General features: G+C 46.1%; 2 protein-coding genes and 1 non-coding gene across 4 annotated transcripts; 1 reads left to right on the top strand and 2 right to left on the bottom strand.

The window, feature by feature from the left end:
• Positions 1-5,123: 5,123 nt before the first annotated feature.
• On the bottom strand, positions 5,124-28,543 carry LOC141113741 (E3 ubiquitin/ISG15 ligase TRIM25-like). 2 transcript variants are annotated; one of them, XR_012236809.1, is made up of 3 exons: positions 27,219-28,543; positions 14,173-14,272; positions 5,124-5,324 (listed from the first exon to the last, which is right to left on the bottom strand). XR_012236809.1 is itself a non-coding variant. In XM_073607027.1 (1 exon), exon 1 carries the CDS (start codon positions 28,462-28,464, stop codon positions 26,881-26,883), a length of 1,584 nt encoding a protein of 527 aa, XP_073463128.1. In that variant the 5' UTR covers positions 28,465-28,542; the 3' UTR covers positions 24,376-26,880. The 2 variants fall into 2 exon arrangements, 1 of the variants encoding a protein (XP_073463128.1); XM_073607027.1 differs by lacking the exons at positions 5,124-5,324; positions 14,173-14,272 and having other exon boundaries at positions 24,376-28,542.
• TRNAE-UUC (transfer RNA glutamic acid (anticodon UUC)) lies at positions 12,819-12,890 on the top strand. The gene has a single exon. It is a non-coding gene; the product is annotated as a tRNA-Glu (tRNA).
• A 7,196-nt stretch (positions 28,544-35,739) lies between the features above and the next one.
• LOC141113739 (E3 ubiquitin/ISG15 ligase TRIM25-like) lies at positions 35,740-39,080 on the bottom strand. Its single transcript, XM_073607026.1, has one exon. It carries the CDS (start codon positions 39,037-39,039, stop codon positions 37,456-37,458), a length of 1,584 nt encoding a protein of 527 aa, XP_073463127.1. The 5' UTR covers positions 39,040-39,080; the 3' UTR covers positions 35,740-37,455.
• Positions 39,081-59,824: the final 20,744 nt, after the last annotated feature.

The raw sequence follows: 59,824 nt of genomic DNA, 5'->3' as shown, positions 1-59,824 counted from the left end.
GGATGTAATAAAGTGACATTTATTATATGGAGGGGTGATTGATAGTTCTATTGACAATCAGAGGTGTGTATGGTGAGGAATGGTCGGGTAATGGATATATACTATATACCAGAAATAGGTGACCCCCCCTCCCCTCCCCCCCTCCCAATCACTGATATATGATGGTAATTGTACCATCCCCCCCCCAGCAATATAAATCATAGAAATAATGGGGTACGGGGCGCTATAATATCCAATCCAAAATTGATCAATAAATTAAACAACTCATCATCGTTCACAACATATTTACCCCCCACTGATATATATATATATATATATATATATATCATTAATATTGGGGTGATTTATATATATATAGATCACTCCAATAATAATTATATATATATATATATATATATATCACCCCAATCATTTATATATTATTGGAGTGATCTATATATATATATATATATATATATATATATATATATATATATATATATATATATATATAAGATTGGGGTGATCTATATACACATTAGGAGTCCGATGCTGCCTGATGTCATCACTGGACTCCTCCCCCTACTGCCTTATATGGACTTGTTTACTCCTTATATGCAAATGAGGCAGCTGGCTGGGGCTGCGTCGCCATGACAATAACTGACATGACTGCACTGGACCTCCTATGGGAAGGATTGTGTATGTGACGTTTCTATGGTAATATCTCCATCCCATAATAATATCATCCATTCCTTCCTGTCTAAAGACTTCATTCACAAGGCTGGAAGAGTCGGATATTGTGATCCTCCAATAAATTATTGGGGTGATATATATATATATTATTATGATTATTGGAGTGATCTATTGGATCTTCCAGCACCTGAAATTCCCACCGAGCTTCGCTATTGGTTGGAGATATATATATATATATATATATATATATATATATATATATATATATATATATATATAAATAATGTGTGTGGGGGGAGGGGGTGACATGCGTTGTGATATATATAATATACACACACATACATATATCACAATGCATGTCACCTCCCCCCCCACACACATATATATAATATACACACACACTAGGGCTGCAACTAACGATTATATTCATAATCGATTAGTTGGCTGATTATTGTTTAGATTAATCGATTAATGACCTTAAAAAGGAGTGATATATAATTTAGTTAATATGTAAAGTTTTATAAAAAAGGCCATTTATTCTGAAATCTCTCTATATAATGATAAATATAAAGAGGAGATCTCCGGGATACAAATGGAAGGAGACAACAGGAAGTGAGAGAAATCCTCCCAAAGTGACATCATCCCTGGGTGTCACCAGAACTAGTGTCCCCATTGGAGGATTTCCCCTCTAATTCCTGTTCTGGTGACAACCCAAAATCTGGAATTTTTCTTTCACTTTTGTTGGTAAATAGAGAGAATGAAGCTCCCTAAAGGGGGCGCAGACAGCAATAAAAACCTGACAGGGGTTCTAATCCCTCTCCACTCCATCTAACACCAACAATAAAAACATTTTCCTTTATAATGTAACATATGGGGGAGAAATGAAAAAAAAATGATTTGGCAGTGAAAGTGGCAGTTAAAATGTGTGTGTGTAGGGGGAGGGGAGGGGGAGGGGTTACTTGGTTTGACAGTTAAAGGGTTGAAACAAATGAACAATATAGTTTGGTGAAAAAACTGAAAGAATTTGGCAGTTGAAGAGAATGAATCTTCCTAAAGGGGGCGCAGACAGCAATAAAAACCTGACAGGGGCTCTAATCCCTCTGCACTCCATCCAACACTAACAATAAACAAGTTTTCCTTTAGTGATAATTTTACATTTGGGCAAGAAATGTAAAAAACACATTTTGGTTTTGTCAGTAAAAGGGTTAAAAATGGGGGGAGGGGAGGGTATAAAAAAAGAAAAGAAGTTGGTTTGGCGCTGAAAGGGTTAAAAAAACGTACAAAAATCTGTGTTTTGAAAAAAAATGGTTCATAGAAAGGGTTAAAAATGAAAAAAATTATGATTTTGTAGTGCAAGGGTTAAAAACAAAAGGGGGAGGGGAATTGGTTTCATAAATGAAAGGGGAAACATTTGATTTGGCAGTGAAAGGGTTAAAAATGTAGAAATAATTGGTGTGTAATAATGATAAAATAAAAGAAAAGATTTGATGGAGGATTTCTAAGGCTCCATTCACAATGTTATAAGAATAGAGATCTTTATTTCAGCCATGGGACTGTAAGGGTTAAATCTCATTCACAACAACATGTTCTTCTAGGAGCCGTATATCCCTATTAGATCCGTATACTGATCCTACAGGCTGAATTCACAAAGCTCACAAATAAGGACGTGGCTCCTTTAAGAAAAATCGTCAGTTATTTTTCAAAAAAAAAAAAAAAGGTCACCTGACTGCACTCTGCGATCTGATTGGTCCCTTGATTCTCTGACTATGATGTCATAGGCTGAGTCTCTATATAGAAAGATGCAGGTCAGTGAGCTCTCAGAAGCTCAGAGATCACTGACCAGTGAACAGGTGCTTCTTCTTATCTCTCCTGAGATATTTCTTGCGATTTTATTGGATTTGATTTTGTTCGATTCAATTTCATTGCGATTTCTATTGTCATACATTTAAAGCGAGTTTCTTTATTCCTAATAATGAACCGATTTAAATGTAATCGGCTTCTTTCTCTGAAAAACACCAAAGAGAAAGCCAGCAAAGGAGGGGCAATGGTAGGAGGTATCAGTGACCAGCCTGCAGATACCCCAACCAAAAAGCCCCCCAAAATGAAGAGGATTGTGCGCGGCTGTTTCAGAGCCGTTGTTGGATGTTTCGGTTCCGGCTGTAAAGTCAATGGACATCATCGATATACAGACACCGAAATTGGTAAGTGTTATGGATAGTGATAGATACAAAAAGTACTCTGGATAAGTCACCTACACTCATCAATCAAATTATTGATTATTTGTTTTCATAGAATTATAGAACAGAAGGGATATTAAAGTGATTGATAAGCCACAATCTGATCTTTATATCATCTCCTCTGTCAGATAAAGCTCGGTGGGAATTTCAGGTGCTGGAAGATCCAGACTCCCAGTATAACAAATACATTTCCTTCTTTGTTGGTGATCAGAAGATTCCGTATCTGATAAACATTCTTTATCCAAATCATCCCCATTATTATATTATCAAATAATGAGCAAAACTCCTTCCTTCTCCCTCCGATCTCTATCACAGTCTGATTGTGTATGTGACGCTTCTATGGTAATATTTCCATCCCATAATATCATCCATTCCTTCCTGTCTAAAGACTTCCCCCAAATGTCACCTCTGCACCCCACAAAGAGAACATTTCTTTATTTTATTTTTTATTTGGATTTCTTGTCCACTGCAGCAAAAAAAAAAAGCTTTTTATTAATGGGGGAGGGGAGGGGGAGGAGTCATACTGATCAGTTATCTCCCCCAAATCACAATGATTGCACATTCATAACTAATATCTCATCAATATCACCCCAATAATATATATATATATAGATCACTCCAATAATTTATTGGAGGATCACAATATCCGACTCTTCCAGCCTTGTGAATGAAGTCTTTAGACAGGAAGGAATGGATGATATTATTATGGGATGGAGATATTACCATAGAAACGTCACATACACAATCCTTCCCATAGGAGGTCCAGTGCAGTCATGTCAGTTATTGTCATGGCGACGCAGCCCCAGCCAGCTGCCTCATTTGCATATAAGGAGTAAACAAGTCCATATAAGGCAGTAGGGGGAGGAGTCCAGTGATGACATCAGGCAGCAGCGGACTCCTGATGTGTATATAGATCACTCCAATAATAATATATATATATCACCCCAATCATTTATATTATATATATATATATATATATATATATATATATATATATATATATATATATAGATCACTCCAATAATATAATCAGCACATTGATTATCAGTGCAGCCCCCATGAGAGGTGCCCAACAACTGCCAGCAGTGCCCCCTCAAAGTCTCTCAGTGCCCACCACAGTGCCAATCAGTGCCCATCACAGTGCCAATCAGTGCCAATCAGTGCTGCCTATAAGTGCCCATCAGTGCTGCATATCAGTGCCAACTCATCAGTGCACATCAGTGAATGAGAAAACAACATTTTATGACAAAATAAGAAAAAAATTTTTTTGTTCAAAAATTGGGTCTTTTTTAGACCCCGAGGTGATGAAATACCAACAAAAGAAAGCTCTATTTGTGGGAAGAAAATGATAAAAATGTAGTTTGGGTACAGTGTTGTATGACCGCGTAATTGTCATTCAAAGTGGGACAGCGCTGAAAGCTGAAAATTTTCCTGGGCAGGAAGGGGGGGAAGTGCCGGTATTGAAGTGGTGAATCTTCAACTGCCATAATGCTGCACATGTGATCCGTTATGACAGCAGCCATTGGATGGTTTGACAGTTTGGTTGAGAGCACAACCAATGTGACAGTTAGCATTCCCGACATGCCAGAAATAGAAATGTTTTTTGAAACTGTTAAATCGATGGGATTCCTTCCTCTTTAATACAAGTAGAAAGCGTTTTATTTATAAATAACGCACAGGCATGAGGATGCACTGATGAGTTGGCACTGATATGCAGCACTGATGGACACTTATAGGCAGCACTGATGGGCACTGATTGGCACTGTGGTGGGGACTGTGATTGGCACTGTGGTGGGGACTGTGATGGGCACTGATTGGCACTGTGGTGGGCACTGAGAGACTTTGAGGGGGCACTGCTGGCAGTTGTTGGGCACCTCTCATGGGGGCTGCACTGATAATCAATGTGCTGATTATCAGCACAGACCCCCCCTCTGACAGAGAGAGCTGCCGATTGGCTCTCCCTGTCAGCGCGAACCGAGGAATGCCGTTTCCCGGCACTTCCAGGTTCACGCGATGATCACGTGGTAAGAAGCCTCTGTCAGGACTCCGGTGTCAGGACTCTGCAGCCCTGATACATGGGAGTCAGCGCAGAGGGGGGAGGGTAGAAACTGGTAGGATCAGCCAGCTATTTCATACACAGCACAAGCACTGTGCTCTATAACAGGCTTTAAAGGAACAGGATCTTCTTTAATGGTGCAAAAAAACACAAAAATATATATTTTTTTTAAATTGTTATTGGAGTCCAAAGTTTTAAAAGAAACGGGGGGGACATTGAATGTTGTCCACATTTCATAAAGACAATTCAGTGCACATGTACAATATACACATAAAGTAGTTACTGTAACCAGCGTGATGCTTGTTGCTTGACATGTTTCACTTTTCAGCTTCTTCAGGAGCTTATAAAGCAATATGTAGCTACAAAAAGACAAATACAATCAAAATAAAAAATAAACAACAATAATTCCAAAAATTTGCATAAAGAATTTTTAGTAATTATGCATGACCGTAAATTAACATTTCTGTTATCAAAGTAAATGTGTATCAAAAAGATATAACAACATAAATATGTTCAATGAATATTAGGGGTGCAACGGATCGTCATTGATCCGTGATCCGTACGGATCAACCTCCGCGGATTGGGACACCCGCCATCCGCGGAGCGCTCTGTGACCTTGGCCATAGGAAAGGCCGCGGCTTCAGCCTAGCTCCGGAGCGGCGGCCATCTTGGTACACCCGGCGGCCGTTTACCACGTGATCGCTCCGTCAAATGACGGAGCGATCACTTGTAACAAACCGGCGTTATGTCATGACGCCGGTTCCTCTCTCCCCTCTGTGTACTGATCTGTACAGTGGAGGGGAGAGTTCAGACGGATGCCCTGACAATACTCTGCCATGCCCTGCCAATACTCTGCAATGCCCTGCCAATACTCTGCAATGCCCTGCCAATACTCTGCAATGCCCTGCCAATAAACTGCAATGCCCTGAGAATACTCTGCAATGCCCTGCCAATGCCCTGACAATATTTTGCAACGCCCTGCCAATACTCTGCCATACCCTGCCAATACTCTGCCGATACCCTGCCAATATACCCGCCAATACCGTGCAATACCCTGCCATACCCTGCTAATATATTACTGTGGGGGAGATTGTGGATATTACAGTGGGGGAGATTTTTTTTTGTTGATCCGAACCGTGACTCCTGACAATACTCTGCAATGCCCTGACAATACTCTTCCATACTCTGCCAATACCCTGCCAATACCCTGCCAATACTCTGCAATACCCTGCTAATATATTACAGTGGGGGAGATTGTGGATATTACAGTGGGGGAGATTTTTTTTTTGTTGATCCGAACCGTGACTCCTGATCCGAGGAACGATCCGAACCGTGAGTTTTTTGATCTGTTGCACCCCTAATGAATATCCATGAGGGTCAACACTATACAAAGAAGCACACAACATGAACATAAAACTCATCATGTATATAGAATGTAATCAAGCTAATGCACACTACTAAAGGGTCCAAAACTGATGTAAGAAGAGGTAACCAGGCCACCTACAGTGTCCCATCTGATAACAAATAGAGATCATGCACCCATCACCAAGACCAACATACACATAAGAAGGGCTTGAAGTTCAAACCTACCAAGCGTATCCTCAAAACTCACTGTATCTGTCAGAACAAAGACATAGCGGCCACCAGGCCAGACTGGACTGGTGGCCCCAGCCACAGAGCCGGCCATGGAGCAGGAGGTGGCTGCTATGTCTTTGTTCTGACAGATACGGTGAGTTTTGAGGATACGCATGTTAGGTTTGATCTTCAGGCCCTTCTTATGTGTATGTTGGTCATGCTGATGGGTGTATGATCTCTATTTGTTATCAGATGGGACACTGTAGGTGTCCTGGGGGATGCGATTTATTAAATATGTCCGCATTCATCATCACGGGTGTTTAATAATAAGAAACAGAAGCACTGCAGATTACTCCACCGCACCCAAAATTGAAGAATCAGACCCCTTTTTCATTTTAGTGGGTCGGCAAAACTGCCAGGCAACCAAAATTTTTGTATGAAGGCCATTAGTCATCCCTGTGTCCCTGTCATGTTGGGATTATTTATTGTCCCTTGCACTGGAATTTTGAAAACTTTTCTCTCCATAATTTTATGTTGTGTATATATATATATATATATATATATATATATATATATATATATATCACAAACTCCGGACCGTTGTTACTGGTGACCATGTCCCTGAAATACCAATCACTGTGAGATCATCACCAGACACCGCCTCCTCCTCCAATCACCAGACACCGCCTCCTCCTCCAATCACCAGACACCGCCTCCTCCTCCAATCACCAGACACCGCCTCCTCCAATCACCAGACACCGCCTCCTGCTCCAATCACCAGACACCGCCTCCTGCTCCAATCACCAGACACCGCCTCCTCCTCCAATCAACCTAAAGCATAGAGAATATATATATATATATAAAGCATAGAGAATATATATATATATATATATATATATATATATATGTGTAGGTGAAGGTGCTAAATCTGATTCTTCTTTTTTATTGCAGATGTACGCAGTATTTACTGCAGACACAGCTCACAAGGCAGGACTACTCCAGTGAGCGAGACAGAATATGAAAGCTACATTGAGACTCCACCAGCATGTGACGTTCACAAGGAGTCCCCACCAGCATGTGACGTTTACATAGAGACGCCACCAGCATGTGACGTTCACACGGAGACGCCACCAGCATGTGACGTTCACACGGAGACGCCACCAGCATGTGACGTTCACATGGAGACGCCACCAGCATGTGACGTTCACACGGAGACACCACCAGCATGTGACGTTCACACGGAGACACCACCAGCATGTGACGTTCACACGGAACCTCCACCAGCATGTGACGTTCACACGGAGACTCCACCAGCATGTGACGTTCACACGGAGACGCCATCAGCATGTGACGTTCACACGGAGACGCCACCAGCATGTGACGTTCACACGGAGACGCCACCAGCATGTGACGTTCACAGGGAGACGCCACCAGCATGTGACGTTCACAGGGAGACGCCACCAGCATGTGACGTTCACACGGAGACGCCACCAGCATGTGACGTTCACACGGAACCTCCACCAGCATGTGTAGTTCACACGGAGACTCCACCAGCATGTGACATTCACATGGATACTCCACCAGCATGTGACGTTCACATTGAGACACCACCTGAATGTCACATTCATGTTGAGACTACAGCACAATGTGAGGTTCATGTTGAGAACCCACCAAAATACCAGGGCAGCCATTTGAATATCTCCTCCCATGAAGATGAGGGCAAGCTTAAAGAAAAGGGTAGGCAGATCCTGGTGGTAGGGGACTCTGTTATTAGAGGGACAGAGAGGGCAATCTGTCAGAATGACCGCGATCAACAAACAGTATATTGTTTCCCAGTCGCACGAGTTCGGGACATTGCAGATCGGATGGACGGATTGTTGGATGGGGCTGGGGAGGATCCAGTTGTCATGGTACATATTGGAACCAATGACAACATTAGAAGAAAATGGAGCACCCTACAAAATGATTTCAGGGACTTAGGGGCTATATTGAAGAAAAGGACCTCCAAGGCAGCATTTTCAGAAATACTGCCTGTACCTCGAGCCACACCAAGGAGGCAACAGGAGCTTAGGGAGCTTAGCAAGTGGCTGAAGAACTGGTGCAGGAAGGAGGGGTTTGGCTTCATGGAGACCTGGACTGACTTTTCAATGTGTCACTTGCTCTACAGCAGGGATGGACTGCACTTAAATGAGCAGGGTGCAGCTCTGTTGGGAAAGAAAATAACCAAAAGGGTGGAAAAAATGTTAAATCCACCACCAGCATGTGACGTTCACACGGAGACGCCACCAGCATGTGACGTTCACACGAAGACACCATCAGCATGTGGCGTTAACACGGAGACTTCACCAGCATGGGATGTTCACACGGAGATTCCACTAACATGTGACGTTCACACGGAGACACTACCAGCATGTGACGTTCACAAGGAGACACTGTCAGCATGTGATGTTCACACGGAGACTTCACCAGCATGGGATGTTCACATGGAGATACAACCAGCATGTGTTGTTCCCACGGAGACACCACCAGCATGTGACATTGCCACGGAGACACCACCAGCATGTGACGTTGCCACGGAGACACCACCAGTATGTGACGTTCACACGGAGACACCACCAGCATGTAACGTTCACAAGGAGTCTCCACCAGTATGTGATGTTCACAAGGAGTCTCCACCAGAATGTGATGTTCATAAAGAGACCCCTCCAGAATGTGATGTTCACAATGAGACTACTCCAGAATTTCACGATCACAATGAGTCTCCTCCAGAATGTGACATTCATAATGAGACTCCTCCAGAATATGATGTTCACAAGGAGATTCTTCCAGAATGTGACATTCATGTAAAGAATTCACCAGCATGTAACATTCCCATGGAGACTCCACCAGCATGTGACGAAGATGGGAGCAAGGTTACAAGAAAGGATAGGCACATACTAGTGGTAGGGGATTCAGTTATTGGAAAGATACAGAGGGCAATCTTTCACAAAGGCCATTACCACAAAATAGTATGTTGTTTACCAGACGCTCGGGTTCGGAACATTGCAGATTGCATGGATAGTTTGTTGGATGGTGCTGGAGAGGACCCAGCTGTCATGGTATATATCGGTACCAATGACAAAGTTAGAGAAAGCTGGAGCGCACTACAAAATGATTTCAGGAACCTAGGGGCTATATTAAAGAAAAGGTCCCCCAAGGCAATATTTTCAGAAATACTGCCGGTACCTCGAGCCACACCAGAGAGGCAACAGGAACTTAGGGTACTTAACAAGTGGCTAAGGAACTGGTGCAGGGAGGAAGGGTTTGGCTTCATGGCGAACTGGGCTGACTTTTCAGGTGGTTACCATCTTTATAGTAGTGACGGATTGCACTTAAATGGGAGGGGTGCAGCTTTTTTGGGATTAAAGATGGCCAAAATGTTGGAAGAAAATTTAAACTAGGTGATAAGGAGGAGGGATTAAAGGATGATCTGCTAGTGAAAGATTCTCATCAGCAGCTTCTGAATCACAAACTATCAATGTAGTTGGACAAACAAGACAATTGTCTTTTTCCTAGAAAAAGACTCAACCAAAAGTTTGAGGAACCCTCCCGGGGACCAGGTACCAACACAGGTCCCTACACTGGCTGTCACCGGCTGCCACTCCAGTATCCAGAGGGCCTTCCCATCAGCCCTCTATTTCCCTTTTTGGAGCTTCTGAATCACCAACTATGAATGTAAATGGACAAACAAGATGATTGACTGTTGCTAGAAGAAGACTCAACAAAAAGTCTGAGGAACCCTCCCGAGGGACCAGGTATGGCTGTACCAACACAGGTCCCTACACTGGTGGCGGCTGCCACTCCAGTAACCAGAGGGTCTTCCCATTAGCCCTCCATTTTCGTTTTTGGAACTTCTGAATCACCAACTATCAATGCAGCTGGACAAACAAGACAATTGGCTGTTCCTAGAAGAAGACTCAACAAAAAGTCTGAGGAAGCCTCCCTGGGACCAGGTACGGCTGTACCAACACAGGTCCTTACACTGGTGTGAGCCGCCACTCCAGTAAACGGAGGGTCTTCCCATCAGCCCTCTATTTACCTTTCTGCAGCTTCTGCGGAAGCTTTAAGATTCGACAATACGTCGCCAAAACATAATCACCTGAAGAACAAGGGGGAGTATGGAAGAGGGAGAGAGGGAGGAAAAGGGGGGGAGGAAAGGTTGGAGAAAGAAGGGGGTGAGGGTTGGGGGGAACCCCCACACCCCTTCCTTACCCCTAACCTCCCCTCCCCCCCTCCTTTCCTCCCTCTTCCATACTCCCTCTCCCCCTTGGGCGTGTGTTGGACCGGCTATGGGGAGGTTGGAGGCCGGTATTCTTTGGGTGTGTTTTGGAGTGTTATATACATAGATTGTAGTTTAGGATAAGTTTGGATTTCTTCTGGAGGCGCTTTGAGTGGACATAATTGATGAACTCCGTTCAGCGGGGGCGGGCCTTAGAGAACAGAGGCCACATACAGACAGCTTAAAGAAAAGGATAGGCAGATCCTGGTGGTAGGGGACTCTGTTATTAGAGGGACAGAGAGGGCAATCTGTCAGAATGACCGCGATCAACGAACAGTATATTGTTTCCCAGTCGCACGAGTTTCGGGACATTGCAGATCGGATGGACGGATTGTAGGATGGGGCTGGGGAGGATCCAGTTGTCATGGTACATATTGGAACCAATGACAACATTAGAAGAAAATGAAGCACCCTACAAAATGATTTCAGGGACTTAGGGGCTATATTCAAGAAAAGGACCTCCAAGGCAGCATTTTCAGAAATACTGCCTGTACCTCGAGCCACACCAAGGAGGCAACAGGAGCTTAGCAAGTGGCTGAAGAATTGGTGCAGGAAGGAGGGGTTTGGCTTCATGGAGACCTGGACTGACTTTTCAATTGGTCACTTGCTCTACAGCAGGGATGGACTGCACTTAAATGAGCAGGGTGCAGCTCTGTTGGGAAAGAAAATAACCAAAAGGATGGAAAAAATGTTAAATCAACCACGTGTCATTCACATCGAGACTCCTCCAGCATGCAACGATTCTGTTGAGACTCGGGCAGAATGTAACTTTCCCACTAAAACACCGGCAGATTGTGGCGTTACCACTGAGACTCTGGCAGAATGGGACGTTCATCAGCAGCTTCTGAATCACAGACTCAACTAAAAGTCTGAGGAACCCTCCCAAGGACCAGGTACGGCTTTACCAACACAGGTCCCTATGCTGGTGGCGGCTGCCACTCCATTATCCAGAGGGCCTTCCCATCAGCCCTCTATTTCCCTTTTTGGAGCTTCTGAATCACCAACTATGAATGTAAATGGACAAACAAGATGATTGACTGTTCCTAGAAGAAGACTCAACAAAAATTCTGAGGAACCCTCCCGAGGGACCAGGTATGGCTGTACCAACAAAAGTCCCTACACTGGTGGCTGCCACTTCAGTAACCAGAGGGTTTTCCCATCAGCCCTCCATTTTCGTTTTTGGAACTTCTGAATCACCAACTATCAATGCAGCTGGACAAACAAGACAACTGGCTGTTCCTAGAAGAAGACTCAACAAAAAGTCTGAGGAAGCCTTCCTGGGACCAGGTACGGCTGTACCAACACAGGTCCCTACACTGGTGGCGGCTGCCACTCCAGTAACCGGAGGGTCTTCCCATCAGCCCTCTATTTACCTTTCTGCAGCTTCTGCAGAAGCTTTAAGGTTTAACAATATGTCGCCAAAACATAATCACCTGAAGAACAAGGGGGAGTATGGAAGAGGGAGAGAGGGAGGAAAAGGGGGGGGGAGGAAAGGTTGGAGAAAGAAGGGGGTGAGGGTTGGGGGGAACCCCCACACCCCTTCCTTACCCCTAACCTCCCCTCCCCCCCTCCTTTCCTCCCTCTCTCCCTCTTCCATACTCCCCCTCCCCCTTGGGCGTGTGTTGGACCGGCTATGGGGAGGTTGGAGGCCGGTATTCTTTGGGTGTGTTTTGGAGTGTTATCTACATAGATTGTAGTTTAAGATAAGTTTGGATTTCTCCTGGAGGTGCTTTGAGTGGACATAATTGATGAACTCCGTTCAGCGGGGGCGGGCCTTAGAGAACAGAGGCCGCATACAGGCAGCACAGAGGCTTAGGGGTTAGCCTTGCAGCACTGGGGTCCATGGTTCAAATTCTGACCAGGACACTATCTGCATAGAGTTTGCATGTTCTCCCTGTGCTTGCGTGGGTTTCCTCCGGGTACTCCGGTTTCCTCCCACACTACAAAGACATGCTACCTTGCGTTGGTGGTGCAGTGGTGAGCATAGCTGCCTTTCAAGCAGCTGACCCGGGTTCGATTCCCGGCCAACGCCATCTCCAATACTTGGAGTCCTCAGAGAGAAAAGCGCTATACAAGGGTGGAATGAAGAATGAAGCGAATGTGTGGAATGTTTGAGGAAGAAAATGTTCCCCCAGAATCTACAGAAGGTGAACCCAGCAACTGATAGAAGACGCTTAGGCTGTGATCACATCTAGGCCTTCCGGATCGCGGGCGGAATTACTGCGATTCCAGATTGTGATCCAGTTATTTTCAATGGCACCCCAATCACGGGACAATATTGTCACCTGACAAATCACACAAAAGGCGGGACGCCTATTTCCCATAGGCCGTCAGGCAACAATCGCGGCAAAATCACGCCTCGATTGGGATGATATTGAAAGTAAAGGGATCGCAAGCGTGTGCTGTGTTTTGCACCAATTCGGGAATCCGGAACACCTAGGTGTGACCAAATCCTCGCCGTGTCCATCATACGACAAGAACTTCCTGCACAAACGTCCCCCCAACATGAATGTTACACCCATACCCCCCCAACATGAATGTTACACCCATACCCCCCCAACAGGAATATTACACCGACACCCCCCATCCTGACACTGTCGTCCCCCCAGGAATATTACACCGACACCCCCCATCCTGACACTGACGTCCCCCCAGGAATATTACACCGACACCCCCTATCCTGACAGTGACACCCCCCAGGAATATTACACCGACACCCCCTATCCTGACACTGTCGTCCCCCCAGGAATATTACACCACAGCCCCCATCCTGACACTGACGTCCCCCAGGAATATTACACCGACACCCCCCATCCTGACACCCCCCAGGAATATTACACCGACACCCCCCATCCTGACACCCCCCAGGAATATTACACTGACACCCCCCCATCCTGACACTGATATCCCCCAGGAATATTACACCGACACCCCCCATCCTGACACTGTCGTCCCCCAGGAATATTACACCGACACCCCCCCATCCTGACACCTCCCAGGAATATTACACCGACACCCCCCATCCTGACACTGACGTCCCCCCAGCAGGAATAAGAAAATAAGGATGATCCTCAGCTCCATCTAGTGGTCATAATGCAGTACATGTATGACAGGAAGCTACACAGACCAATAGGGTGGTTAGAGGGTTGGAAAGGGGAGGCCACGGCGTGTCCATGCCCAGTAAGTGCCAAAATATTTCCTCTGCTCGGGGGTCCACACTTAAGGCAAGGTGATTTCCATTCTAGCAGCAGATTTGATAGAAAATAAAGTGTGTGGCTGTGGTGAAGCAGGGGCTGTTATCTGCTAGTACTTACCCTTGGAGGATCTTCGGCAGGCTTTGGCACACAGCGCTCTTTGTTGCTCCACTTCATCTTTCTCTTGATATTCACTTAACAAGGAGCTGAGGTATTCTTCCTGTGACAAGAAGAAGGGAAGACGTAAGAGTCCCTATCCTGGACAAGAAGAGCTCAGCAATCAAGGCTTCATAGCAGGACTCCATGCAGACCTTAAAGTGGACCTCTCAGCAACTTTACAAGTCTGCATGAAGAAATAGAATATACCATATTCTTCTATCCCTTCTACAAGTGCAAAAATGTCACTTTTCATCCTGCCGGAAATATACAGAGCTCAGAACTTTCTGCTCTTGTTGTCTCTGGACTGTTTTCAGTCCCAGTTCTCTATGTGGACTACAAAACATCACCTCACTATGTTATAGACAGGGGGAAGTATTCTGTAGTCCAAACACACGTCTCCATAGATTCAGTACAATGAGTGTTGTCACCCTAGGACAGGAAGTTACTGGCAGGATCAAAGACAAAAAGAAAAGAAAACGAATGCAGCCACCATATCTAAGGACTGCTCAGCTGAAGTATAGTACATTTTTGTATTTCGGATTCCCCCATAAATCAGTTGGCCCCATCCGTGTACCCCCACAAATCACTTGCCCCATCAGAGTGCCCCAATAGATCAGTTACCCCATCACAATGTCCCCATAGATTAATTGCCCCATCAAACTGCCCCCATAGATTAGTTGCCCCATCACAGAGCTCAGTGTACCTGTAGGAGAACTCCCTATAGCCTGGCAGGCAGAAGGTGGGAGCTGGCAGGAGAAATGTGCTGCAGGGCACACAGCAGGCACGTGAAGTCATTGGTTGCTAGGCATGCCGGCATCTCTAGCAACCAATGACTGCTGCTCAATGGACCCCCCACCTCAACCCCCCCCCCCATTGCTACCTGTCACGGAACGTCCCACACTCCGCTTGAGTGCTTCCGTCATATACCACTTCCTCCCAGTCTGTATACAGATATTCCAACCTCTCTGAGCACAAACAAGGCGACACTTGCTTGTTGCTACCAAGAACTCACTTTTTTAGAATCAAAATTACAAGACTTTATATGCCGTTGGAACCTCCTCTAACAATACAACTGTAACTTAATTAACATGAGCTAATTATCTAATCCTTTATACAGCCTAGCTGACTGAGACATGACCTTTTACCCAGACTTGTGGTCACCGAGCTTCACACAGTTATATCAACACAATAGCAGTCGTCCCGTCTCCTACATTGTATAGAGGACAATGTCATCAACTCATTCAATTAACATAAACACAGGTAGTTGGAATTGATGACACCAGCATCTCCTCACAGGATGTGTTCCTAACAGTATGAATCAGTCTTATCAGCAGGGGGCTGCTGGAGGAATCCCCCCTCCCTCTTCAGGGGCACAAATCTACAGTAAGGAGTCCACATACAATATATACATATATACACGACTGAGTCCGATTAGTACAGTTCAGCCTGGATTTCTCATTCACCTCACAAAGAGTATTGTTCCATTGAAAATCCAGGGCCCATAATCAAAAGGCAACAGGCTTGCATACAGTCCTCTCCAACAGCCTCTGTTCTGGCTAGGTCTGTCACATTTCTCCCCTTTCGGCCGGAGACTAACACAGGAGGAGACTCCAGACGGGTTGACTCCGAAGTTAGTCCATAGTTCCAGTCCTCTACTGCCTGTACCCACACAGTACCCCAAACAAATTATTCCAAACAGAGTATTACTCACCCAGCCATCCTCTGCCTCTCTCAGAGAACATATCCGCCGCTGGGGAGAGGCCCGGACTGGCCCTTCTCCCTGGAATCCTTTCTGCCGCTGGAGAGAAGACAGGGGGACTGGGCTCACTCCATCCTGCTGTTGGGGATCTGGGCCGACTGCCCAGCATCCCTGGGGTATACAGGTTGGGACTGAAGCCCCATCAACCGACACCAGATCAAGCTGCAGTTGTGAAGTGATGACTGCATTCTCTCCTTGGATCCGGATCTGCAGCTCGCGATAGACTGCCACCTCCTCACCTTGGGCCTCCACAATTGCTGCAGGTGTGGGGCAGAGATCTTGGACCCTCTGTCCGGTTGCCAGCACTTCTGCTGGGGGTTTGCCAGGTGGCTCCTCCTCTACAGAAACATCTATTAAATCCGCAGTCTCTGGAATTGGTAATAGTGTGGGACAGAGGTCTTGGACCCTCTGTTCAGTTACCAGATCTTCAGCTGGAGAAGTTTGTTTTAACTCCATAGATGCTGCTGGCAGAAAATCACATGTCCCTGTCAGTGTTGTGGGAGAAAGGCCGACTACCTCTTCTCTCAAGAAGGCCGAAGCCACTGTTGGTGCTGGGCAGAACACAGTGAACTTTGGCCCTGATAGCAGCTCTTCTGCTGGAGGCTCATCAGGTTGTTCTTCCTCAGCAGAAAAGTCTATCAAGTCCCATGTCTCTGCAGCTGATGTCTGGGGATAGAGGTTCACCATCTCCTGTCCATGGAACCCAGAAGATGCTATCATTTCTGGGCAGAGGTTAGCAGAGCTCTGCCCTGTTGTCAGCACTTCAGGTTTGGGGACGGCAATCTCCGGATTTTCCACTGCCGATTCTCTGGCATGCTGCTGAACTTGTTCTAGCAGTTTCCTGTATGCCCTTTCCAGATGCTGTTCCTTCCTTAGCAAATGGTCCAGATCAGGTTTGAGCTCTGAGACCCCTGCAAGACCGAGCATAGACTCTCTATATTCTCTCAGGTCCTCAAGGTCAGGTTCCCCTTCATCGCCAAACATAAAAAGATCTGTAAGGTTCTCCCACAGCAATCCAGGGCCGCCAAAGTCATATCTCTCCGGAGAGCATTCTGTCGTCTCCCCTAAATATCCCTCCTCTGCATGCCATTGCAGAGCCCGATAACGATTGTCCAGCTCTATCTCCTGCTGGACCAACCTGTCCAACTCAGTCACCCATTGCTCCTGGGGCTGCTCTCCCAGGAATGCCATCCGCAATGCCCGTTGGTCACTGGCCCATTGCTCTTGGGTTGGAAAGCACTTGCCCTGTTTTATACCAGCGAGACGGAGGGCTGCAATCCAGAGCTCCACCCGAATTTGCTGCCTAAGCTCCAGGTATTCATCCTCAGACGCAGTCCTGGTGTATGTTGAAAGGATGATTCGCAGCAGCCCCGGGAATTCTGATGCCAGGTCCATATCTCCGCTGGGGTGACTGAAGTCTGCTATCCTGATCTTGGATCCAGGTGGAGGTTTAAATTTCCCAGACTGCAGGAAGCTTTCCCGCTGCTTGCCACCAATGTCATGGAACGTCCCACACTCCGCTTGAGTGCTTCCGTCATATACCACTTCCTCCCAGTCTGTATACAGATATCCCAACCTCTCTGAGCACAAACAAGGCGACACTTGCTTGTTGCTACCAACAACTCACTTTTTTTAGAATCAAAATTACAAGACTTTATATGCCGTTGGAACCTCCTCTAACAATACAACTGTAACTTAATTAACATGAGCTAATTATCTAATCCTTTATACAGCCTAGGTGACTGAGACATGACCTTTCACCCAGACTTGTGGTCACCGAGCTTCACACAGTTATATCAATACAATAGCAGTCGTCCCGTCTCCTACATTGTATAGAGGACAATGTCATCAGCTCATTCAATTAACATAAACACAGGTAGTTGGAATTGATGACACCAGCATCTCCTCACAGGATGTGTCCCAACAGTAAGTCTTATCAGCAGGGGGCTGCTGGAGGAATCCCCCCTCCCTCTTCAGGGACACAAATCTACAGTAAGGAGTCCACATACAATATATACATATATACACGACTGAGTCCGATTAGTACAGTTCAGCCTGGATTTCTCATTCACTTCACAAAGAGTATTGTTCCATTGAAAATCCAGGGCCCATAATCAAAAGGCAACAGGCTTGCATACAGTCCTCTCCAACAGCCTCTGTTCTGGCTAGGTCTGTCACACTACCCCCTTTGGCTGCAGGGGCAGTGGCCAGGGGTATACACATGTCACTGCCATGTTGCTTTGCAGGAATTATACCCCCTGTCGCTTTTATTTAAGTTAATGGGGTCATTTTGCAACTGCCCCTCAACTATGCGCAATGCGTGCCGTTGTGGTGTGCTGGTTTGTGGGTAAAGCAGGTGGTGAAGAGGTAAGTAAATAGCAAGCTGGTCCAAACTGACTAACTGCTTGCGGACTGCCCACCATATATGAAGTGCGGCCGCTCTGTGCCAGATTTCATACCTAGTACAAGAACTCTGCTGAACTATCTGACATTACTGTATCATTTTTGGTAAATGTCTTCTGCTTCCATATTTTTAAACTTCTATATTTCACGCTAGCTATATAAGAACCACACTGCATTAGCAACATTACTGGTGATTGATTCCCAACCCCATTTGGCTTGAGTGATGAAGAGAGGTAATTCGATTTACGACCCTAGCCTGTGTCTGGTCTGGTATTGGCCATCTCCTCTCCCATATTCAGGTGTCTCAAATCAGACCCAATAATGACCAATAGAGAAACGCATTCCTGCTCAGTCTCCCTGTAAATTTAAAGCAGCCTATGGGGTGGGGCAGACACCATGGCTCTTTCCTGAATGGCTCTGTCATGAGTGATGCGCAGTTTCTCCGCCGCAGTTTACCTAAAGCTGGATGAAGATACAACAAGAACTTTGCTCCACTCTGCAAGACGGCAAGCAAACCAGCATCTGACATTTATTTTATATCAAGTCAGATTCCCACTCTGTCCACTAACATGCTCCTCATTCTCTTCATTCTCACATCGGTGTCTTCGATCCTCAAATTATCCTTACTCTACCCCTCCTCTCTACCCTGCAGCATGCACATATCACCCTCACTCCTACCCTCTCCCTACTACTGCACCCATCATCTCCTGCATTTGCTGCACCCACATGCTGGCATAAACACCAGGGCCACTAGACACGTGCGCTCATGCACATCCCACTCCCACCTTGCCTTCCTCGCCCTCCTCTTTCTCCTAGTCTCAGGTGACATTTCTCCCAATCCTGGTCCACCATTTTCCAACTGCAAGCCACATCTCCAATACCCCTCCTCCTCTGGCAACCACCGCAATCCACTCAGTTTAATTTCTATCCCCCTGCTTCCTCAAAGCAGCCCACCAATCTCATGTCCCCCTTGGAAGGCCCGCTCCATCTGTAACAAGCTAACATCTGTACATGACCTCTTCATCTCTCATGGCTTGAACATCCTCGCCATAACCGAAACCTGGCTTCAAAATTTTGACTCAGCTTCTCCTGCTGCCCTCTCCCATGGTGGCCTCCATTGGACTCACTCCCCCAGACCCAACAGACAGAAAGGAGGTGGGGAGTTGGATTCCTTCTATCCCCACAAAGCACCTTCCAAGTCCTTCCTATCCCTCCTTCTCTTCTTTCGAGATGTATTGTATTCGTCTGTTTTCTCCCATTTCTCGGAGAATTGCAGCAATATATCGGCCTCCTGGACCGGTATCGCGCTTTCTTGATGACTTTGCTGCCTGGCTACCCTACTTTCTCTCCTCTGAAATATCCACGATCATTCTTGGTGACTTCAACATTCCTGTCAATGTTAACAGCCCAACTACAGCTAAACTTCTCGACTTAACCTCATCTTTTGACCTAACCCAATGGACACATACTTCCACTCTCTCCAATGGTAATACCCTTGACCTTGTATTCTCCCATCTCTGCAATCTTGGCAACCTCACCAACACCCCCTTTCCTCTCTCTGATCACAACCTCATCAGTTTCACTGTATCCTTGCCTCTAACCACCCATCCCTCCAAGCAGCAAACAATTACTTGTAGGAACCTTCGCCACTTTAACCCCTCTCTTCTCTATTCTGCTACTGACCACCTATATGACATAATCTCTCCCTTGTCCTGTCCTGACCTGGTCACCTCTGTCTACAACAGTTCACTCTCATCTAGATGCACTTGCTCCTCTAACCACATGCAGAATCAGGCCCCGACCATTACAACCCTGGCAAACTGACAACACTAGAAATCTCAAGAGACATTGCCGTGCTCTTGAATGACTGTGGTGTAAAACCAAATGTCTGCAAGACTTCACCCTATATAAATCTGCCCTTCTAAATCGCAATTCCTACCTCCATGCTGCCAAACAAGCCTACTCTGTCTCTCTTATTAATACTTTGTCATCCAGTCCCCGTCGGCTGTTCTCGACCTTTAACTCTCTGCTTCGTCCCCCACCCCCCTCTACCCACTAACTCACTCACTGCCCAAGAGATTGCCAATCACTTCAAAGACAAGATTGATGCAATTCCTGAGGACATCTCCACTGTGCGTACATCTTCCCCACCCAACATACCTTGCCTAGCAGCACATTCAACACTCTCCTCTTTTGAATTGGCTACTACTGGAGAGGTTACAAAACTTTTCTCAGATGCCCACCTAACCAATTGTCCCCTTGGATCCTGTTCCCTCACAACTACTATGGTCACCCTCTTCTTCTATCCTATGCTCCCTCATTCACACCTTCAATCTCTCCCTCTCTAGTGGCACCTTCCCCTCCCCTCTAAAATATGCGCAGATCACTCCCATACTTAAAAAGCCCTCACTGGACCCCACCAACCTAAACAACTTAAGACCCATCTCATTGCTCCCATTCACCTCTAAACTTCTAGAACGCTTAGTCTACAACCGTCTTAGCTCCTACCTCAGTGAAAATAACCTTCTTGCCCCCTTACAGTCTGGCTTTCGCTCTCAGCACTCTACGGAAACCGCCTTACTAAAACTCACTAACGATTTACTAACTGCTAAAACCAACAGCCAGTACTCCATACTCCTACTACTTGTCCTCTCTACGGCCTTTGATACTGTTGACCACCCGCTCCTTCTCAATAAACTACATTCCCTTGGCCTCCGAGATTCTTCTCTATCCTGGTTCTCTATCTATCACAGCGTTCCTTCAGTGTCACCTACAACTCTGTCTCCTCCTCTCCATTGCCCCTTTCTGTGGGGGTCCCCCAAGACTCTGTTCTTGGACCCCTTCTCTTCCCTATCTACACCTCCTCCCCCGGTCACTTGATAACCACCCACGGCTTCCAGTACCACTTATACGCCGATGACACCCAAATCTATCTGTCTATACCTCACCTCACTCCTTCAGTCTCCTCTCCATTACTAACTGACTTATCCACATGGATGTCACACCACTTCCTTCAACTAAATCTCTCTAAAACTGAGCTATCAATATTCTCCCCCGCCCCCGCCCCCCTCCATGACTTTTCTATCAAAATCAACAATGCAGCCATCAGTCCCTCCCCTCACGTCAGGGTACTCGGTGTAATCCTAGACTCTGACTTGTCATTTCAGCCTCAAGTCCAATCATTGTGAAAAGTTTGTAGAATTCACCTTCATAACATCTCTAAAATTCCCCCCTTTTTATCAAATGAAACCACCAAACTCCTCATTCACTCCCTCGTTATCTCTCGTCATGACTATTACAACTCCCTTCTCATTGGCCTGCCTCTCCATAGACTCCTCCCCTCTTCAGTCTATCATGAATGCTGCTGCCAGACTTATCCACCTTCCCAACCACTCAGTGTCTGCTATCCCTCTCCTCCAATCCCTACACTGGTCTCCATTCAGTGTCTGCCAACCCTCTCCTCCAATCCCTACACTGGTCTCCATTCAGTGTCCGCCATCCCTCTCCTCCAATCCCTACACTGGCTCCTATTCAGTGTCTACCATCCCTCTCCTCCAATCCCTACACTGGTCTCCATTCAGTGTCCGCCATCCCTCTCCTCCAATCCCTACACTGGCTCCCAATCACCCAGCCAATTAAATTCTAAATCCTAACCACAACACACAAAGCCCTTCACAACTCTGTCCTGAGCTACATCACCAATCTTGTCTCCAAATATCACCCAGAGCCTCTCCCATCCTCTGGAACTCGCTACCTCCATCTATCCGGCTATCCCCTACTCTTCTACCTTCAGACGATCCCTGAAAACTCATCTCTTCAGGGAAGCCGATCACATCTCCCACTAATCTTCTACCACTTCCATCAGCTCATCCCCCACAGTTACAACCTTTTGTACCACCTGCCCCACCCTATTAGATTGTAAGCTCTTCTGAGCAGGGCCCTCCTAATCCTCTTGTATTTTATTGTATAACTGTATTGTCTCCCTTTTATATTGTAAAGTGCTGTGTAAACTGTTGGCGCTATATAAATCCTGTATAATAATAATAATAGTAAACATGAAAATAGAGAGGGGGATCTCATTAACAGGGAGCACAAACAGCAATAAAAACTGACCGGGGTTCTAATCCCTCCCCACTCCATCTAATGCCGCGTACACACGGGCGGACTTTTCGACCGGACTTGTCCGACGGACCGAATCTGGCGGACAATCCGACCGTGTGTGGGCTCCATCGGACCTGCAGTGGACTTTTTCGGTCAAAAATCTGACGGACTTTAGATTTGGAACACGTTTCAAATTTGTCCGACGGACTCGAGTTCCGGTCTAAAAATCCACTCGTCTGTATGCCGGTCCGACGGACGAAAACCGGCGCTAGGGCAGCTATTGGCTACCGGCTATCAACTTCCTTATTCTAGTCCGGTGTTCGTCATCACGTATGAATCCATCGGACTAGAATAAGGAAGTCGGAGTTGGCTCCGCCCTTTGCAGCTAATGCAGTGCCCCAGTAGCCGGGCCGGGTAGCAATTCCCTCCTGCGTCTTCTCTTCGGCATCACGGCGGTCCTGTGTCTCCTCCCTCCTCCTAGGCCAATAGGATCGCTTCTGCATTCGGCTAATCAGGAAAACATGTCTCAAGACCCGCTTCCTGATTGGCCGGGAGGAGAATCAGCGTGCCTGTAGCGAAGATTCATTCACTATTGTCACCCAACTGGATGGGCTCAGGGCACAGTACTCTCCCAACCTTTTTTTTTTTGAGCCAATTAGAGCCTCAGGCTCTAATCATGTGCTTCATAAAAAAAAAAACCCCATTGGAATCAATGTGTCCAGCGAGATTAGGGGGCTGGACGCATGAATGGGGGGGGGGCTGTGCCCCTGCATGTAGAGTAAGGGGCCGGATGCATGAATGTGGGGGCTGCACCCTGCATTACAGGCCGCCACTCCAGTGTCTTGAAAAAGTATTCACACCCCTTGAAACTTTCCACATTTTCTCATGTTACAACCAAAAACGTAAATGTATTTTATTGGGATTTTATGTGATAGACGAACACAAAGTGTCACATAATTGTGAAGTGGAAGGAAAATGATAAATGATACAAATAAATATGTGAAAAGTGTGTGTGGGGGGGCATTTGTATGGCGCACCCTTTTTTTCAAGGCACTAGAACAGCTTCGCCCCTTCTGGGAAGGCCGTCCACAAGGTTTAGGAGGGTGTCTATGGGAATGTTTGACCATTCTTCCAGAAGAGCATTTGTGAGGTCAGGCACTGATGTTGGATGAGAAGGCCTGGCTCGCAGTCTCCACTCTAATTCATCCCAAAGGTGTTCTATGGGGTTGAGGTCAGGACTCTGTGCAGGCCAGTCAGGTTCCTCCACAATTGCTGACAGCTGAAGTGTAAACAAAACAGTTGCGATTGGTATCGGCGAGTACAAAAAAAATAAAAATTGTTTCTCATACTCGCTGTAAAAAAAAAAAAAATGGTATCGGTGCATCTAGGGTTGCCACCTCATCCCTTTAAACCCGAACACATATGAATTACACGGGTTCTGAGGCTTATTTAATGCAGATAACAAACCAATCGAGTTTACTTACCACCTTAATCAGCCTCAGAACCCGAGTAATTCATATGTGTTCAGATTTAAAGGGATGAGGTGGAAACCTCGCCTGGAAGATCCCCGGACCCTCAAAGGGTCTTCCTATTCTTATTTCAGGAATTGTTTTGTTCTTTTCTCTTTCTCTCTTTTCTTCTCACTCCAACAAAACGGAGTATTGGATCACAGAACGCGCAAATGTCTCCACCCAGCTGTGGACCTTTACCACCACCTCATGGTCCAAACAGGTAATACAGGCTTCCTTCTTTTTTTTGGTAAATGAATACATTTTATTGTTTTGTAATGGTAACAAAGTAAACAAATAATATAAAAGTAAAAGTAATACATAGAGAATGATAGCATACAGTACATCAGGGTTTGCACTGCACATGTAATGAAAAAACAAACATAAAAACAGAATAGTACAAAATATTTATTTTTGTTTCGAAAGAAAAAATAAAAGGTTAAATGATAGTTTTTAACAAATCCACACAGCAGGATAAGGATTTTTGTTTTCGAAAGGTGAAAGTTATTTTCAGCCGAGAGAAATTACATTTTAAACATAACCGTCACATGACTGAAAATAAAGAGCCTCACCCTTGTGTTAAAACTAGACACGTGCAATTGCTTACCAATTCGTTTTTTTCCGGTGAAGTTCGACAAATTCGTTCATTCGGAAATATTCAAATTAACGGAAACCCATTTAGAATTTTCGAATTTTTGTTTCTTTTCACAAAAATTCATTAAACTTAAAAATAAGAATGAAAATCGGAAAATTCAAAAGAACGAGAATCCAAAAATAAGAACAAAAATCCGAAAAAATTCGAAAACCCGAAAATGCGAAAACCTGAAATAATAACAACTATTACTAACCATTAAATTATAGGTATTGGAATTTCCTTTCAAATTTGGCTATTAGAGAACGTAAGGAATACGAACTTATCCAAAGTTAAGAACTATCTGAAATAATAAATGCCGCATCTACAGGAATGCAACGTAGCGAATTAATAATAATAAATACTAATAATAAAACCTTTTTATTATTATTAATTCATTATGTTCCATTCGTTTAGATGCGGCATTCATTATTTCAGATAATTTGTTACTTCAGATAAATTCATTACGAAAATCTGAAATAATAACTAATAATAACTTAACTATTACTAAATATTAAATGATAGGTATTGGAATTTCCTTTCACATTTAGCTGTTAGTGAACGTAATGAATACAAATTTATCTGAAGTTACGAATTATCGGAAATAACGAATGCTGCGTCTAAAAGGAATGGAACGTAACAAATTACTTTTTATTACTATTATTATTTATTATTAATTAGTTCCATTCCATTTGTTTAGATTTGTATTCGTTACGTTCACTAACAGCCACATTTGAAAGGAAACTCCAATACCTTATTATTAATATCATTTAATAGTCATTTATTATTAGTTAGTTAGTAAGTTATTATTTCGGATTTTTGAATTTTCGAATGTCGATCATAAAAAATGACCCAAAAAATGAAAAGAAAAAACAAAAACGAATGAAACTAAAGCCGCGTACACACGAGCGGAATGTCCGACAGAAAAAGTCAGACGGAAGCTTTTCATCGTCTATTCCGATCGTGTGTGTGGGCCTCATCTGACTTTTTTTTTTTTTTTTTAACTTCTGACGGGCCTAGAAATAGAACATGTTCTAAATATTTCCAACGGAACCAATTCCAATCGGGAAAACCGATCGTCTGTATGCTGTTTCCGACGGACCAAAAACGACGCATGCTCTGATGCAAGTACAAGACGGAAGCTACTGGCTATTGAACTTCCTTTTTCTAGTCCCGTCCTACGTGTTTTACGTCACCGCGTTCTGGAAGGTCGGACTTTGGTGTGACAGTGTGTAGGCAAGACAGCTTGAGCGGAATTCTGGAGTTCCGTCTGCGAAACCTTTGGAGTTTATTCCGATGGGAAAACCGGTCGTGTGTACAGGGCATAAAACAAACACATTTTTCGGCAGTAAAACTTTTTGATTTGAGACTTCTATAGATAACATAATAATAATGAGATATTTTAGTAGAGATTAGGTAATTGCGTCTTTTCAACTTGCTGGAGAGTTTTAAAAATGATATAGGAGGAAAACAACAAGAAAAAGGTACAATATTCAGGGTTATCTATTAATTGCAGCTTTAAATTAGGATTCTTCATACCTATCTAGAATTATTATTATATTATTATTGTTGTTATTTCCAGGCCAGTGTATTAAAGCGGAGTTCCACCCAAATTTTGAACAATATCTCTATGCATTCTCTTCCTTGCCTAGATGCTGACATGCCGTTTAAAAAAATTTAAATTGCCGTAATTACCTTTTTATTTTTCTATTCTTCTTTGCACTTCCTGGTTCTCCTCCCGTGGGAGTAGGCGTGTTTCTAGCCTCTCCTAGACTTCTGGGAGCTAGTCTCAGGCTTCCCAGGATGCCACTGAGCATGTGCGGGAACGAGCAGTGAATGCTGGGAGCACAGCATTCCCCACATCCAGGAAATATATGCTTGTGGGCTTCAAATGCCCACAATGAAGATGGAAACCGCCTGCAGTGAATAACATAAGTTATTCTTTCTGACGAAATCTGACACAGGCGGACATATTACACACAATATGTGAGTAAGTAATGCTGAGAAGAAAAGTTTGTGAATGAACTCAAAAAAAAAAAAAAACGATAGATAGGTGGACCCCCGCTTTAAGTTACTATTTTTGTGATGAAATGCTTGTAAACTCCATGGAGTTCAAATGGAGTATCGGCCTGAAATCTAATCTTTAATTGCCAGCTAAAAAAGTTAGGAGACAGGTTTTTTGTTTTTTTTTTTAACCCCTTGCCTACCGGGCACTTTGGCTCCCATGGGACAAGGCTCCTCCCCTCATAGCAGGTGAAATCCTAAAACTAAGTTGTGATCTTTACAAAGGCATTGGATCCAAACACATAGAATGCAGCATAGAGGGGCTCGGTGAAGGTGGCGGTGAAGGTGTGGAGATGTTTGGTGGGGTTACACAATTCATAAAAGGATACTTGTCCCCTTTGGTAGTTCAGATAGACCCTGAATCTATTGCAGGAAATATTGCGAGATATTATAATTTCTTTCTTGTTATGTATAACCGAATACCGATTGTTGGAAGACTTGGACAAACACCAGGACTTGTCATTACACCCCAAATATGAAGGATCTCCTCTCCTACCAATAGACCCACAGGACACTCCCAACCTCCACTCCCCACACTCACTCATCTGCATTTCCCAGAAGTGTTGTCCTGAAGAAAAACACGGGGTGCCTAAAACTTGGGAACAGTCCTGGAATCTTTCTGGTGAGTCCTCGTATGATGAACCTGGTGCTGGTTTTATCCAGCATGCCTCTTTTCCATTCTGGGATAGACGTAGACTTTTAGCTGCCGTGTTTCCATCAAGTTTGTAGGAACCGCATGGTATGTAAATATTTTTCTCTGCTGAGGTTATAATATCAGATAATGTAGAATGTAATGTCTCGACCATCACCGTTTCATCCAGATTTGCAGCATGGAATATTTTTAAATACACATCTCTACTTCCATGGTCTTTCTTTCCAGCATCAAAATAAACGTTTTTCTTTGATTCCTGTACAACAGTCAGAGAATCGGTCAAGTCGCACAGCTCCTCAATGCGACGCATCTTCCTAAGTAACTCATCCATCCTTAATTTAATTTGCTGGATCAGCTGTGAGATGGAACAGGTCACCTGCTCTTCTTGTTGGGAGATCTTGGCAAGGACTGTTTTCTCCAGGTCATCTAGTTGGGTCCTGAGGTCACTAAAGATGGCAGTGACTTTCTTTCTTTTACCAACTGCTTTATCTTGTATACATTTTATGTGCGCTTGCAATTTCTGGACTATTTTTTCAGTTTTTGCTCTGCTAGAGGTCATATTCTGAAGAATATGTCTCAGGTTCTGCTTCTCCCTCTCAGAGGCCTCGTTCAGTGACACCACTTGATGTTCTTGGTGGTTTCCATCAAGCCTGCAGGTCACACAGATGCAGGTAGAGTCCTCGGTGCAGTAGTATTTGAGGACCTCTTTGTGAGTGGGACATTTTCGGTTCTCCAGGGATGTAGTGGGATCCACCAAGACGTGTTCTGGTGAAGTACTGTGGTTTTTTAGGTGTTTGCCACATAGGGAAGCCTCACACAGCAGACAGGTCTTTACCGCAGGAACAGAAGAGTCACAATAAGTACAGAGGACCCCGGTCTCCTCCTGAGCTGGCCCAGCAGGAAAGAAACACTTGGCTATGTTGTAGAGAGTTATATTCCTCAGCAGCACAGGCCTTTCCGGAAACTCTTCTCTGCACTGTGGACATGAGTAGACTCCGGACCCCTCCTGCTTCTCCAGCACACGGTTTATACAGACCTTACAGAAGTTGTGTCCACATTGCAGAATTACAGGATCCGTATAAATACCAAGACAGATGGAGCAGTACAGCTCTTCTCTCACGTCTACAGACGCCATCGTGACACAAATGCAGAAATGAAAGTAAAACTTTTTTTTTTCAGCTCAGAATGCTGCTCCCTTCCTCATTCCTAGGTGTCTCTGAAGAAGGTGGTTCCAACACATATATTGGTATGTTATCGTCAGAGAACAAAAGGTCAAGTGGGGAAAGTTTAGAACCAGTGGCCAATTACGTGTACTTCAGGCTCTTCACTATTTCAGTTCTTGAAAATGAAAAAAAAAAAAAAAATTGTATTTTTTTACACAAAGTTATCACTTAAATGATATATTTATCACCCATGCCACGGGTATATGTGGAATTACACCCCAAAATACATTCTGTTGCTTCACTTGAGTACAGGGATACCACACCACGTGTGTGGGACTTTTTGGCAGCCTATCTGCGTACGGGACCCCGAAAACCAATCACCGCCTTCAAAGGGATTTCAAAGAGCGTAAATTGCTTATTTCACTTCTTCACTACCTATTTTGGAGGCCCTAAAATGCAAAGATAACACACAACCCCCCATGACCCCTTTTTGGTAAGTAGACACCCCAAGCTATTTGCTGAGAGATATGATGAGTTCATGAAAAAAAATAGAAAATTTACAAAAAGTTTTCACTTAAATGATATTATGATATATTTCTCACACATGACATGGTTATATGGTGGAATTACACCCCAAAACACATTCTGCTACTTCTCCCGAGTATGAGGATTCCACATGTGTGAGACTTTCCCGCAGCCCAGCCGTGTACAGGACCCCGAAATCCAAAGTTAGAAATATGGTTTTCTTTTTTTCAAAATTTTTGGTCTTTTTTCGTTTATATCTCAAAAAATAAAAATGTGATCAAATCCCACCAAAAGAAAGCTCTAATTGTGTGAAAAAAAAAATGATATCAATTAAATTTGGGTACAGTGTTGCATGACCGTGCAATTGTCAGTTAAATTAGCGCAGTGCCGAATATCAAAGAATGCCCTGGTCATGAAGGGGGGTAAAATCTTCTGGAGCTCAAGTGGTTAAAAAGTCCAACCGCAACAGCAATTTTTTTTTCCTTTTTGGTAAAACTGGGAAAGATTAGAACCGGTAGCCATTTGAAGGAGAAGTAGGGTCAGATCTCTTTTGGCACTACTTCTCCTGGGGATGACAGGCGTGCACTTTGCTCTGCCCACCTGTGCTCTGTATTCAGCCGACAGCGGGCTAAAGCCACTCAGCCAGTCCAGATTCTGGAGAGATCCCAACATTAATGTCGGGATTCACCCAGATGCCTGGACCGCCAGCTAACTCAACCTATTAGCGCACTGCTAAGAGCCCGGGCCAGCCATCCCCTGCACAGTGACTGAAAGTCACTGGCTCTCTGGAGACCGGGAACTGAGCGATCAGCAGTCTTTGATTACTCAGTTCTCAATCTTAGAGGTGGCAGGGGACTGATGCTGCATCTGCCTAGGTGTGGGTTGTTTTTTTTCATATCCCACACTTTTCTATTAGGTGAAGGCTCTCGGTCCACATTACCCTGTGCCTCATATAAAGTCCCAGCGCCTGTTCTCTCTTCATTATCTCACAGGCTTGTTAAAAAAACTATTTACATTCCACCCACATTTGAAGAGTGAATGGCCAACACCAGGGAGGACCACGCTCAGCTATGTATAGCCGTTCACCTCCAGACCTGTCATGGACTGCAAGTGTGAACCGCCAATCGCTCGGGGCCGGGGCGCTGAGGACATGGCGATTGCTGCTTCACACTTGCAGTCCATGACAGGTCTGGAGGTGAACGGCTATACATAGCTGAGCGTGGTCCTCCCTGGTGTTGGCCATTCACTCTTCAAATGTGGGTGGAATGTAAATAGTTTTTTAACAAGCCTGTGAGATATTTTTTACGCTTAGAAATTTAGAGAAGAAGAACAGCTGACGGACTTTAGTGGTACCAGAAGAGGACAATGAAAATCCAATAGATCAAATATTGTCTTTATTACAAAAGTAAAAATTGTTTAACATACTGTATTTATCCGCTTATAAAACGCACCTCAATTTTAAGAGAGACGTTTCAGGAAAAAAAGTAAATTTTAAATAAAAGAATTTTGAAAATAAGGGTCAGTGCCCACCTGCAGCCTTGCCCATCAATGCAGCCTTATCAGTGCCCACCTGCAGCCTCGCCATTGCCCATCATTGCAGCCTGATCAGTGCCCATCTGAAGCCTTGCCCATCATTGCAGCCTGATCAGTGCCCATCTGCAGCCTCGCCATTGCTCATCATTGCAGCCTGATCACTGCCCTCCTGCAGCCTCGCCATTGCCCACCATTGCAGCCTAATCAGTGCCCATCTGCAGCCTCATCATTGCCCATCATTGCAGCCTAATCAGTGCCCATCTGCAGCCTTGCCTATCATTGCAGCCTAAATAGTGTACATCTGCAGCTTTGACCATTATTGCAGCCTGATCAGTGTCCATCTACAGCCTCCCCATTGCCCATCATTGCAACTTGATCAGTGCTCATCTGCAGCCTTGCCCATCATTGTAGCCTGATCAGTGCCCATCTGCAGCCTTGCCCATCATTGTAGCCTGATCAGTGCCCATCTACAGCATTGCCCATCATTGCAGCCTGATCAGTGCCCATCTGCAGCCTCCCCATTGCCCATCATTGCAGCCTGATCAGTGCCCATCTGCAGCCTTGCCCATCATTGCAGCCTGATCAGTGCCCATCTGCAGCCTTGCCCATCATTCCAGCCTGATCAGTGCCCATCTGCAGCCTTGCCCATCATTGCAGCCTGATCAGTGCCCATCATTGCAGCCTGATCAGTGCCCATCTGCAGCCTTGCCCATCATTGCAGCCTGATCAGTGCCCATCTGCAGCCTTTCCCATCATTGCAGCCTAATCAGTGCCCATCTGCAGCCTTTCCCATCATTGCAGCCTGATCAGTGCCCATTATTGCAGCCTGATCAGTGTCCATCTACAGCATTGCCCATCATTGCAGCCTGATCAGTGCCCATCATTGCAGCCTGATCAGTGCCCATCTGCAGCCTTGCCCATCATTGCAGCCTGATCAGTGCCCATCTGCAGCCTCGCCATTGCCCAATAATGAAGCCTGATCAGTGCCCATCTGCAGCCTTGCCCATCATTGCAGCCTGATCAGTGTCCATCTGCAGCCTTTCCCATCATTGTAGCCTGATCAGTGTCCATCTACAGCATTGCCCATCATTGTAGCCTGATCAGTGCCCATCTACAGCATTGCCCATCATTGCAGCCTGATCAGTGCCCATCTGCAGCCTTGCCCATCATTGCAGCCTGATCAGTGCCCATCTGCAGCCTCGCCATTGCCCAATAATGAAGCCTGATCAGTGCCCATCTGCAGCCTTGCCCATCATTGCAGCCTGATCAGTGCCCATCTGCAGCCTTGCCCATCATTGCAGCCTGATCAGTGCCCATCTGCAGCCTTGCCCATCATTGTAGCCTGATCAGTGCCCATCTACAGCATTGCCCATCATTGCAGCCTGATCAGTGTCCATCTACAGCCTCCCCATTGCCCATCATTGCAGCCTGATTAGTGCCCATCTGCAGCCTCCCCATTGCCCATCATTGCAGCCTGATCAGTGCCCATCATTGCAGCCTGATCAGTGCCCATCTGCAGCCTTGCCCATCATTGCAGCCTGATCAGTGCCCATCTGCAGCCTTTCCCATCATTGCAGCCTAATCAGTGCCCATCTGCAGCCTTTCCCATCATTGCAGCCTGATCAGTGCCCATTATTGCAGCCTGATCAGTGCCCATCTGCAGCCTTGCCCATCATTGCAGCCTGATCAGTGCCCATCATTGCAGCCTGATCAGTGCCCATCTGCAGCCTTGCCCATCATTGCAGCCTGATCAGTGCCCATCTGCAGCCTCGCCATTGCCCAATAATGAAGCCTGATCAGTGCCCATCTGCAGCCTTGCCCATCATTGCAGCCTGATCAGTGTCCATCTGCAGCCTTTCCCATCATTGCAGCCTGATCAGTGCCCATCATAGAAACCTGATCAGTGCCCATCTGCAGCCTTTCCCGTCATTGTAGCCTGATCAGCGCCCATCTACAGCATTGCCCATCATTGCAGCCTGATCAGCGCCCATCTACAGCATTGCCCATCATTGTAGCCTGATCAGCGCCCATCTACAGCATTGCCCATCATTGCAGCCTGATCAGTGCCCATCTGCAGCCTTGCCCATCATTGCAGCCTGATCAGTGCCCATCTACAGCATTGCCCATCATTGCAGCCTGATCAGTGCCCATCTGCAGCCTTGCCCATCATTGCAGCCTGATCAGTGCCCATCTGCAGCCTTGCCCATCATTGCAGCCTGATCAGTGCCCATCTGCAGCCTTTCCCATCATAGCAGCCTGATCAGTGCCCATCTACAGCATTGCCCATCATTGCAGCCTGATCAGTGCACATCTGCAGCCTTGCCATTGCCGGAATAGACAGAGCCTGATCTCCTGTGTACTCGGCTCGGGGTCGTGCCCTGTCCCGCCCCTTGGCCCGGCTCCTATGATGGACATAACACCGGTCCAATGCCGGGACGTCAATGCTAGGACCTGTCCAGGGGGCGTGACTGGGCGTGACACCGAGCCGAGTACACAGGAGATCCGGCTCTGTCTATTTCGGCGGCGCTTGTGCCCTCCTCTTCCCCTCTGAGGCAGCCTATTTTCCACCTATTTTAAGGGGGGGGTGCGTGTTATACACCGATAAATACAGTGCTTTTTCTAAAAGAAAACCATTAGCTCAATACATATATAACATTTCAATTAATACTCTTATGTGACTCTACTACTGCTATGTCAAGAGGTCGACACGTTTCACAATTATGGTTTCCTTAGGACCTCTGTATCTTGACCAATTGGTATCCAAACTCATAACGTAAATCATACCGTATCCAAACATCAGCATTATACACATATCAACCCACTTTTGGAGTTCCCATAAAATGTTTTTAAAAATATGGGAACTCCAAAAGAGTGTTGATATGTGTATTAAGGCCATCTCTATCTGTGGTCAAGATACAGAGGTCCTGAGGAAGCCATCATTGTGAAATGTGTCGACCTCTTGACATAACAGTAATAGAGTCACATCAGAGTATTAATTGACATATTATACAGTAAATGTATTGAGCTACTTTTAGAAATAGTATGTTTTACCTTTTGTAATAAAGACAAATATTTTATCTATTGGAATTTCATTGTCCTCTTCTGGTACTGCTAAAGTCCGTCAGCTGTTCTTCTCCAAATTTCTAAGTATCTTCTAGGATGAGGTATGAGGTGTAGCCCATAATTCTCTAAGCTTATATTTTTTACGCTATGGAAGCCTCCTTCCCCCTCCTTTGTCTTTCCCATGATATGCTGTAATCAGTGAGAGAAGAATTGATCGATGACCATTTGTGGAGAGCGCGATCCTCCAGGTGATATTTCCAATTATTCATCTGGTGAGTCCAATTCTTAGAGAGCGGAGAAGGGATCACATATCGGTGACGTTTGCTATTTGCGTTTTTTTGTGATAATCACATAAGGGAAGACTTTTCACTCATTTGGCATATTTTGTCATTTTTGTTTATTATTACAATATTGATTTTCATTGTTGCAGATTTTTTTATCTTTTCTGCACCTTATCTCAGCAAACTTTATACTATGTTGCATAGAGTTCTTGTTATGCACTTTATGGATATTGCAGATTGAATTGGTTTGAACACACATATATATATATATATATATATATACAGTATATACACACACACACACACGTGTTAGAATTTATATTATTCACCATTTTAGATTGTAACGTTTTTTGTGTGTGGCTTAGTGCTATTCTTATCACTTTACACAGTTCACTAATTGTTTTTTCACAATTATTGGAGTAGCAGCTGTTCATTTGAGAAGACATCTGTTACTACTTATTACACTGGACTCCAATGGCCTCCACACTCACCACATCTCCTCCAATAGAGCACCTTTGGGATGTGGTGGAACGGAAGATTGGCATCATGGCTGTGCAGCCCACAAATCTGCAGCAACTGTGTGATGTTATCAGGTCACTATGGAGGAAAATCTCTGAGGAACATTTCCAACACCTTGTTGTATCTATGCCATCAAGAATGAAGGCCAAAGGGGGTCCAACCCGCTACTAGCAAGGGGGACCTAATAAAGGGGGTCCAACCCGCTACTAGCAAGGGGGACCTAATAAAGGGGGTCCAACCCGCTACTAGCAAGGGGGACCTAATAAAGGGGGGGTCCAACCCGCTACTAGCAAGGGGGACCTAATAAAGGGGGGGTCCAACCCGCTACTAGCAAGGGGGACCTAATAAAGGGGGTCCAACCCGCTACTAGCAAGGGGGACCTAATAAAGGGGGTACAACCCGCTACTAGCAAGGAGGACCTAATAAAGGGGGTACAACCCGCTACTAGCAAGGTGTACCCAATAAAGTGCCAGTGAGTTTATGTGGCTCAATGAAAAATAAAATGAACAGGTTGAAGCTCTTACCTCCAAACCACCTCCACACCTACTTACAGGATTGTTGGGTTCTTCTCCTTACACGTTCTGTTTGGCAGATCGAATACGTTATGTAACCCGCCCCGAGCAAAGGATGGAAATTCCCTTATAATTAATCATCTGTAAAGAGCGGGGTGAAAGGTATTCATAGACTTGCTGCACGTAGACTTTACTGAAGGCCTTCTGCAAAGAATTGTGGGATAGTCCGTCATATCACCCGGGGCAGAATCTAGAAGAGATCGGTTTGGGGAAGATGGTAGAAGGCAATGAGATTGATTTCAGCCCTCTAAGCCGGCGGCAGACTTTTAAACAACACCTTGTTGTATCTATGCCACCAAGAATGAGGGCCAAAGGTACTGCAGCTAAAATCTGTGTGGTGGAGTGATTGTCAGGTCTGTGAGTCAGATGGAGAAGATTCTGAAAAGCGATTTACTTTAAAGAGCGATTCACACAACTTTACTTTACAACTTCAATTGTGTACTGACATTTGTTAAGACTCTGAAAAGTGATTCACACACACACTTTGAAAAGTGATTCACACCATCACGAGGAATTGATCCTTAAAACAATTTATTCTGGTATTGAATTTTGAGAGGACTATGAAAAGATATTCACACATTTTTAAGAGTTGATTTATTCAAATATTTTTTTCTATTTTACATTTTTTTCACCGTTTATTTATTTTCATTTAAATTTTTATTTTAAAAAGTGACAGTTATTTTCAAATCCATTGTCTCTCAGCTGAAAATAACTGTCACATGGCTGAAAATAAAGAGACTTTTTATACAGATAGTATACTATAGATATATTTTAATAGAGATTAAACAATTATGTCTTACAAACTATAAAATAAGCTGTAAAATAAAAACTTTCCAAGAGTTTTATTGTAAAGGATACAGGAGGAAAGAACAAGAAGAAAAAAGTTACATTTTCAATGTTAGCAATGAATTGTAGCCTCAAATTATGCAGAGTTCCACCCAAAAATGGAACTTCCGCTTTTCGGGTTCCTCCCCCCCCTGGTGTCACATTTGGCGCCTTTCGGGGGTGAGCAGATACCTGTCCAATACAGATATTTTGCTCCCACTTCCGGGCATAGATACCCGTGGATATCTACGCCACTTCCCATCCCCCCCCTGCTGTATTCTGGGAGACACACGGGTCCCAGAACACAGCAGGGACCAGTGGGATCGCACAGCGCGAGTCGCGCGTGCGCAGCAGGGAACCAGGAAGTGAAGCCGCAAGGTTCACTTCCTGATTCCCTTACCGAGGATGGCAGCGGCAGCACCCGACAGCCGAGGGACAGATCAGCTCCGGGTGAGGACATGGCGGCCGCCCTGGACAGGTAAGCGTCCTTATTTTGTATTTGTAATTGTAGCTGCTGACTTAAAAAAAAACAAAAAAAAAAAATGGCGGAACTCCGCTTTAAGTGTCTCTACCCTAATGCCCTGTACACACGGTCGGACTTTGTTCGGACATTCCGACAACAAAATCCATGGATTTTTTCCGACGGATGATGGCTCAAACTTGTCTTGCATACACACGGTCACACAAAGTTGTCGGAAAATCCGATCGTTCTAAACGCGGTGACGTAAAACACGTATGTCTGGACTATAAACGGGGCAGTGGCCAATAGCTTTCATCTCTTTATTTATTCTGAGCATGCGTGGCACTTTGTGTGTCGGATTTGTGTACACACGATCGGAAATTCCGACAACGGATTTTGTTGTCGGAAAATTTTATAGCCAGCTCTCAAACTTTGTGTGTCGGTAAATCCGATGGAAAATGTGTGATGGAGCCTACACACGGTCGGAATTTCCGACAACAAGGTCCTATCACACATTTTCCGTCGGAAAACCCGACCGTGTGTACGGGGCATTATTTAGAAGAGTTAGTTGTTCATTTTTTATTATTATTATAATTAATATTAATCATCATTATGACTTCATTGCTTGTAAACCAATGCCAATGCTCCTGAATCTTGAACTACCAACTGAAAACTCTACAAACAGGCTTCTAGTGGAAGTTCCTTGGCCCTGCTCCATTGGCTAACAACCAAAGGAAGAAACAGAATTGCCTTTTCTACAGAACAGATATAATTATAATATAATATGTGCTGTTATTCCATTTTCGGGACACTACACAACTACACACATATACATTTCCCAAATATCACTGCAATGCTCACCATGACCAGCCAGAAGGTGTATAGAAAAAAAAAGTAGGGGTGCACTCGGGGGAGTTGTACAACTTTGCTCGTGTTTGTGTAATGGATTCTCTGGGTTTTGGGGTACTTGTGGAGCTCTGCAAGGCTTGTGAAAGGTACCCCGAAGCTCTGCTGCCAGTTCAGTAACTTGAAAAGGGACCAAGGTGAAAAAAAGAGATTATTTTTAAAGCCCTTGTAGCCGTAATACAAAACATGTGGATACTGTAAAGTGAACAATTCTAAACAATTGCCAATTGGCTCCCATGGGACAAGGTTCCTCCTCTCAAAGCATGGAGCACTCATAATTTATGTTGTGATCCTTACAAAGGCATTGGATCCAAACACATAGAATGCAGCATAAAGGGGCTCGGTGAAGGTGGTAGTGAAGGTGTGGAGATGTTTGATGGGGTTACACAATTCATAAAAGGATACTTGTCCCGCCTCGTAGTCTAGATAGACCCTGAATCTATTGCAAGAAATATTGTGAGATATTATAATTTCTTGCTTGTTATGTATAACTGAATACTGGTTGTTGGAGGACTTCGAGAAACACCAGGACTTGGCATTACACCCCAAATATGAAGGATCTCCTCTCCTACCAATAGACCCACAGGACACTCCCAACCTCCACTCCCCACACTCACTCATCTGCATTTCCCAGAAGCGTTGTCCTGAAGAAATACACGGGGTGCCTAAAACTTGGGAACAGTCCTGGAATCTTTCCGGTGAGTCTTCATATGATAAACCTGGTGCTGGTTTTATCCAGCATGCCTCTTTTCCATTCTGGGATAGACGTAGACTTTTGGCTGCTGTGTTGCCGTCAAGTTTGTAGGAACCGCATGGTATGTAAATCTCTTTCTCCGCGGAGGTTATAATATCAGATAATTTAGCGTGTATTGTCTCTACTATCACAGTCTCATCCAGATTTGTAGCATGGGATATTTTTAAATGCTCTTCTCCACTTCCATGGTCTTTCTTTCCAACATCAAAAAACTCACTTCTCTTTAATTCCTGTAAGACAGTCAGAGAATCGGTCAAGTCGCACAGCTCCTCAATGCGTTGCATCTTTCTAAGCAACTCGTCCATCTTTAATTCCATTTGCTGGATCAGCTGTGAGATGGAACAGGTCATCTGCTTTTCTTGTTTGGATATTCTAGTGAGGACTCTTTTCTCTAGGGCATCCAGTTGGGTCCTGAGGTCAGTAAAGATGGCAGTGACTCTTTCTGTTTTACCCGCTGCTTTATCTTGTGCACATTTCATCTGTGCATGCAACCTCTGGACCGTTTTCTCAGTTTCTGCTCTGCTAGAGGTCATATTCTGAAGAAACGTTCTCAGGTTCTGCTTCTCCCTCTCAGAGGCCTGGTCCAGTGACTCCACTTGATGTTCTTGGTGGTTTCCATCGAGCCTGCAGGTCACACAGATGCAGGTAGAGTCCTTAGTGCAGTAGTACTTGAGGACCTCTTTGTGAGTGGGACATTTTCTGTTCTCCAGGGACACGGTGGGATCCACCAAGACATGTTCTGAAGAGTTTCTGTGTTTTTTTAAGTGTTTGCAACATAGAGAAGCCTCACATTGCAGACAGGTCTTAACAGCAGGAACAGAAGAGTCACAATAAGTACAGAGGACCCCGGTCTTTTCCTGAGTGGGCTGAGCAGATAGAAAACGCTCGGCTATGTTACGGAGGGTTATGTTCCTCAGCAGGGCAGGCTTTTCCTGAAACTCTTCTCTGCACTCGGGACAGGAGTAAACTCGGGACCCCTCCTGTGATTCCAGCACACATTTAATGCAGACCTTACAGAAGTTGTGTCCACATGGCAGAATTACAGGATCCGCAAATATGCTGAGGCAGATGGAGCAGTGGAGCTCGTCTCTCACATCTAGACTCGCCATCGTGACAAAGAACAAGAAATGAAAGTGAAACTTCCTTTTCAGATTAGAGTGCCATTCCCTTCCTCATTCTTTGCTGTAGGTGAAGAGTGCCTGCAGGACATATATTAGTGTGTTAGTGTCAGAGAACAAAGTTCATGGAAATGTAGCACTACTCCCCCGCAGGAGCTGCTTGAATATTTGTACCCGGGTCTCCCACTGATGAATCCCCAGCCAGTTACACGGTATTTTCACACAGTCAGGTGCACACACTCGTCCACTCGTTGTCTCCAATGACCCGTCTAGGGGGATGTGTTTTTATGTTTTATTTGGAGAACTTGGATAGGAGAAGGGAATCAGTAGGATACTCCAAATCAACTATTCACAAGTGAGGACAACTCTATCTGTAGAACTGAGCAGCAGATTATCTGCAGGACCATACAGCGCCTGTATGGAAAAAACGAGCCCCTTTGTAGCAGAAGGAACTCAATGGGCTTTGTCTCTTTCAGGACACTAGCCAGTGTCCCCTTTAGCTCACACACCCAGTATGCCGACTTCTAGGACCAAGAAGGGGATTTCAGAAGCACACTCAGTCTCAGGGATCACTTAGGGCACAGGTGTCAAACTCAAGGCCCGCGGGCCGAATCCGGCCCTCCAGGCCATTTCCTGTGGCCCTCGCACCTTTCGACAGCTGCAGGAGAGCTCCAGCCCCCCTCCAGACCCCTACTTTCTGCTTTCAAGCAATGCACCCAGCTTCTTCCCAGCAGCAGCATAAGGAAAGGGGGGTGCACTGTGATGTAAGGGAGAGTGGGGGACTCAACTTCTGATGGTGGGGTGGCTCTTGACATCTAATGTAAGGGGAGGGGATGCGCTGGACATCTAATCTTACAGATACAAGAGGGCAGTCATAATGCTGATGCGCCCCATGATGAAATTGAGTTTGACACCTCTGCCATGGGGGGGTCTGTACTCAGAAAAATGTCCAGGGATAGCTGGTAGCCTCCTTCCAACTTCCAAGCGACACTCTATACCATAAATACCAGAGCAGATCCACAGACTTCCTCCCTCAGTCAGCTTGTAAAGGAACCATGGGTTGTAGCTCCAAGGTTTCAGGCCCTCGGGTCGGCCACCTGAGGCTGCATGGTAGCCAATGCTGGGGAGAGGCAGCAGCCTCCTACACACCTGGACCTTTCTCAGAGGGAGACCGGACCATGAGCCCATGTGCCCTTCAGATTTGAATACGGGTACCCAGCATTCCTTGGGGCACATTCTCTTCTAATTGGCCAGGGCTGTATATACATCCATGCTCTCCCCTGCTAGGTTTCCACCCACTGTCCAATATGTCTCATTACTTTAGGACCTGTGTGAAATCTTCAAGACAGCATGAGCAGCAGCAGAGCACACCGAGCAGATCATCAAAAAATCACCGCTCTCTGTTAAAGCGTAACTCCACTTTTGCTGAGAAAAATAACATTCCCCTCAGGGTGATCTCTGTACATTGTATTGAATTTTAACAAACTTTATTGCAGATTCCTACCTTGTGTTATTCTGAAGAAATCCCTGTGTGTTTGTCTGTGCCTCTGCGCTGAGTGGGTCTAATGGGAGGGTTTCAGAGCACTAATGAGGAAATCTGCTGGGCCTGCATCCCTTTAGACGTGTTCCTACTGGAAATATCTCACCAAAAATGACATTTTTGTTGCAGGGGATGCCTGAAAACTGATTTGTATCTTAGGCAGACTTCTGGGAAAATTGGTGAGCCAATCGCAGATCAGGAAAGGATGTTTCTGAGGAGTGGTCAGCACACATTCTATGTACAGAACAACTCCAGGTAGCCATATTGCTTTGCATTTATAGAAAATGACAGCGGCTGCAGATTGAAAAGGAAAGGTCATTTTTAATAACATTCGATTACAACATGACTTGTATCGCAATTTGTAAACGCTATTTTATTTTTTCTTTATTTGCCATTTTTTTCCCCCATGAAAATTGAGTTAATTTTTAAGCAAACAGCACCTGAATTTTCCTAGCTGTCTCCCTGTTAAGCAGAGAAACCCAAAAACTGTATACACTCGCTCTAGCACCTACCTAGAAGGGCCCTACCCCCCCCCCCCCCCAAAGATAGGCCATGTCCTCATTGGCCTGGGCAAATGCCCTTACAAAAATATTTATCCAAAAATCTAAGAGGAGTATCCCACAAACTTATTTTATATACACTCGCTCTAGCACCTAGCTAGGAGGGCGTTACAGAAAGATTAACCCCTTCATGAAAGAAGGGAATGCTAATAAGATTTGATGCATTTCATTTTTTCCTCATTAATGTTTGTAGGGCTCGGAGAGGTTTTCTTTGTTTTAAGGCCTCATACATATCCGGACGTTTTTACAGCTGCTCCTAGGGGCAGAAATAAACCCCCACTGCCAGTGGGTCCAGGAGCAGCAGAGTTTGGGCAGAAAAAAAAAAAGATGGACGCTACTAAAAGCTGCTAAACGCACCTAAGGCACATTAGGTCGTGGAGAATTCATTTGTTTCAATGGCCAGGATAAATTAAGTGTAGCACCCTCTAGTGTGCTATTGGTTTAGTGCATGCAAATGTATTGACTCGTGGTAAGCATGAGTCTGGAATCTGGGCAGGGGCAGCCCGTTCATTAAGGGCGTGCACGAGTGCCGCCCCCCCTGTCCATCGCCGCCTCCCCATCCTTTTAGGACACCGGCACATGGATTCCAATGCAGGGAGGGGGAGGCTGTTTTTTTGAAGCACCGATTAGAGCCAGAGGCTCTAATAGACTTCAATATAGGGTGGGCTCGGGTCACAGAGAGTGCGCTCCAATCCCACCCAGGTGTGTTAAAACAGTGAATGAGTATTCGCTGTTGTAACACTGGTCCTCCTCCCGGCCAATCAGGAAGCCGTTTTTGACACCGGTCACCTGATTGGCTGAAAGGACAGGCGATCCTATTGGACGCCTAGGAGGAGGAGGGGAGGAACTGGAAGCCGCCATGGAGGAGAGGGCACAGAGCCGATGCACCATGCTGCCTGCCAACCACCGCTGCCGCCGATGGGGTAAGTGCTGGACCGACCGGCAAACAGCGGGGGGGTGGGTGCTGCTCGAGGGGGGGGTGGTTGTTTGCCCCCCCCCCAAAGAAAAAACACCAGCCGCCGCTGAATCTGGGTCAGGGTTTACTGCAGTTCAGGCTGGGCAACTCACAGAAGCAGGTCTCTGGTGCCTGTCCCCAGTTCCGGAAGTTTGGGGTAACTTCTAGAAGTTAGTGGCCGGAGGCCGAGAGGGTTGATATGTATACTTAGGGGAACATGGCCAATACCCATGCATACTGTCCTGGCAGGGTGGCTAGGCCAGCCCTTAAATATGGGAGGAGTCATGCTAGCAGAAGAGTCAGGTGGAAGAGGGAGTGCTGAGGAGACTGTCGGGAGGCCTAGGAGGGGTCTTCTAGGTTTAGGAGAGACCCCATCCCCAGGCTGGGCTCAGGGAGATCCATTCAGCAGAGCAATTGGACTTGGTATCTTGCCTGAGAGCGGTGGGAGCAAGGAGGACAAAGTGAGTAGATCAGCACACCCCGGGATTTTTGTAAGGGAGAGACTTCCACGTGTAGAAAACTTTCTAAAAGGACAGCGCCAACCCCTTTGTCATGGGAGATCTTCAGAAGAGCCAGGAGGGTTGGTAGTGCCTGCAGGCAGTGTAGCTGGGAGAAGATCTGCACAAGGAGAGGATACATTCCTGCAGGCAGTTTGCTTCAATTTGTGTGCGATTTCCAAGAGGAACCGGGAGCTCCGAGTCTGTAATGGACTTTTTCTACGAATCTACGAAGGGCTGTTTGAGGAGAGGAAACACTTCGGGGTCTCTTTGTACAGAAGAAGGAAGTTGTCCCCCTTTCTTTTTTCTTTTTTTGTTCTTTGACTCAAGTTGGGCATCCCATAAATTCCTTCACCCATCCAAGTTGTTACCCCTAATAAAACATCAAAAAGCAAAACCGAGGGACTGACGTCTCGTGTTTGGATGAAAGTGGAGAATGCGTGTTGCCTGGCTGTGGAGGAGGAGGGGAGCCAGTCGCCAGCAGCCCCAGCGGGGGGGTCGTGTTACATATGCTAGCAACACGCGTGCAATTCGTTTCGGTACGAATACAAATTCTGACAAATTTTTGGTAAATTTTTGGTAATTCGGCGATTAGGATATAAATACAAATATGTAACAGGTCATAAAAACGGCATTTGGCAATAAGGTGAAAAATATCAATCTTGGGCAGGATTAATTGTAGATATAATACAAGATAGTTCCTAATAACAGGCAATGTACACCATATGCAACAGAGCTGCTGTAGAAACGAGAAAAGATACACATAAATGGTTACATAGTACCCAATGAATTTTAAATGTATAAAAAGGTATATAAGGGCCAGTAACTAGATCATGAGCCAGACCTGACTGAGCACCCCATGGAAACTCGCGTTTCATGGCTGGGGCGGGGTCCCTTGCCTCAGCCCCAGAACAGACAACCATTTTGGGGTCCCATCTCTCTCGATGCTAGCCCGGCACAGTGCTTTAGCCAACCTTTCGTTTCTGTACCCAACTCCTGATGAATGGCATATAGCCATGAAACGCGTCGAGTTTCCATGGGATGCTTAAGATTGATATTTTTCACCCTGTTGCCAAATGCTGATTCCATGACATGTTACATGTTTGTATTTATACCTTTTTATCAATATTCAATACTTCTCATGTGCTGCCAAGCTGAAAAATATGTATCCATAATGTTCATGCCATGTGTGCATGTGTATGTATATATATATATGAAAATACTTTACGTGTTGTATACTATTGTTACAAATAAATAATGTTTACCAACCATTCTACCTCCACAAGTCCATTGCCTCATTTAAAGCCCCACATTCCTTTCTTATTTTCCTGATTGGCAGAAGCGGAGGCCAATGGTGCTGTGTCTCAGCCAATCAGGAGGGAGAGTCCCGGGTGGCCCGGGGCACTCATGGACATTGCTGGACAGAGAGGGGGCTCAGGTAAGTATTAGGGGGGTGAGGGGGGGGTGAGGGGGGGCTGCTGCACACAGAAGGCTTTTTATCTTAATGCATAGAATGTACCTTCTGCCTTTACAATCACTTTAGGCAGCGGGCCGGGACCCGAAGGGCCTGGTATGGATTGAAGGGGGGAGGGGGGGGGGGCCCACGCTGTTTTTTTTCCCTGAATTTTCTATTGACGACATTTCAGCTGTCGGGGGGGGGAAGCCCGCTGACAGCTGATGAGTCATCGGTTGTTAAGGACGCGGCGGCCGGCTCCTCGGCCCGCTGCTTAACAGCCAGCTATTTCTTCACACAGAATTCGAATCGGTCGATCATTTTTCGACCGATCCGAATCGTTCCGAAAATTTTTGTTAGAAAATTAATAAATGAAGCAAAATCTAAAGGAAACTCAGCGAATTCCAAAACAAATCAACAAAATTGGTAACATAACTGATCTATCCGAAACAAAATGTTTCCGTTCTGCACATGAAGACTAGCAACATATTTATTACGGGGAGCCAGGATTCGCACTTTTAAAAGCGAACCCCTTTCTGACCATGTTCCATGTTAGGCTCCTATTTAAGCTTGAACATGAGACATGGTCTGCATGCGCACACGATATATACCAGAGTTTGCCTTTAAGTCATTTAAAAAAATAGTTGATTAAAAAATTTTTTTAAATTCTTAATTTTAAACTTTTTGGAAAATTACTATTTCCAATAGGAAGATCATTTAAAACCATATGGCCATCTAGGACCACTCAGTAATTTTACTGCAGACTGAACAGCGTTGTCACCCTGTTATAAGCATTGGAAAAACAAGAGATTTACTGGCTGGACAAAAAAAGACAAAACACAAAAAAAAAATAAAAAAAACCCCAACCTGCTTATTATAGGACTTCTATGAACCATACAAATGAATGCCCCCCTGCCCCCCACCTATAACTGGACTAAGGAGCACATGGAAGGGCAACGCATGTCAAAGAAAACCAAAGAAAATTCCCAGTTCAACTCACCAGCCAGCCTGCAACCAACCGAATTCTCCTATCTACCAGTATGCGTTAAAAACCGGGGGTTTCGTTTGCACACATTTGCAAATACATGCATAAGCTGCAGAGCCGCCTCACTGCACCCCGATATTTCCTGCAGTCCTAACTGTACATTTTTGGGATCCTCCATAGTAGAAGCACAGGTATAATAATGGATAGATAGAGGGCAGGTACTGAATGCCTGGAGGTGGCCCACCCCTCCTTAGAAGCACAGGTGACCTTGTCCCGGCACTGAGGGGACGCACTGGACACCTTTCCTGCCATTGTTCTTTATGCTGGGTGTCCAGTGCGTCCCATCAGTGCCGGGACAAGGCCATCTAGAGCCCGGGGCAAGTGTGCCAAACTGCCCCCCCCCCTCCACACACACACACCCACATGTATCAACATTATGTGCCAGGATGCTTACCCCCTCCTCCCAGGACAAATCCACCCCCTGCTGAAATGCCCCTCCCAGCACAAATCTTTAACCCCCCCATCCCACCTCCCAGCTCAAATCCGCTCTCTCTTCAAATCCCCCCCCCCCAAAAAAAATAATACTCCTCCTAGCACAGTTCCTGCACCCCTAAAACTTCCCCTCTGAATACACATCTTCTCCTCCTACTCCAAATCCCCCTTCCTAGCACAAATCCTCCTCCCCCCCCCCCCCCCCAAACACATATGCCCCAAATTTCTCCTCCTGGAACAATTCTTACCCCCTGCTTCCCCCTAAATTCCCCCACCCAACAGAAAGTACACCCCTCAGAGACATTTTTTGTAAATCTTTTCTTCTATCTTTTCATGTGACAACACTGAAGAAATGACACTTGTCTACAATGTAAAGTAGTGAGTGTACAGCTTGTATAACAGTGTAAATTTGCTGTCCCCTCAAAATAACTCAACACACAGCCATACTGTCAGGGCTGGGCTCAGCCCCCCCTTCTCTAAACTGGCTGCTCAGCTGTCTCCACAGTTACTCAGCTGTTGATGATATCCTGCTCGTCAGTCCTGCCTACTTAAGCCGTCCAGTGCAGAGGATCTCTGCCTTCACCTTGGTCAACATCACAGAGACGCTCTCCTGCATTCCTGTTAAAATACTTGCTTGGCTGACATCCTTTCTGGCTCCAGATCCTGCTTGCTGTTTTACTACGCTCATCTCTGGCTCCCTGACGTTTGGCTTGTCTGACTATCCGTTCCGGTTCCGGAATTCTGGCTATGTTTTGACTACGTTTTTTCTATTTACTTTTATTATTAAACAAGTGTGATTTAACTGTACTTCTGTCTCGGTCTGATTTCATGGTTTCTGACACATTCATGTCTAAACCGCTGAGAACAAAAGTCAGTACACCCCTAAGTGAAAATGTCCACCAATTAGCCATTTTCCCTCCCCTGTTGTCATGTGACTCGTTAGTGTTACAAGGTCTCAGGTGTGAATGGGGAGCAGGTGTGTTAAATTTGGTGTTATCGCTCTCACTCTCTCATACTGGTCACTGGAAGTTCAACATGGCACCTCATGGCAAAGAACCCCCCCCCCCCCACCACCACTACATGCACAAGAATATCTATACAGGACCACATACGGTATATCCACCATGTATACACAGACTGCTCATAAAATATGTACTCCATTAACTGATGTAGGACAGACACACCTGTACTCAGTCCTACACCTTATTACCTGGTATAGGTGTGACTCTCATACTTTATTAGAACAACCTGTTTCCTATGAATATACAGCGACACACAAACTGGAATGAACTAATTATAGAAAAACCTTTTCAATCATAACAATCAGACATAGGAATGGGTCAGCACCGGATTTATACATGATTTGCAGCTATTTGGCCAAGGTCTGGGGCTAATAATAAGAAGAGAGGTTGCTGGTTTATAATATAACGCTGATGTTCATTCTGGACGTACATTTTATTAGGAGTAGTCTGTACACATTGTGGGTAGAAGCAGTCTGTGGCGGAACCCCTTGGCACCCCGAATTAGCTGCTTCCATCAAACAGTCCCCCCCCTCCGCCCCAAACTGTTCCAGCAGACTGAGAGATAATACCAGCCCTGTTGCCCCAATTATCATCCACAGACAAGAACCAAAAGAATGACCCTTTAGTGACACTCAGACACATACTTTATACCCCACAGGAGGACAGTCCCCCTCTTGGGGATATTAGCATGACAATGCAACTTCAAATACCAATCCAATTAACATCTAACAACTAACAGTGATCTTAAAGAGGAAATTCAGTCATTTTTCATCTTTCTATCTATTAAATATTCTGCCCTTGTTGTTGTTTTAACTTTGGATAGTAAAACATTTATTTTCTGCCAGTAAATCCCTTATACAGCCACTTCCTGTTTCCTGTCTGGTCATTAGCCTAGGCCAGTGATGGCGAACCTTGGCACCCCAGATGTTTTGGAACTACATTTCCCATGATGCTCATATCCTCTGAAGTGTAGCTGAACGTCATGGAAAATGTAGTTCCAAAACATTTGGGGTGCCAAGGTTCGCCATCACTGGCCTAGGCCTATGACATCATACACAGCTCTCTCTCTCACTCTCATGAGAGTTTGCCAGGAAGGGAGGAGAGATGAGTCACAAGAGGGCCAATGAGAGCTGCAAAGCTGGAGGTGTGCCTCTGTGTAAATCCAGGAAGTGAACAGGCAGCAGCTTTTGAGGCCCACAGTAAAAATGGCTGCAGCCAGACTCAGTGGAGGGAGATTTCTGCAGCATATTTGGCAAGTACAGAATCACAGTACATATAAAATAATATGCAAAGTGGTTGGAGAGAAGCTTCAGAATGGTAAAAGATGTGAGCAGACTGCAGTTGCTCTTTAATTAACCAGTAATCTAATCAACAAACACATAACATCCCACAATAGTTTGCTAACAAGGTGAAGTGGACACAATACTAGCAGACAGACTGAAACAATAGGTGACCCAATTAACAATGGGAGAGACACAAACTTGTGTCTTCTGTCCACTAGAAAAGTCATCAGAAGACAAACAATGTCCCAGCAGTCTGATACAGTGAAATAAATGAATCCAAATAGATCTCCTGAGGATTATGGTTGATAAATATTTCTGTCCCAAGTGAAGGAGCCTCTCCAACCCGGTCTGCAGGAGGGACACCATATTCCCTCGGACAAGATCAATATTAAACTTTTCCATCCATTCCAGAAGGGAGGCTTTATTGTCCCTATTCAGAGAATTAATCCAAGGCTCGTTCTTTAGCGTCCATTACATTGTTATCCACCATTAGAGAATGACCTGCTCTCTCCATGGGCCATAATCAGTGGTCATATTTACAGTGTGGGACTTAAAGGATAAGTTCACCTTTCATAATATGTTGCACCCATATTCATGGTGTAACATGTTAGTAATGGACAGCCCCCCCCCCCCCCCCACGCAGGGGGTAACCCGCATTTTGACGATCCTATAAAAAGGACGAATGTCTGGAACTCCTTAATGATATGTTCTCTCAGTGGTGACATGAAAAAGCAATAGAGGCCTCCATAGTGTAAAACTGTAAATCGTTTTATTAATACAAGTAAAAAGTTACACTTACATCAATGAAGATACTATCAGGCGTTTGTATCATCAAAAACCAGGAAGTCTGGAGCTCCCTGCGCTCCACGGACTCAAATAATGATGCTCTAGCTCTTCCTAACGCGTTTCATCACTAAGACGTCATCAGAAGCCTTCTGATGTTTCTTAGCGGAGGCACCCGTGTGAAAGGGGCTTACTGTCACAATTTTCCCCGGCCTTCTCACGGATTCACAATGTTCTGTGAATGGAGAATCCAGCAGCCTTTGCGGATGTTCGCTTGTAGTTTTCAATGAACTACCACGGCACTGTGGAGAGCCGTGGTAGTTCATTCGCTCTTCCTGTCAGAGATTGTATCTGCTTGCCTGTATGGGATGTACTGGCACACAGACACACAGAGATCTGCATGAGACCTACATGACACCAGTTGTCTGCTGATCGCTGGTGCAATGCTTTACAGGTCCCAGAAACATAAATCAACAAATGCACATTTATTTACCTGCACAAAAATGTGCATCAATTATTTTTTGTTAAAAAAGGTGAACTTGTCTTATAAAGCCATGATAAATACCCGCACCTTGTGTTTTTCATCTGAATAAGAAGTGCATGGATCATGTAGTTTCATGGTGTCATTTACATACAGCCTATGATGTGTGGTGTGAGCAGTTTCTGTTTATGTTGAAACACAAGAAATATGGCATGGCACTGCACAGGTTAATCAATGAGCCCTGTCTGTAGTGTGAGACCTGACACTTCCTGTGAAGAAACTACATATCCCACAATCCCTGGGTCTCTGAGTCTAGGGCTCTGCAGGTGAGAGATAAACAGTAATTATATCTGACACAGACACAAGCAAACCGAGCATTCACAAAACACAGACAGCTTACTCATGCAGCTAGAGCAGGGTATTTCAACTGGGGTGCCACGGGGTGCCGTGGCCACATCCAAGTCTTAGCACCTCTCCCGAGTGTTAACTTCCATGCACTGCGACTCTGCAAGGAGAGCACTAGCACAGCACAAGCCTATGGTTGGTAATAAGTGGAAGCGAAGATACAGACAGTAGCAGGAGTGACAAGAACGAGATATTGGCTGGAGAGAGCACAATAATTTGGCAAATAGGAAGTGTAAAGGCATGGCTTACATAGGAAGTTCATGGGAAGAGCGAGGAATTCAAGGTTCAGCAGAAACAAGGCATAAATCAGGATTGTCTAATGCAGGGGTCTCAAACTGGCGGCCCTCCAGCTGTTGCAAAATTACAAGTCCCATGAGGCATTGCAAGGCTGACAGTTACAAACATGACTGCCATAGGCAGAGGCATGATGGGACTTGTAGTTTCGCAACAGCTGGAGGGCCGCCAGTTTGAGACCCCTGATCTAATGGATCAGACCGGGCACTGTCCAGCATCTCAGGTGGCTCAGCAAGGAGCTACATTACCAGACACAGCAGAAGTTGCAGGTTCAGACCCGGGTCCTGACAATGCCTCACTAAATGTCTTCCCATTATATCACCATCACATCAATCAGTGATCACACTCCAATGTGCCACCACTTTGTGGAATATTGCTCACCATACAATATCAACTTCTAAATTATAGGCAGGTCAAAATGTGCCCAAACATATAGGCAGGTCAATAAAGCCCCTGAAGAAGTCTGATGATGAAACGCGTAAACATAACATTATCACATTCAGAATTCAGTTATTCCTCACTTTGCAATGATCCAGCTTGCATCTGAAGCTCACCTAGTGGGGATACTTTAATTTGAGCACCATTACATAGTGTTACAGTGCAGTTTGAACATGTGAGTGATCCTTTGTTTTATACAATGTAATACAATTTTAACCCCTTAACACCAGTGCCTCCCGGTCCTTTAAGGGATTTCTGATGTCGGGAGGTGGGGTGTGGTTTAGGATCTAGTGACCGCCGTCATTGGCTGTCACAGTGATTACATGATCTGAAAGCTCCCGATTGGTGATCGCAAGTAGCAAACTGGGAGCTTTCAGTTAGGCGCCCGTAACTGCGCAGGGCATGTGCTCTCGGCACAGGTTTCTTTACATTTTGGTGTGCAAATATTCAGCCTGTAGGTGTCAAGGCCCACTCACCGGTGGCAGGAGGTTCAATAGCAGTATTCCACTTTTGTGATCCTTTCTATTTCTTTAAAGCCCCGTAATATATAAACCAATTTAGGAATCTTATTAAATGAGGAGTGGAAGAAGAATTCCCTGATGCCATGCATGGTTAGGTTTGGACGCATTCTGACCGGCCTATCATTTAAAAGTAAATACCATATTGTGAGCAATAGTCCGTAAGGTGGTGGCACCTTGGAGTGTGGATTTCACAAGTTGGTGTGACGGTGATATAATGGGAATACACTGAGAAATACATTTTAGTGACTCCTACTCACTTCCATGTCCGCAATGCAAGTTCTTGCTGCCACCGACATGTGCTTTCTGGGTTTGACCAAATTGATTGACTGGCCCAGCAACCAGAGATTGCCAGGATTGTATACTGATCAACAGACTCAGATAAACACAAATTGCTGTGCTAATGCTAGTGACAGACCACAGCATACAAGTCATTTTTTTTATATTGGCTAGAGTTACACTTTAATGTCTCTATCTGGTCCTTTATTAGCTTTGCCTTGTAATAAGTATTATCACCACAAGATGGTGCTGTGAGATAGCTGGATATCACTAAAGTGTTCAACTAGACCGGCATTTCTCAACATTTTTTTATTTTTATTTTAACACGGAGGGGACCCTTGAAATAACTTTCCAGTCCCCTGTTGGTAATTATATCTACAGCTGATGGTACATTAGTGTGACGGTCAGTGGGAAGAATGTTCCTTACATTGGTGATCGGTGAGAAGAATGTCCCTTACATTGGTGATCAGTGGGAAGAATGTTCCTTACATTGGTGATCAGTGGGAAGAATGTCCCTTACATTGGTGATCAGTGGGAAGAATGTTCCTTACATTGGTGATCAGTGGGAAGAATGTCCCTTACATTGGTGATCAGTGAGAAGAATGTCCCTTACATTGGTGATCAGTGGGAAGAATGTTCCTTACATTGGTGATCAGTGAGAAGAATGTTCCTTACATTGGTGATCAGTGAGAAGAATGTTCCTTACATTGGTGATCAGTGAGAAGAATGTTCCTTACATTGGTGATCAGTGAGAAGAATGTTCCTTACATTGGTGATCAGTGGGAAGAATGTTCCTTACATTGGTGATCAGTGAGAAGAATGTTCCTTACATTGGTGATCGGTGGGAAGAATGTTCCTTACATTGGTGATCGGTGGGAAGAATGTTCCTTACATTGGTGATCAGTGAGAAGAATGTTCCTTACATTGGTGATCAGTGAGAAGAATGTTCCTTACATTGGTGATCAGTGAGAAGAATGTTCCTTACATTGGTGATCAGTGAGAAGAATGCTCCTTACATTAGTGATCAGTGAGAAGAATGTTCCTTACATTGGTGATCAGTGAGAAGAATGTTCCTTACATTGGTGATCAGTGAGAAGAATGTTCCTTACATTGGTGATCAGTGAGAAGAATGTTCTTTACATTGGTGATCAGTGAGAAGAATGTTCCTTACATTGGTGATCAGTGAGAAGAATGTTCCTTACATTGGTGATCAGTGAGAAGAATGTTCCTTACATTGGTGATCAGTGAGAAGAATGTCCCTTACATTGGTGATCGGTGAGAAGAATGTTCCTTACATTGGTGATCGGTGAGAAGAATGTTCCTTACATTGGTGATCAGTGAGAAGAATGTTCCTTACATTGGTGATTAGTGAGAAGAATGTTCCTTACATTGGTGATCAGTGAGAAGAAACTCCCCTTACAGGTAGCTAAAGAGATCTTTGTTGTAATTGGTTTCTTTTCTAGAAATTGCACATTGCTCAAGGAACCCCTAGAAACCTCTGGAAGAACCCTATTGTTCTACAGGACCCTAGCTGAGAAAGGCTGACCTAGACTGCCCATATGTACAAGACAACATTTACAAGACTTCCAGTAGATCCCAGTAGACTTTGTGTTGCAGAGGCACTGAGCATTAAAGGCCAAGTACATCTTTCTCACCACGTTACATGGTACACCCATATTCGGGTGTAACACATAGCATAATGGATATGTATAAGGTTTTTTACTGAGCTTCACCTTCACACAACTAAAATTGCGCGGGAGATCGCTTGTTTCCGCTACGTGAAAGTGTGAATGCAGCCTTCGTGTTGCGCAGAGAAAGACAAGTTAACAAGCAAATACAAAATAAATAGCTTACCTGGTCAGAGCTGGTGCTCTATTTTTTTAGTGGGGGGCGGCAAAATAAACATACGACAACTCCCCCCGAAGATGGGTCATGGATGGCTCTTCCAGCATGACAATGACCCAAAATATACCACCAAGGCAACAAAGGAGTGGCTCAAGAAGAAGCACATGAAGGTCATGGAGTGGCCTAGCCAGTCTCCAGACCTTAATCCTATAGAAAATTTATGGAGGAGCTGAAACTTCAAGTTGCCAAGAGACAGCCAAGAAACCTTCAGGATTTAGAGAAGATCTGTAAAGAAGAGTGGAGCAAAATCCCTCCTGAGATGTGTGCAAACCTGGTCACCAACCACAAGAAACGTCTGACCTCTGTGATCACCAACAAGGGTTTCTCCACCAACTACTAAGTCATGTTTTATGAAGGGGATCAAATACTTATTTTACTCACTGAACTGCAACTCCATTTATAACATTTGTATTGTGTGTGTTTTTTTCTGGATTTTTGGTTGATATTCTGTCTCTATCATATAAAATACACCTATGATAAAAATTATAGAAAAATTAGGTCTACCAACACTATGCAATAAGAGGACATACCTCAACTATCCAATCAGGTAGGCTCTTGCCTTGCACACTTATTGGTTGATCTAAAGCTGGCCATATACTATACAATTAGATTGTACAATCTCCTTCTACCAAAACTGTAATAGGAGGACAAACCCAATAATTCTATTCAGTGGTGGCCGGTGCTCCATAGTGTGTGTGTGTTAACTTGGTCATTTCCCCACGCCCAGCCCCGCACTTACCCCATCCAGGTCCCGGGCAGCTTCATTGGCTTCCCTCCTGCGTCTCCTCCTCTTCCCCCTGTCTCCTCCTCTTCCCCCCTGCGTCTCCTCCTCTTCCTCCCTGCGTCTCCTCCTCTTCCTCCCTGCATCTCCTCCTCTTCCTCCCTGCGTCTCCTCCTCTTCCCCCCCTGCATCTCCTCCTCTTCCCCCCCTGCATCTCCTCCTCTTCCTCCCTGCATCTCCTCCTCTTCCCCCCCTGCGTCTCCTCCTTTTCCCCCCTGCGTCTCCTCCTCTTCCTCCCTGCGTCTCCTCCTCTTCCTCCCTGCGTCTCCTCCTCTTCCTCCCTGCGTCTCCTCCTCTTCCTCCCTGCGTCTCCTCCTCTTCCCCCCTGCATATCCTCCTCTTCCCCCTGTCTCCTCCAATTCCCCCCTGCATCTCCTCCTCTTCCTCCCTGCGTCTCCTCCTCTTCCTCCCTGCGTCTCCTCCTCTTCCTCCCTGCGTCTCCTCCTCTTCCCCCGTCTCCTCCTCTTCCTCCCTGCATCTCCTCCTCTTCCCCCTGTCTCCTCCAATTCCCCCCTGCGTCTCCTCCTCTTCCTCCCTGCCTCTCCTCCTCTTCCCCCCTGTGTCACCTCCACTTCCCCCCTGCGTCTCCTCCTCTTCCTCCCTGCGTCTCCTCCTCTTCCCCCCTTGCGTCTCCTCCTCTTCCCCCCTGAGTCTCCTCCTCTTCCCCCCTGCGTCTCCTCCTCTTCCTCCCTGCGTCTCCTCCTCTTCCCCCGTCTCCTCCTCTTCCTCCCTGCATCTCCTCCTCTTCCCCCGTCTCCTCCAATTCCCCCCTGCGTCTCCTCCTCTTCCTCCCTGCCTCTCCTCCTATTCCCCCCTGTGTCACCTCCACTTCCCCCCTGCGTCTCCTCCTCTTCCTCCCTGCCTCTCCTCCTCTTCCCCCCTGCGTCTCTTCCTCTTCCCCCCTGCGTCTTCTCCACTTCCCCCCTGCGTCTCCTCCTCTTCCTCCCTGCATCTCCTCCTCTTCCCCCGTCTCCTCCTCTTCCTCCCTGCATATCCTCCTCTTCCCCCTGTCTCCTCCTCTTCCTCCCTGCGTCTCCTCCTCTTCCCCCGTGTCCTCCTCTTCCTCCCTGCATCTCCTCCTCTTCCCCGTCTCCTCCTCTTCCTCCCTGTGTCTCCTCCTCTTCCCCCCTGCATCTCCTCCTCTTCCCCCTGTGTCTCCTACACTTCCCCCCTGCGTCTCCTCCTCTTCCCCCCTGCGGCTCCTCCTCTTCCCCCCTGCGTCTCCTCCTCTTCCCCCCTGCGTCTCCTCCACTTCCCCCCTGCGTCTCCTCCTCTTCCCCCCTGCGTCTCCTCCTCTTCCCCCTGCGTCTCCTCCTCTTCCCCACTGCGTCTCCTCCACTTCCCCCCTGCGTCTCCTCCACTTCCCCCCTGCGTCTCCTCCTCTTCTCCCCTGCGTCTCCTCCTCTTCTCCCCTGCGTCTCCTCCTCTTCTCCCCTGCGTCTCCTCCTCTTCCCCCCTGCGTCTCCTCCTCTTCCCCGTCTCCTCCTCTTCCCCCCTGCGTCTCCTCCTCTTCCTCCCTGCGTCTCCTCCTCTTCCCCCCTGCATCTCCTCCTCTTCCCCCTGTGTCTCCTACACTTCCCCCCTGCGTCTCCTCCTCTTCCCCCCTGCATCTCCTCCTCTTCTCCACTGCCTCTCCTCCTCCTCCCCCCTGCGTCTCCTCCACTTCCCCCCTGCGTCTCCTCCTCTTCCCCCCTGCGTCTCCTCCTCTTCCCCCCTGCGTCTCCTCCTTTTCCCCACTGCGTCTCCTCCTCTTCCCCCCTGGGTCTCCTCCACTTCCCCCCTGCGTCTCCTCCACTTCCCCCCTGCGTCTCCTCCTCTTCCCCCCTGCGTCTCCTCCTCTTCCCCCCTGGGTCTCCTCCACTTCCCCCCTGCGTCTCCTCCACTTTCCCCCTGCGTCTCCTCCTCTTCCCCCCTGCGTCTCCTCCACTTCCCCCCCTGCGTCTCCTCCACTTCCCCCCCTGCGTCTCCTCCACTTCCCCCCTGCTTCTGCTCCGGCCATTTCAGTCGCTTCTCCTCTCAGCCAATCGGGTCTCAGGACCCAATTCCTGATTGGCCGGGAGGTTAAGTGGGAAGACATTAGTGAATATTATTTCGCTATTGTCACACAGCTGGGTGGGCTCAGTGCTCTGCGCCCCGTGCCCTCCCTTTTTTGAAGCCAATTAAAGCCTCAGGCTCCAATCACGTGCTTCTAAAAAAAGAAAAAACCCTATTGAAGTCCATGCGTCTGGCACCCTGCGTGTAGACTAAGGGGGGCAGCACCCTGCATGTAGATTGGGGGGGCAGCGCCCTGCATGTGGATGGGGGGTGCCCTGCATGTGGATTGGGGGCGACCTGTATGTAGATTGGGGCAGTGCCCTGCATGTAGATTAGGGTGGGCGGCGTCCTGCGTGTAGATTAGGGGGGGGCGGTGCCCTGCATGTAGAGTGGAGGGGCGCCCTGCATGTGGATTGGGGGGTGACCTGCATGTAGGTTAGGGGGGGCGACCTGCATGTAGATTGGGGGGGGCGCCCTGCGTGTGGATTGGGGGGTGACCTGCATGTAGATTGGGGGGGCGCCCTGCGTGTGGATTGGGGGGGGCGACCTGCATGTAGATTAGGGGGGCGCCCTGCATGTAAATTAGGGTGGGCGGCGCCCTGCATGTAGATTAGGGGGGTGGCACCCTGCATGTGGATTGGGGGGGCGCCCTGCATGTGGATTGGGGGGGCGCCCTGCATGTGGATTGGGGGGGGCGACCTGCATGTAGATTAGGGGGGCGCCCTGCATGTAAATTAGGGTGGGCGGCGCCCTGCATGTAGATTAGGGGGGTGGCGCCCTGCATGTGGATTGGGGGGGCGCCCTGCATGTGGATTAGGGGGGGCGCCCTGCATGTGGATTGGGGGGGCGACCTACATGTAGATTAGGGGGGTGGCACCCTGCATGTGGATTGGGGGGCGCCCTGCATGTGGATTGGGGGGGCGCCCTGCATGTGGATTGGGGGGGGCGACCTGCATGTAGATTAGGGGGGCGCCCTGCATGTAAATTAGGGTGGGCGGCGCCCTGCATGTAGATTAGGGGGGTGGCGCCCTGCATGTGGATTGGGGGGGCGCCCTGCATGTGGATTAGGGGGGGCGCCCTGCATGTGCATTACGGAGGGCGGCACCCTGCATGAGGATTAGGGGGGCGCCCTGCATGTGGATTGGGGGGGCGACCTACATGTAGATTAGGGGGGTGGCACCCTGCATGTGGATTGGGGGGGCGCCCTGCATGTGGATTGGGGGGGCGACCTACATGTAGATTAGGGGGGTGGCACCCTGCATGAGGATTAGGGGGGCGCCCTGCATGTGGATTGGGGGGGCGACCTACATGTAGATTAGGGGGGTGGCACCCTGCATGTGGATTGGGGGGGCGCCCTGCATGTGGATTGGGGGGGCGACCTGCATGTAGATTAGGGGGGCGCCCTGCATGTAAATTAGGGTGGGCGGCGCCCTGCATGTAGATTAGGGGGGTGGCGCCCTGCATGTGGATTGGGGGGGCGCCCTGCATGTGGATTAGGGGGGGCGCCCTGCATGTGGATTACGGAGGGCGGCACCCTGCATGAGGATTAGGGGGGCGCCCTGCATGTGGATTGGGGGGGCGACCTACATGTAGATTAGGGGGGCGCCCTGCATGTAAATTAGGGTGGGCGGCGCCCTGCATGTAGATTAGGGGGGAGCCCTGCATGTAGATTGGAGGGGGCGCGCCCTGCATGTAGATTGGGGGGGCGCCCTGCATGTGGATTAGGGGGGACGACCTGCATGTAGATTAGGGGGGAGCCCTGCATGTAGATTGGAGGGGGCGCGCCCTGCATGTAGATTGGGGGGGCGCCCTGCATGTGGATTAGGGGGGACGACCTGCATGTGGATTAGGGGGGACGACCTGCATGTGGATTAGGGGGGCGATCTGCATGTAGATAGGGGGGTGGCGCCCTGCATGTAGATTAGGGGGGCGGCGCCCTGCATGTAGATTAGGGGGGAGCCCTGCATGTAGATTGGAGGGGGCGCGCCCTGCATGTAGATTGGGGGGGCGCCCTGCATGTGGATTAGGGGGGACGACCTGCATGTAGATTAGGGGGGCGATCTGCATGTAGATGGGGGGGGTGGCGCCCTGCATGTAGATTAGGGGGGCGGCGCCCTGCATGTAGATTAGGGGGGGCGGTGTCCTACATGTAGAATGGGGGGGGCACCCGTGTGCCCTGCATGAGCGTCCGCCACGGATTCTATTCGGTTTATATTCAATCAGGCAGACCCTTGCACTGCATAGTCAATCTAAAGGAGATTGTACAGTGTATGGCCAGCAGCTTTAGATTTACCAAAACAATGTGAATTGAGGACCTTTACTAAACTATCCAATCAGGTGCTTGCACTACAAACTGTAGTTGTTGGCTGATCTAAAGCTGGCCATACACTATTCTCTATTCTCATTGTACGATCTCATTCAATCGTGTTACGGTCTGATCATGCAATCTTTGTACAATCAACTCTATATCTACTAAAACGATGTGATAGGAGGACCTGTCTGACCTTTCCAATCAGGCCTTTGCACTACATAGCTGTGGGCAGATCTAAAGGAGATTATAATGTGCGTGATTGGAGGGAAGGGACACACCCCCTTCACACAGCACACAGCAGCAGAGCTGAGGCTGTCAATCACAGGCTGTGTGCTGGGGCTTCCTCCCCTGTCACCTTTTATCTCTTGGTGTCAGGAAAAATTGTCAGAAGTGACTCATGTTGATAGCAGAGGAAGGAGGCAGCAGACAGAGATGACACTCAGTGCTCTGGACTGAGACAAGTACACACTATAGAGGGATATGCTTTGTTCAGGTTTCATGTCTGAGGTTTACATCCACTTTAAAGGAGATTGTACAAGCAGAATCTATAGTGTATGGTGAGCTTCACCCTGAACAGGTGACACCATTCTCTGAACCTGCACTTGTATCCTTGCATGTCCGGCTTCATCACATATCCGACCCCCGCGGCCTGAAATAACTACTGTCTGTGTTTACCCATCAGTAACCCATTGGTTTCAGATTCGGAAGAGAACACAAAACAAAAAAAAGCCCCCCAAAAAAATGCATCAGCACGTGCAGTTCTTATTTCAGACATAAGATAAAAGCTTCCAAATACCTCCCCACCCAGACACCCATCTATGAGCCATCCCCCAGGACCTGAAACATGAAACTGTCAGAACTCCCATGGCTGCATTTTATTTCTCACGTCTACTCTCGTATTTCTCTCATTTCAGCCTCGTTTTGAATTTCAGCTGGTGTGCAAGGAACAACTGGAGGCCAATTTACATACGCCTGATAACTGATCACCTACAGGACAGGTTAAAAAAACGTTGAAGGCAAATTGTACAATTTTTTTAAAATTTTATTTAAATTTTTTTAATTTTACGCTGTTGCCTTTTAATTTAATTTAATTTTTTTATTTTGTACAGTTGCTTTTTAATTTGTTTGACTTTTTTTTTGTGCCATTGCCTTTTTATTTGTTGACTTTTTTTTTTCTTTATCAATTTAGCACTGTTGCCTTTAAATTAGTTTGGCGTCTTTTTGTTTTTAGAATTTTGCACCATTGATTTTGAAATTTGTCTTTTTTTAATTTTTTCTGCACCATTGCCTTCTAAATTTGCTGAATTTTTTTTTTATTATTATTTTGTACAGTTGCTTTTGAATTTGTCCGACACTTTATTTTTTAAATTATCATTTATTTAGCAACGTTGCCTTTTAATTTGTCAGACACCCTTTTTTTTTCTGTGCCATTGCCTTTTCATTTGTTGACTTTTTTTTTCCTTTATCAATTTAGCACTGTTGCCTTTAAATTTGTTTGACGTCTTTTTGTTTTTTAAATTTTGCACCGTTGATTCTTAAATTTATCGGACGTCTTTTTTTTTTTTTTTGCACCATTGCCTTCTAAATTTGCTGAACTTTTTTTTTTTATTATTATTATTATTATGTACAGTTGCTTTTAAAATTTTTCCGACGCCTTTTTTTCTTTTTATTTCAATTTAGCGACGTTGCCTTTTAATTTGTCGGATGACTTTTTTTTTTTAATTTAGTGCCACTGCCTTTTAATTTGTTGACCTGATTTT

The sequence above is a fragment of the Aquarana catesbeiana genome, linkage group LG12 (assembly GCF_042186555.1).
Source record: "Aquarana catesbeiana isolate 2022-GZ linkage group LG12, ASM4218655v1, whole genome shotgun sequence".
Taxonomy (NCBI): domain Eukaryota; kingdom Metazoa; phylum Chordata; class Amphibia; order Anura; family Ranidae; genus Aquarana; species Aquarana catesbeiana.
The sequence above is the reverse complement of the archived record's forward strand: the minus strand, read 5'-3'. Positions and strand labels throughout refer to the sequence as shown.

Coding starts and splice junctions, on each gene's coding strand:
- LOC141113741 (XM_073607027.1), bottom strand. CDS start 28,464: ATGGCGTCTGTAGACGTGAGAGAAGAGCTGTACTGCTCCATCTGTCTT.
- LOC141113739 (XM_073607026.1), bottom strand. CDS start 39,039: ATGGCGAGTCTAGATGTGAGAGACGAGCTCCACTGCTCCATCTGCCTC.